The 60,948-nt window shown below is 34.8% G+C and overlaps 2 protein-coding genes across 2 annotated transcripts; one reads left to right on the top strand and one right to left on the bottom strand.

Moving 5' to 3' along the window:
• Window positions 1–302: 302 nt before the first annotated feature.
• On the top strand, window positions 303–29,137 carry LOC123525083 (phosphatidylinositol-glycan biosynthesis class W protein-like). The gene is made up of 8 exons (XM_045303822.2): window positions 303–543; window positions 8,384–8,785; window positions 9,105–9,261; window positions 12,704–12,784; window positions 14,369–14,538; window positions 18,552–18,693; window positions 20,389–20,482; window positions 27,772–29,137. Exons 1-8 carry the CDS (start codon window positions 383–385, stop codon window positions 28,032–28,034), a joined length of 1,470 nt encoding a protein of 489 aa, XP_045159757.2. The 5' UTR covers window positions 303–382; the 3' UTR covers window positions 28,035–29,137.
• Window positions 29,138–30,297: 1,160 nt separating this feature from the next.
• LOC123525082 (uncharacterized) lies at window positions 30,298–46,549 on the bottom strand. The gene is made up of 11 exons (XM_045303821.2): window positions 46,420–46,549; window positions 42,616–42,764; window positions 42,031–42,268; window positions 41,532–41,597; window positions 40,472–40,591; window positions 39,421–39,560; window positions 38,487–38,634; window positions 38,044–38,180; window positions 33,536–34,232; window positions 32,901–32,960; window positions 30,298–32,268 (listed from the first exon to the last, which is right to left on the bottom strand). Exons 1-11 carry the CDS (start codon window positions 46,499–46,501, stop codon window positions 31,970–31,972), a joined length of 2,136 nt encoding a protein of 711 aa, XP_045159756.2. The 5' UTR covers window positions 46,502–46,549; the 3' UTR covers window positions 30,298–31,969.
• Between the last annotated feature and the right edge of the window lie 14,399 nt (window positions 46,550–60,948).

Raw genomic sequence — 60,948 nt, 5'->3', positions numbered from 1 at the left:
AATTTTAATAGATCTAAAGAACGTAAACTTCCTAAACGAATCCATAATTCCAGATAATTCCAGCACCACTCCTTTAATTTTTAACGGGCACTGGTGATTTTTCATGGGAGCTCTGCCTTATAGGTAGCACCTACTTTCATATTAAAGTGTTATGACCATATCGAGGGTTCAACGCAATAAGGGCGTATCTACATATGATTATTATATGTAGATACGCCCTTATTGCGTTGAACCCTCGATATGTTAGTTCTTTCCACGGAAAGTAAAGTTATCTTTCCGTGGAAAATGTTTCTTCCGATATTTGTACAATCTGCATTCAAGATGTCTGCGCCCATGAGATAATATGTTTTGTCAACGGATAAATCAAATCTAGAGGTTGAAAATGACTTACAAAGAAGAACACGAAGCCTTTGTCAGTGGTACGAAAGGCACTAATGTGCTGCACATAGCTGTTACAGGAATTGCCTGTCTGTTACCTGTCTACATCAGAGATGTTTGTGTCGCGGCAGTCCCAGGTCTGGCCAAGTTCAAGGAAAACTTGTGGTAAAAAATAAGTTTTTTTAAACTGATGGAAAACTGTAGAATCAATGTCCTAATATGAAATTAGGTGCTACCTAAAAGGCAGAGCTCCCTTGAAAAATCACAGTGCCCCTTAAAAATTAAAGGAGTGGTGTTGGAATTGTCTGGAATTATGGATTCTTGACATGTGAAATACTCGAAAGATATTCTGTATATAATTAAAAGAAAGTTCGATATAGATTAAAATCTGCACCAAGATAAAGAAAAAAAACGTATTTGAATAATTTCTGTTATTCTTATTAAAACGTACTATATCAACAATTTTACATAAATTTATTATCATACTGGAAACCAGTCACAAATGATAACTCCTTCAAATTGAAAAGCTTCAAACCTAACAGAATCTCATTAGGCCAATAGCCGAAGGAATTCTGTCTCTTTGCGTGTGAATGTTTGGCAATAAGGACTTAATGTAAAAAGTTAATGTTTCAGTTCCAAAGTTAATAGAAATTAGAATTTACGTAATCCTGGAAATGACTATTGTAATTCTTTTAAATGTCATTTATATTGTCAAATATTGTTCTTTCTGAAAGGAAGAATGATTGTGTCCAACTTTCATAAAAAAATACTGCTATAATAGACGCCTGGTATGGGAAAATTACTATCATTTACATGACTGTACAAGGCTTGTTTTAAACCCAAAAGACTAGCAATTTTTAAAAGTTAATGATCAGAATTTTACCTAGAGAAAAACGGTGTTTGCCGAAATTCTCGAAAAACCCTGTTTATTTACTGAACTTCTAAGTTAACATTTCTATGGCCTTTTTATGGTTAATCTTTTAGCACTATGGAATAGAGATGATAGTAAGAACCTTTTTGATGTTTATTGATAATTCATCGCCAATAGTTTTAGTTTTTTTGATAAACTCTGGTCAGTGATTTTAAAGCTAACGGATGAAATATATGCGAAGGGGAGAGGAGCATTATTTGCTTTTCACAGTTCAATGCCTGTATATTTTGATCTTAAAGCTTTTTTTTAAAGTTATGTCTACTGGCTACTGCACAGGCACTACATTGGAACCTGACATCAAAACTAAACACTTGTTAAATTTCACATGAATGACTTTAGTTATACAATATTTTTAAAAGTCATAATAATACAACAAAAAAACTGAAATAAAAAAAGGGATTGAGAAAAAAATCTGGTCCAGGCGAGGTTCGAACTCACGACCTCAGGTTTTCAACGCGAACTCGCTAACCACTACACCACTGTGGAGTTATGACGTCATCGTGACAAACATAAGTTTATATAATAAAGTTCGGTAATGGCAGCATGACGAAAGTCGTTTCAAAATGAAAATATTGTGTTTTATTTCTTTTCTCTTCGTAGAAAATGTATTTAGCACTTATTGTTTATTATCAAACGCGCATTAACATTTTTATTCAATATTCAAAGCAGTAAGCGAGACGCTTTTGTCAACCGTAAACAGTAAGCGTCTACTGACGTCTTTACTGATTAATTACTATGTGCATAGTGCACATGAAAAAATCCGAACAACACCGATTCCAAAAAGTACCACGAATTTTCAACTCGATAGTATACACAGTTAGATCTCTCTATTCGTTTTCTTGTTCATACGTCTAACTGTAATGCGACGCTGTCGGCGCCGCTTTGCGGCGCCGGTAGCTCTGCTATTACACATAATAATTGCATCAATGAGGTCCCATTGAGAGAAACCCAAACAGTTACCGCAGTAACACGATGTTAGTCAAAGAGTCCAGCCATCTGGATTGGACAGGCTGGTAACATTGCCCGATCGGGCTTTGGACATAAAAATAATATTTCTTGAAAAACAATGAAGATATTTTCTTCAAACTTAGTCCATTTGTTAAGCATAACATATGATACAAACTAAAATAAAAATAACTTGGTTGCCTTCAGTTTTGGTAGAATTATTTCCCCTTTTCATATTTTTATGATGCATAATATTTGAAGTCCAAAAAAATGTTCTAATGCTAAGTTTAAAACAAAAAAGGATTCAATGGCTTTCTAATGCTTTAAATTATTGCGCTAGTACATAAATGTATACATTTTAATGTGCTCTCACTTACAATTTTATAGAGAAAAGTAAGTTGAAAAAAAAATGTTCAAACATCTGTACTAGAAACAAAGTATTAACCCTAAATATACTGGTTGGGACCCATTTTCCGGACAGGACCATTTTCCAGACACATGTAATATCCGTTTTATTTCGTTGTTATTCATGTAATTGTTTCATCTAGATCATTTAGATGTTTGTTCTTCATGTCTACAACAAACCACTATTTTATAAGGCTGTATAATGTTTGGGTTTTTGATGATAACTCACCTGCATTTACAAAACAACTTTCTATCTTAACGGGACATGAAGATAGCATTGCGCATGCGCAGTAGTTCACACATGCCGAGGTATCAAGTGGGGAAGAAATAATCAAACTACATGATGATTGTCTGCTAATAACATGTTCTACTTTTAATTTCACGCTAAAAGTTACGTAAGATGCAGGGCTGTCGATTTTTGCACTAATTTTATTCTATATCTATTGGAATTATCAAGAATTCGTATAAGACGAAATTCGAGTTTTTATAGTCAAACCAGGTCTGCTTCCGTAGCTGCTGTTGAACGTCGGGTTATGTTTCATGTGCAATTTTGAAGAGATAAATGATAAAGAAATGTGTAGAAATAGTTTAATTACTTATTTTGATATCAAATTAACAACAAAACGCCGTCAAAATATTTGTCCGGATACTGGTTTACCTGAAAGGAAAAAAACTTACTTTAGTGACCCCATTTAAGGCCCCATGGAACCCATATTTTACGTCACAACGCGATGCTGATTACAACATCGGATGTGGAAGGAGCTGAAGTTTGTGCAGTGTGGGCTTCATTTATGTCAAATATCTTTTTTAGGGAATAACGGAGCCGAAATATGAAAATGTGTCCGGAAAATGGTTCCCAACCAGTATAGAAGAAAGGTATTGGCGCAAAAGTTTGGAGCAATAGAAAGCCATTGAACCCTTTTCTGTTTTAAGCATTTTGCATTAAAACATTTTTTTTTGGACTTCAAAAATTATGCATCATAAAAATCTGAAAAAGGGAAATAATTCTAACAAAACTGAAGGCAACAAAGTTATTTCTAACTTAATATGCATCATATGTTATGCTTAATAAATGGACCAAGTTTGAAAAAAATATCTTCATTATTTTTCAAGAAATATTAGTTTTTATGTCCAAAGCCCGATTGGGCAATGTTACCAGCCTGTTGGATGCCTACTAAGCCTGCATTGGAGCCGTCCAGTAACCGGATGCCTAGCCTTTTAGTCGGTTCAAAAGGACTTGGAGTGTTTATGTTGTATTATTACTTATCTTGATTCTCAACACTTTTCCAAAGTTATTTCCTTGTAGTTTGAAGTATTTGCTTTCATAAAAAAATAGAGGACAATTTAACACAACAGGATATATTATAATTATGTGTTTGAATTTTCAACTCCTATGTCACACTTTTTCCTCATTATTTTGAAAACAACCCCTATTACGAATCATGTTCTTAACTGTGAAAAAGAAGTATCTTTTCCACTAAAGTAATGTTTACAATTAAATTTCATTTTAAGTAACTTACAGTATTTAAAGACTAACCAAGCAACGTTATCAGTGTCCAAAAGGACACAGGGTAAGAACAGTGAAAAGCATGATTTGGGACTCAAACCAGAGACCACATAAATTTTAAAAGCTATTTTGCTAATATACTTTTTAGTCAAAGTGAATCAAGTGTAAAACTGTGACACAGGATACAGGAGAAGTCAAAGAAGGTAGTAGAATAGTTAGAATCACAAAGCTGATGTTACCTGTTGCTGAAGTTTTCATTTGAAGTTTTACCAGCTGTTATAGCTATGTATCATTTCTTGGGGTCACTCCTAACATTTTAGCTTAAAATCTTTATCCAATTTTAGTTCCTAAAATCTTAAGAGGTTTGTATCTTTTTTTGTGCCCCCAAAATTTTTAGGGGGACACTTGGAGTTGTTAGTCGGTCTGTCCATCTCCTCTCCCCCCTCCCCTCCTCCCTCTCCCTCTCCTCTTTTGATAGTGTTAAAAACAAGAGGGCCAATATGGCCCTAGGTTGCTCACCTGAGATAGTGTTAAAAACAAGAGGGCCAAGATGGCCCTAGGTCGCTCACTTAAGAAACACATTTAACAGTGTAAACATGTTTGACATAGTGATTTCATGGAAACAAATATTCTGACCAATTTTCATTAAGATTGCATAAAAAATGTGGTCTCAAGTGTAAACAAGCATTTTCTTCAATTTGATCTAGTGACCTAGTTTTTGAGCTAAGATGACCTACATTCAAATATGACCTAGATTTGATCAAGGCAATCATTCTGGCTAAATTTCATTAACCTCGATTGAGAAATACAGCCTCTATCGCATACAAAACGTTTTTTAACCAGGTTTTCAAGGAAAACCTGAGTTATTAGATTGGGGTAGATGTCTGTCGGGCGGGCGGGCGGCGGTGGCGGCGGCGGGGTCAAACTGGTGTTTCCGGTCAATAACTTTTGTTTCGGTAAAGATATTTGAATAAAACTTGGTATGTATGTAGCTTATATCAAGACAAAGGCTGGGATTGATTTTTGGGTTTCTGGGGTCAAGTTCAAGGTCACTGTTATTTTAAATAGAAAAAGGGTTTCCGGTCAATAACTTTTGTTTCGGTAAAGATATTTGAATAAAACTTGGTATGTATGTAGCTTATATCAAGACAAAGGCTGGGATTGATTTTGGGGTTTCTGGGGTCAAGGTCAAGGTCAAGGTCACTGTTACTTAAAATAGAAAAAGGGTTTCCGGTCAATAACTTAACTTAGGAATGAGCTATCATGATGAAACTTGGTGTATAGAAAACTTATATAAAGTTGTAGCTTGGGATTGATTTTTGGGTTTCTGGGATCAAGGTCAAGGTCATTGTTACTAAAAATAGGGTTAGGGTTAGCATATCTTCTACATGCATGGAGGGATTTTGATGAAAGTTGGCACAATTGTTCACCATCATGAGACGGAGTGTCATGCGCAAGAACCAGGTCCCTAGGTCTAAGGTCAAGGTCACACTTAGAGGTCAAAGGATACAAGAATGAAAACTTTGTCCGGAGCATATCTTCTTCATGCATAGAGGGATGTTGATGTAACTTGGCACAATTATACACCATCATGAGACGAAGTGTCTTGCGCAGTTCCCTTCTTTAGAATTACTTCCCTTTGTTGTTACTATAAATAGCTTATATTGTAACTTTTTCATTACTAGACGTAGGGAAAAATCGAGACCACTTTTTTGTAGTACAACATGCATGTTACATCCAATTTTGAGGTGTATTTTGACCAATCTCTACCTGGTAAGGATTTCTGTGTGGACTTAAATTTTTTTTTTTTTTTTTAAGATTAACTTCCCTTAGTTGTTACTATAAATAACTTATATTGTAACTTTTTTTATAATTGACTGTAGGGAAAAACCAAAACCACTTTTCTGTGGTACAACATAGTTGTTACTTTGTAATTTTAGGTGTATTTTAAGGTATCTCTACCTGGTAAGGAGTTTTTTTGTGGACTTAGAAAAACAAAAGAATTACAATGATTACTAAACAACCACAAAATTAAAATTACATCTGCAAATACAGGTGCTAGAGTAAAAATATTTGCTGTGACGGGCGTATATTGTGACATTCTGGCACTCTTGTTTATTATGAAAAGTGTTGAAAACCTGGTTTTGTGGCATTGCCGCGTTTCTTGTCTTTGATATATCCTAGCAACCTAGTTTTTGACCCCAGATGACCAATATTCAAACTTGACCTTAATTTCATCAAGGCTAGCATTCTGACCATATTTCATGAAGATCAATTGAAAAATACAGTCTCTATTGCATACACAAGATTTTTCTTTGATTTGACCTAGTGACCTAATTTTTGACCACAGATGACCCATATTCTAATTTGACCTAGATTTCGTCAAGTCAATCATTCTGGCTAAATTTTTATGAATATCCAGTGTAAAATGCAGCCCCTGTTGCATACACAAGGTTTTTCTTTAATTTGACCGGGTGACCAAGTTTTTGACCCTAGATGACCCATATTCAAACTCCACCTAGATTTCATATAGACAAACATTCTGATGAAATTTCATAAAGATCCGGTGTAAAATGCAGTCCCTATGGCATACTCAAGGTTTTTATTTGATTTGACCTGGTGACCTAGTTTTTGATCCCAGATGACCCATATTCAAACTTCACCTAGATTTTATCACGGCAGTCATTCTGACCAAAATTCATGAAGATCAATTGAAAAATACAGCCTCTATCGCATACACAAGGTTTTTCCTTGATTTGACCTAGTTTTTGACACCAGATGACCCATTTTTGAACTTGGCCTAGATTTCATCAAGATGATCATTCTGACAAAATTTCATGAAGATCAGTTGAAAAATACAGCCTCTATCGCATACACAAGGTTTTTCTTTGATTTGACCTAGTGACCTACTTTTTAACCCCAGATAACCCATTTTCGAACTCAGCCTAGATTTCATCAAGGTAATCATTCTGACCAAAATTCATGAAGATAAAATGAAAAATACAGCCTCTATCGCATACACCAAAGAAGTATAGAATACACAGAATGGCAACTGGCTGTAATCTCGCGTGATCTCGTGTCAGGCGTGAATTGGCGTTATCTCAGTAAAAACAAACATCGGCGAGCATGGAGTTACAATTTGTACCTTTAAAACTACATTTAAAATACATGTTGGCTTCTAAAACAACATTAGTTTAATGTGAAATAGTCTTAAGACACAAAGTACACGTTTCTTGCCATCAAAAGAAGCGTGGTCATACATAGATAATTAATTTACCGTTGAATAATTGCTTTCGCATACAAAATGGCGCGTGGAGAAAGTGTCACTTCCGGTAAACGAGATCTCATTCAGTTGTCACGGGATGTAAGCGAGATTTGCTCTATATGCCTTTCAAGTTGCCGATCTATTTATTTTTATAGCTCTTTGCATACACAAGGTTTTTCCTTGATTTGACCTAGTGACCTAGTTTTTGACCCCAGTTGACCCATTTTCAAACTCGGCCTAGATTTCATCAGGGTTTATCATTCTGACCAAAATTCATGAAGATCAGTTGAAAAATACAGCCTCTAACGCATACACAAGCTAAATGTTGACGGATGACAGACAGACGCCGGACATTGAGCAATCAGAAAAACTCATCAGGTGAGCTAACAAGAAGGATTTACAGATAAAAGCAGTTTAAAATGCAGTTTTACCTGCCTCAGGCAGTAGGGCAGTTAAAGCAGTTTAAAATGCTTGAACGTTTTGTGTTATATATTTCACCTAGAGTCATGAAACCTATGTACAGTGACAGGAAGTGGAAAGCACCAGTGTCCTGTGGACACACATGTAGTTTAATTATGTTTCACAGTATCATGAACTTACACACTTTGAATCAATCTCTAAACAGACAAACCAAAAGTAATCATAGAGCTAATGACTTCAAAATGATAAAGGACACACTAACAGAAATGAAATGTCTTAACCATCAGTTGGCAAAAAAGGTGACCGCCTGCACCCAAAATGCCAAAAATTGTTAAGAAAAGATAGTTCTAATTTCTAGCTCAAATCATCTACTTCAAATTTTATATGTCCTCTGCTTAGACCATTTATGATTTACAGCTTTCATAGCTCTCATGATACAACTGTAGGTCATCTAAATAATTTTAATAAGAGATTGCTGGAATGAGGATTTGTCGCCATTACATTTACCATCATATTTTTAATTTTATTTCAGGCTTGGACTGTTGCTAGATTTCATAGCAGTCATAGTTCCACTGCAGTTCACCATGTCAGTATTCAGTGAAAATTCCTTCCAATGTCTCTTCATCTTCTTCATGAGTTTTGCTTTAATATTCAACATCAAAATGAGGCAGAAAGCAATCAGATCTGTTAGAGAAAAGGTAACTCTTACAGATGTTAAGATGGGCAACAGGAGACCATTTATCACATATTACAGAGCATATGCAAATGTGATAACTGCATTTTCAATCCTTGCTGTGGACTTCAAGATATTTCCAAGATATTTTGCAAAGGCAGAGACATATGGAACAGGGTTGATGGATGTTGGAGTAGGCGGCTTTCTTATCACAAATGCTGTGGTATCACCTGAGGCTAGAGGAATAATAGCAACTGACAGGTGAGTTTATGTAGTTAGTATACAGCTAGTTATTTTTATTTGTTTAGTATGGGATTTACACAGTTTTTCAGTAGTTTAATAAACAAACAGTTTACCAGTATTCCTAGAAATGAAGACAGAATTTTATTAATTCTTATGTTAAGTTATTAGTAACTTATATATTTAATATACTGTTGTGCTATTTTGCAGTAGTTGCATACTTTTACTAAAATTAAATTCTTTAGATCTACACAGAAACATAGAAACATGCTGATAACAGTGAAACTTTGTTGTTTATAAATATATTTGTAGAAAAATGTTATATTTTTTTAATCCACAGAGTTGTGCCATCAGTATTAAAGTCCCTGAAGTCTTCCATTCCACTGATAGTGATAGGTATGGTACGAGTACTGGCAGTGAAATCCACAGACTATCAGGAACACGTCACAGAGTATGGTGTACATTGGAACTTCTTTTTCACACTAGCTGCTGTCAAGGTATTATTGCCTTTTTATACTGTAACATTACCACTTGTATATCTTAAATAAATAGGAATTGACAGAAATCATGTTGCTACCCCTTCTATAAAATGTTGGACTGATTTTAATAAATAAGTGTTGGAAATATCTATGCCTGAGAATTTTATAAGGTTTGTAAATATACCTTCTCACAGAAGATTCAGGCACGTGTCCAGGTGGGGGGGCAGGGGGCCCGGGCCCCCCCAGCTGGCTGGCTAGTTACGATTTTTATTACTATGGGCCCCTCAATTAACAAATTTATACACCAGCGCAACTGGCTTGATTTGACAGCAATACACAGGCTAAAGAGCCATAAAACCGTGTCCAGTAGTGGAAATTAGCCCCAGGCATGTCACAGGTAAAAGTTTATCTGTGCATGCTTCATTGATCGCTTGATCAGTACTTGTTTGGGTAGTGGAGAAACTATTATGTATTTTACTCTTTGGAAGTGTTATAAAATGATCATTACATTGTTGGTTTTGTTAAGTAAATCATAAAATGAATTTGAAAATTGAAACATTATGATGGTTGTATTTTGTTTTTAAAATTAAGGCACATTCCCCAAATTTATTAAATTGATACATATTTATCCTATCTTTTTATTTTACAACAATTATGAATTTGAAACTACTGTATCAATTTTACTCTTTTGGGTCCAATAACCTTACTTAAAAACTCTCATCGTTTTAAAAATAGTTTCTCAGTAAATCTTACAAAACGTATCTAAAACTCGTTACTTATGAGGGGTTTTATACATAAAAATATTTAATATGTGCTGTGATGTTATAGTTTGTACAGTCAAAGAAGTATAAAATACACATCTATTTATTTTTATAGATCTTTGGTACAGTTCATTGTTATTTGAAATCTGTGATGTAAATAGTAATTGTCATAATACTTCGTTTGTTTTGTTGGAAATCTAAAAACATTTGGCCATGTTGCAAATAGGATACCCTTAATAATTAGACTAGCCTCGAGACTGATAATTACGATATTTCTATGATTTTTTTTTTATGTTCATAGAGACAAAGGCCAGTCTATTCTAGAGATTTTCTAAGAGGACTGATGTTAAAATTGTAATATTGGACATAGTATATAGACTGGCTCAGTTCACTACATGAAATCATAAAAATGTGAAAAAAAATCATCATAGTCTAGGAGCTAGTCTACTTAATAATCATCTTAAAACTTCAACATTTTTTTTCAACTGGGTATCATACAGAAAAATAAGTCCATACACTGTGACTGTACAATCATACATACATTGAAAAGGCTTGATGAAATGATTAAAAAGTAGACTTTTCCTTAAATATATAATACATTCATGCATCCTTAAAGGTGTTTCAGGTAGCAGGAAAATGCATCTATTCATGTGCCATATTAAAAAAATTTCACAATCGGGAGGGGTACCCCTCCCGAACCCACCCCAGGTTGGGCACCCCCCAGCAATCAAATCCTGCACACGGCCTGAGGTTACTTTCAATTTTATGACTAATTTCAAGAGAATCAAAATAGATCTTCAAGATGAGTTTATTATCATTATTGTTACAAGTATCAAAAAAAAATGTGAATGTATTAAATAATAGGCTATTTTAACAGTAGCTTGATTTGGAATGTATTTAACTCTTACATATTTTACAAACTAGATCGTACCAGGCTCACAAGCCAGACTTGATAAAATCCACTCGAGTTGAATACAGCAGGTCAAATCAAGTTACAGTTATAATCTTATTTTGCACACAGAATAATTTTGGAGTATTTATGATGACTTAAAAGTTACTTATCCCAATAATGTAGAATAAAACTTTGATCCAGCATAAAAATTGAAAACACAGAAGTTCACTTTGGAAGTAACTGATAAATCAATAAATGCTACTGTTGTTTCAAAGCCTGAATATAATAACAAAAGTGTTTACTCTACAGAGGACATATTTTCTACCTCAGCTTCATCAAAACTTGGTCAGAATATTTGTCTATGAAATCTAGGATATATTTGAATCTAAGTCATCTTCAGTAAGCTTTTGTGAGCACCACTATCCTGTCACTCCATCGTTAAAAAGTTACTGCTAACTCATTGGAGACCTCATTTCTAGAGCAGTCTTCATAAACTTTACTTTTAAGTGCAGTTTACATAACATAATAAAGCATTGTGTAACATTAGCAACTGGTATATAACATAAAACCAACACATGTGTAACATAACCAACTGGTATGTAACGTAACTAACTAGTATGTAACATTACCAACCAATGTGTACACATAACCAACTAATATGTAACATAACCATCCAGTGTGTTCACATAATCAACTAGTATCCAATGTGTAACATAACCAACTAGTTGTAACTTAACCAGCCAATATGTACACATAACCAACCAGAATGTAACATAGCCAACCAATGTGTACACATATTCAATCAGTATGTAACATAGCCAGCCAATGTGTACACATAACCAACCAGTATGTAACATAGCCAACCAATGTGTACACATATTCAACCAGTATGTAACATAGCCAACCAGTGTGTACACATAGCCAACCAGTATGTAAATTAACCAACCAATGTGTACACATATTCAACCAGTATGTAACATAGCCAACCAATGTGTACACATATTCAACCAGTATGTAACATAGCCAACCAGTGTGTACACTTAGCCAACCAGTATGTAACATAGCCAACCAAGGTGTACACATAACCAACCAGTATGTAACATAGCCAACCAATGTGTACACATATTCAACCAGTATGTAACATAGCCAACCAATGTGTACACATAGCCAACCAGTATGTAACTTAGCCAACCAATGTGTACACATATTCAACCAGTATGTAACATAGCCAACCAATGTGTACACATATTCAACCAGTGTGTAACATAACCAACCAATGTTTACACCAGTTTGTACATCATATTACTTTTTTGTGGGTGCTGTAAGAATCTTGCTGATTGATACATGTTCTGAATACAAAGAAAGTTATTTCCCTTGTTCTTTCCAAAGTTAAAACTTCTTCAATATAACGGTAGTTATCCTGTGATGACATTTCAAATTAATTATTTATAATGAAGTGTTATTCTACAAGAAGCGTTTAATCATAGGATTTCAAGATAATATGTAGTTATTATTGTTTACTTCTGTAAATTGTTTAAGAAGAAACATTGCCAATTTATTCTACTGTTTAATATGATAGAATTATAGTGACGTTGTGCACAAAATGGCCATTGGTTGTCCAAGTTTCTTTTTAAAAAATTTCCATTATAGTTTAGGGCAATAAAAGTTTTTTTGTTTACTTTCTGTGTAGCTGAAAATTGTTTTGATCAACTTATCAAGTCGTTTTTTTGCCATGTCTATTACATAACCCAGATTATAAGTTTGATTTTGTTGTTATAGAATTGGTTTGTTTGCATGTATATTACAGGTAGGATGTACATTGTTGTTTTGCACTGTGTCACCAAGGTTATGGAACATTGCAGCAGTGTTGATAATAGCCATATACCAGGTGAATAACATTTTACTGCCCATTTTTACCAGTAAACATTTCTACAATAAGGGGAGAATAAATGTAACTAAATTTGGTTCAGCTATTTTAAGAATAGTTAGAGCTATTGCACTCACCCATGGGTCACCATCTGCATCCAAGTCAGAATCAAAGTTTGGTTATATTTTGTATGTATGCTGGTATCTCAGTAACCATGGGTAGGAATAAATTGAAACTAAACACTCGTTTACTGTGATGATATTACATGCACTGCACAAGTCCCACAACTCTGTGTTGCTTTGTCACAGAGATATGCCACTTTTGCAGCTTAGTAATTTTTTGGTGAAACCTGTTACTAGTATTAAGTATCATAAGATGGGAAAGTTTTATACTTGTTTATGTTTGTGTTCTCATTTTAATCTTATTGTAGTGAAAAGGCTTTTGAATAGTTGAACATTGCTGTCCTCTGACAGCTTTTGTTTTATTTAAGGATTTAAGCTTGAAACATGATTTATTATTGGAACACTTGCAGCATGTGTTGTCCACTTAAGTAGTTTGCTCTCTAGCTTGAGCAATTCTTAGCCAATGTTCACCGAAACTTGGTCACAATCTTTATGGGCATATAATTATAGCCATTTTTGATAACGGGCTGGATTCTCCAAGTCTTCCTATAATTATGGCCCTTGAATAATATAAATTTGCAAAAATTGACAGTGTCCACTTGATAACTTAGCAGTTCTTACCCACTGTTCAACAAACTTAATCAGAATGTTTATGTCAAATTATCTTCGATAACCATCCAGATAGTCTTTGCTACTCCTGAGTTATAGTCCTTGAATTTGTTGTAAATTGGCAATATAGTCTGCTCAATAAGTAGAGTATTTTAAAAGTAAAAAATAATTTGCTCTGACAGGTGTATATTTAAGACAGTTTGCCACTCTTGTTAATGCCATATATTCAGATATAAGGTCATTTATCTATTTTTCATGACTGTGTCATAACTGTAGTATTTTTTGATTGATGTACAGTTGAAACTCACTTGTCTCATAATACAGGCTATCTCAAAAATATTTTCAAGTCCCATCCTAAAAACATGTACACAAAATACATTTGAGCCATGCCATGAGAAAATCAACATAGTGGGTATGCGACCAGCATGGATCCAGACCAGCCTGCGCATCCGCGCAGTCTGGTCAGGCTCCATGCTGTTCGCTTTTAAAGCCTACTGGAATTGGAGAAACCGTTAGCGAACAGCATGGATCCTGACCAGACTGCGCGGATGCGCAGGCTGGTCTGGATCCTTGCTGGTCGCAAACCCACTATGTTGGTTTTCTCATGGCACGGCTCATTTTAAGTCCAATCTCAATTATCTCCAGGTAAAATGCTCAGTCCCATTGAATAAGAGATACTGAGTTTCAGCTGTGTTTCATACTGGATACAATTTTTACTTTTCGTAAGACGGTGTCTCATGGCATATTTTTAAAAAGCCAAAGTCAAGATCAGGGGGGCACCCTAGAGTTGTCATGGTCTTTTTGTTATGCATTCCTTTCCAAAACAGGTACACATATATTACATAAGCCTATTTCTGTGTATTAATTTTTACAGCACAATTTGACATATGGTGATTTGAAGAATTATATTATAAATGGTGCTGATGGGAAAGGAGGCCGTACAGATCTTATAGATGCCAACAGAGAGGGACTGTACTCCTGTATCGGATTATTCAGCATTTATATCATGGGTGTCCAACTTGGAAAACTTGTTATGAGGAAACGGTGGGTAAAAATTAATTTTATTTCAGTTCTTTTTAAAAGTAAGCTCTTTGGTTACATTTTTCCTGTGATTTTTGAGAAGAAGGTTACAACATCCTTTGCTAGCATATAATGTCACCATGTAAAAAGGAGCTCATTGTCTTAATGTATTCATGTAATTGTATGATTAATACTTTTTTAGCTCACCTGTCACAAAGTGACAAGATGAGCTTTTGTGATCGTGCGGTGTCTGTCATCCGTCCGTCTGTGCGTGCGTCCGTAAACTTTTGCTTGTGACCACTCTAGACTTTATGAAAGTTGGTCAGAATGTTCACCATGATGATATCTAGGTCAAGTTCGAAACTAGGTCACGTGCCATCAAAAACTAGGTCAGTAGGTATAAAAATAGAAAAACCTTGTGACCTCTCTAGAGGCCATATATTTCACAAGATCTTCAAGGAAATTCATCAGAATGTTCACCTTGATGATATCTAGGTCAAGTTCGAAACTGGGTCACGTGCCTTCAAAAACTAGGTCAGTAGGTCTAAAAATAGAAAAACCTTGTGACCTCTCTAGAGGCCATATATTTCACAAGATCTTCATGAAAATTGGTCAGAACGTTCACCTTGATGATATCTAGGTCAAGTTCGAAACTGGGTCACATGCCATCAAAAACTAGGTCAGTATGTCAAATAATAGAAAAACCTTGTGACCTCTCTAAAGGCCAAATTTTTCATAGGATCTGTATGAAAGTTGGTCTGAATGTTCACCTTGATGATATCTAGGTCAAGTCGAAACTGGGTCACGTGCCGTCAAAAACTAGGTCAGTATGTCTAAAAATAGAAAAACCTTGTGACCTCTCTAGAGGCCATATATTTCACAAGATCTTCAAGGAAATTCATCAGAATGTTCACCTTGATGATATCTAGGTCAAGTTCGAAACTGGGTCACGTGCCTTCAAAAACTAGGTCAGTAGGTCTAAAAATAGAAAAACCTTGTGACCTCTCTAAAGGCCATATATTACACAAGATCTTCATGAAAATTGGTCAGACCGTTCACCTTGATGATATCTAGGTCAAGTTCAAAACTGGGTCACATGCCATCAAAAACTAGGTCAGTATGTCAAATAATAGGAAAACCTTGTGACCTCTCTAAAGGCCAAATTTTTCATGGGATCTGTATGAAAGTTGGTCGGAATGTTCATCTTGATGATATCTAGGTTAGGTTCGAAACTGGGTCACGTGCGGTCAAAAACTAGGTCAGTAGGTCTAAAAATAGAAAAAAATTGTGACCTCTCTAGAGGCCATATATTTCACAAGATCTTCATGAAAATTGGTCAGAACGTTCACCTTGATGATATCTAGGTCAAATTCGAAACTGGGTCACATGCCTTCAAAAACTAGGTCAGTAGGTCAAATAATAGAAAAACGTTGTGACCTCTCTAGAGGCCATATTTTTCATGGGATCTGTATGAAAGTTGGTCTGAATGTTCATCTTGATGATATCTAGGTCAAGTTCGAAACTGGGTCACATGCCATCAAAAACTAGGTCAGTATGTCAAATAATAGGAAAACCTTGTGACCTTTCTAAAGGCCAAATTTTTCATGGGATCTGTATGAAAGTTGGTCGGAATGTTCATCTTGATGATATCTAGGTTAGGTTCGAAACTGGGTCACGTGCGGTCAAAAACTAGGTCAGTAGGTCTAAAAATAGAAAAAAATTGTGACCTCTCTAGAGGCCATATATTTCACAAGATCTTCATGAAAATTGGTCAGAACGTTCACCTTGATGATATCTAGGTCAAATTCGAAACTGGGTCACATGCCTTCAAAAACTAGGTCAGTAGGTCAAATAATAGAAAAACGTTGTGACCTCTCTAGAGGCCATATTTTTCATGGGATCTGTATGAAAGTTGGTCTGAATGTTCATCTTGATGATATCTAGGTCAAGTTCGAAACTGGGTTACGTGCCCTCAAAAACTAGGTCAGTAGGTCAAATAATAGAAAAACATTGTGACCTCTCTAAAGGCCATATTTTTCATAGGATCTGTATGAAAATTGGTCTGAATGTTCATCTTGTTGATATCTAGGTCAAGTTTGAAACAGGGTCATGTGCGGTCAAAAACTAGGTCAGTAGGTCTAAAAATAGAAAAACCTTGTGACCTCTCTAGAGGCCATACTTGTGACTGGATCTCCATAAAAATTGGTCAGAATGTTCACCTTGATGATATCTAGATCAAGTTTGAAACTGGGTCACGTGCCTTAAAAAACTAGGTCAGTAGGTCAAATAATAAAAAAACCTTGTGACCTCTCTAGAGGCCATACTTTTCATGGGATCTGTATGAAAGTTGGTCTGAATGTTCATCATGATGATATCTAGATCAAGTTTGAAACTGGGTCAACTGCAATAAAAAACTAGGTCAGTAGGTCTAAAATTATTAAAATCTTTTGACCTCTCTTGAGGCCATATTTTTCAATGGATCTTCATGAAAATTGATCTGAATGTTCACCTTGATGATATCTAGGTTAGTTTCGAAGCTGGGTCACTTGCAATCAAAAACTAAGCCAGTAGGTATAAAAATAGAAAAACCTTGTGACCTCTCTAGAGGCCATATTTTTCATGAGATCTTCATGAAAATTAGTGAGAATGTTCACCTTGATGATATCTAGGTCAAGTTCAAAACAGGGTCACGTACCTTCGAAAACTAGGTCAATAGGTCAAATAATAGAAAAACCTTGTGACCTCTCTAGAGACCATATTTTTCAATGGATCTTCATGAAAATTGGTCAGAATTTTTATCTTGATAATATCTAGGTCAAGTTCAAAACTGGGTCACATGAGCTCAAAAACTAGGTCACTATGTCAAATAATAGAAAAAACGACGTCATACTCAAAACTGGGTCATGTGGGAAGAGGTGAGCGATTCAGGACCATCATGGTCCTCTTGTTTAGTATTTTCAGTGTTCAGTGTTTCGATTTGTGTATTAAGGTAGTTCTGCACATTCGGATCAAAATTTTATCTACAACGTAGAATTTGATTAAACCCTGATTTTTGAGATATATGCCCATGATAAAAGTGATACGTAAATTTCAAGCTGGTTTTAAGACATTATTTTGAATTATTTAACATGTCAGATGTTTTAATGTCATATTTTAATTTTAGAAAGATAGTAATGTTGCCATTGTAATCAAATTGCTCACGGGTTGCCATTAATACATAAAATGATTTTATTTCCATATGCTGAATCCAGGCTTTATTCTAAGTTATCCATATATATGACGTTAGGCCATCACTTTCAGTTTATCCAACGTGAACTACCTTAAACCGGAATAATCATTAAATTACATAATGACAATATGATTTTCTTAGAAAAGTGGCATATAAAATAGAAGTCTTCTAAAATATGCTAAGTCAATTTGATTTATTTCATGAAGGGGCAAGAAATAAAATATCCCAAACAGGGGTTTTGTCATCGAATAAATTCCTTGTTTGGAGTTAAGATGTGAAGGAATTACATCATGAGAGTGCAGCCTAAGTGATATAATAATACACATCAGAATGACAGGAAATAATTTCATTTGGTGGCAAAATCATTGTTGATATATGATTTTTATTCAAACACAATATCAAGGATTATTATCAGTATCTATGGTGACATATATCATTTTGCATGGTTTTCTTTTTCCAGTGCACCGCAATAATGTTTGACACTTTGACATAATAATTTTGACATACAAACAGTGATTTTGTTGTATGATATCACCACAGTGTCAGCCTTCTTTGGTTGTTGGGGAAAAAATTGGGTTGTTACAAAATTTTACTTATACTTTACTTACACTTAACAGAATATTTGTTAGATTGCAAGGCAAAAAGTGCTTTTTTCTTCTCAAGAATCTAATTGATCTATTGTTGTATTGTTGATATTTGTTAGTTAATATATTTAAAGGTGAGAAGCTTTGTATATTTGTATATCCATATAATTTTGAGTTGTCTCCCTTGCTACAACAAAAACAGAATATTAGCTTACTGTTTTCAGAGAAAATGTGAAGGACTGGATGAAATTGTGTTTTGCGCTAGCTCTAGTTAGCATTGTGTGCTGGGTACTCATGTACTTCACTGGCAAACATGTGGAGCCTGTCTCCAGACGTTTTGCAAATCTGGCTTACCTGCTCTGGATGGTATGTCATTGAATTTATATGAACAACTTTGAAGGTTAAGTTTATCTTCTTAGGTATATCGATAAGTTCAGAGAGTTTTAGCTTGAGTGACTATTCGAAATTTTGTAGTTTTTACAAGTAGTCTTCCATCGCTGTTGGCATTCTGTATTGGTGTCCATGTCACAAAGTTTTACATGTAAGTGGGTTTCTTAAAAGCCAAAAGTTTTAAAACTTCCCACATATCTTAGGCATCATGAGATGAAGTTACATAATTTTTAAGTTTTGGTGAATGTTTTGCATGTTTAGTAAGTCTTGATTTTTAGGAACTGTTGTCCAAAAAATTTTCAAACGGTAAAATGAAACGACCAGTCTGAGCAAGGTTCCATCTCTGGTTTATAGTTTACAAGCTTATGCCACGTTTTCAACTTAGAGAAATTTGGTAAAGCTTCTGTATGTAAGGTTGTATTGTAGGGATAATACACGTTTTTTTGTGTATTAACGTTTGCAGAAGCCCGCGGGATTGTTTGTGACCGAGACCGAAGGTCGAGGTCACAAACATATCCCAAGATCTTCTGCAGGCGTTAATACACAAAAGAAACGTGTATTGTCGCTATTCTTGCATAAAAAAACATTACACGATGACTAAATGCGTTGTTTTCATATGTGATGACTTGACGATTCCGGTACATTTTTTATTTACCATTCTTGTTGTTCTTGGAAACGGTAAACATGTTTTAAATATCCATAACCGGGGCACACATAACAACAACGCTACTAAAAGCGTGATTTGAAGGTTTTTGATCATCTTATTTTTATTTTTAGTTATTACAAACGTTACATTACACATAATTTTGCATATAACTAAAGAATTTGATAAACAGGAACACAATTATTTTAAGAATAACAACTTTACATTCGAATTATTTTGAGTACGAACAAACAGAGTACGGATGAGTACGAAGCTAGTGACTAGATTTCGAGGTTTATTATATGAATTCTGCGAACAATCAGGTTAAAACAAACCGACTGATAGTAACAAAAATCATTGATATAATACCTAAAAACGGGCAATAGCACAAGTTACACGCGATACTTATTTATTCACAGTTATTTACAATAACTGAACAGACGCTTTGTAAAGGGAGTAAACTCTAAGAGAAGCTAGTGCGTACATTGATGGGGCAGTACGTTTGGGGCTGAAAACTGATAGAGCTAAACATACTATGGATTACATAGTATCTATAATGCTACAAGAAGAGGTTATTATAGAAGAAACAAGATGCAGATGCCAAACATCAGTCTGCGCAGAAATACATACATACGTCCCTGGCAAAGCATTTCAGAAATAAAAATCATGTATTAACAGCACGTGAATTGCCTTGTTTGCACACGATTTTTCTCCCGTTTATACATGGGCGGATCCAGTGAAAAAAGTAGTTTTTATGCAAGAATAATTGGAAGGGTTTCATGTAGTCAAGCATACTATCATTAGACAGCTCTTTAACAAAAAAGTGTTGTTAAGACAGTTTTCTCAGAACTGGACTGTTTAAAATAAAGATGTTTGATAAAGAAATTTCTGTATTCATTTGCTTTGAAATAAACAATATAAAATTTCCTCGTTAATTTCACTTTTTTGGCTGAGTAGTAAGGTGGCAGACTTTGATTTCGTTTCCCCTCACACCTACTCAAAAGTTTTATTGTTGTTTTTTTTTTCAGGTTGCATTTAACAGTATGTTAATGTTTGCCTTTCTGGTGTTTGATATTGCTGTGACCTGTCTTAGTCACCTCTGCCGGATAGCTAAAAAGAAAGGTATTCAGTTTATATATATTAATACGTTTCATGTATTAGTTTATTGATTTAAAAGAGTAGATTTCTTTTTAGCTCACCTGAGCACGAAGTGCTCAAGGTGAGCTTTTGTGATCGCCCTGTGTCCGTCGTTGTCCGTCAGTCATCCGTCGGTCGTCAACAGTTTGACTTTTAACACTCTGGAGGTCACAATTTTGGCATAATCTTAATGAAACTTGGTCAGAATGTTACCCTCTATAAAATCTTGGGACGAGTTTGATATTGGGTCATCTGGGGTCAAAAACAAGGTCACCAGGTCAAATCAAAGGAAAAGCTTGTTAACACTCTAGAGGTCACAATTTTGGCCCAATCTTAATGAAACTATGTCAGAATGTTACCCTCAATAAAATCTTGGACGAGTTCGATATAAGGTCATCTTGGGTCAAAAACTAGGTCACCAGGTCAGATCAAAGGAAAAATTTGTTAACACTCCAGAGGTCAAAATTTTGGCCCAATCTTAATGAAACTATGTAAGAATGTTACCCTCAGTAAAATCTTGAATGAGTTCGATATTGGGTCATCTGGGGTCAAAAACTAGGTCACCAGGTTAAATCAAAGGAAAAGCTTGTTAACACTCTAGAGGTCATAATTTTGGCCCAATCTTAATGAAACTTGGTCAGAATGTTACTCTCAATAAAATATTGGACGATTTCGGGTCATCTGGGGTCAAAAACTAGGTCACCAGGTCAAATCAAAGGAAAAGCTTGTTAACACTCTAGAGGTCACATTTACGACTTTATCTTCAAGAAACTTAGTCAGAATGTTAATCTTAATGATCTCAAGGTCCAGTTTGAATTTGGGTCATGTAGGGTTAAAAACTAGGTCACCAGGTCAAATCAAAGGAAAAGCTAGTTAACACTGTAGAGGCCACATTTATGACCATATCTTAATGAAACTTTGTCAGAATGTGAATCTTGATGATCTATAGGACAAATTCAAATCTGGGTCAGGTGGGGTCAAAAACTAGGTCAGTAGGTCAAATCAAAGGAAAAGCTTGTTAACACTCTAGAGGCCACATTTACGAATGTATCTTCATGAAACTTAGTCAGAATGTTAATCTTGATGATCTTTAGGTCAAGTTTGAATCTTGGTCATGTTGGGTCAAACACTAGGTCACTGGGTCAAATCAAAGGAAAAGCTAGTTAATACTGTAGAGGTCACATTTATGACCATATCTTAATGAAACTTTGTCAGAATGTTAATCTTGATGATCTATAGGTCAAGTTCAAATCTGGATCAGGTGGGGTAAAAACTAGGTCACTAGGTCAAATCAAAGGAAAAGCTAGTTAACACTTTAGAGGCCACATTTATGACCATATCTTAATGAAACTTTGTCAGAATGTTAATCTTGATGATCTTTAGGTCAGTAGGTCAGGTGAGCGATACAGGGCCTTCATGGCCCTCTTGTTTTTAGCTCACCTGTTACAAAGTGACAAAGTGAGCTTTTCTGATCGTGCGGTGTCCGTCGTCCATCGTGCGTTTCCGTGCGTCCGTAAACTTTTGCTTGTGACCACTCTAGAGGTCACATTTTTCATGGGATCTTTATGAAAGTTGGTCAGAATGTTCACCTTGATGATATCTAGGTCAAGTTCGAAACTGGGTCACATGCCTTCAAAAACTAGGTCAGTAGGTCTAAAAATAGAAAAACCTTGTGACCTCTCTAGAGGCCATAATTTTCAATGGATCTTCATGAAAATTGGTCAGAATGTTCATCTTGATGATATCTAGGTCAAGTTCGAAACTGGGTCACGTGCGGTCAAAAACTAGGTCAGTAGGTCTAAAAAAAGAAAAACCTTGTGGCCTCTCTAGAGGCCATATATTTCACAAGATCTTCATGAAAGTTGGTCAGACCGTTCACCTTGATGATATCTAGGTCAAGTTCGAAACTGGGTCACGTGCCATTAAAAACTAGGTCAGTATGTCAAATAATAGGAAAACCTTGTGACCTCTCTTAAGGCCATATTTTTCATGGGCTCTGTATGAAAGTTGGTCTGAATGTTCGCCTTGATGATATCTAGGTCAAGTTCGAAACTGGGTCACGTGCGGTCAAAAACTAGGTCAGTAGGTCTAAAAATAGAGAAACTTTGTGACCTCTCTAGAGGCCATATATTTCACAAGATCTTCATGAAAATTAGTCAGAACGTTCACCTTGATGATATCTAAGTCAAGTTCGAAACTGGGTCACGTGCCGTCAAAAACTAGGTCAGTAGTTCAAATAATAGAAAAACCTTGTGACCTCTCTAGAGTCCATATATTTCACAAGATCTTCATGAAAGTTGGTCAGAATGTTCACCTTGATGATATCTAGGTCAAGTTCGAAACTGGGTCACGTGCGGTCAAAAACTAGGTCAGTAGGTCAACTAATAGAAAATCTTTGTGACCTTTCTAAAGGCAATATTTTTCATGGGATCTGCATGAAAGTTGGTCTGAATGTTCATCTTGATGATATCTAGGTCAGTTTAGAAACTGGGTCACGTGCGGTCAAAAACTAGGTCAGTAGGTCTAAAAATAGAAAAACCTTGTGACCTTTCTAGGTGCCATATATTTCACAAGATCTTCATGAAAATTTGTCAGAATGTTCACCTTGATGATATCTAGGTCAAGTTCGAAACTTGGTCACGTGCCATCAAAAACTAGGTCAGTAGGTCAAATAATAGAAAAACCTTGTGACCTCTCTAAAGTCCATATTTTTCATGGGATCTGTATGAAAGTTGGTTTGAATGTTCATCTTGATGATATCTAGGTCAAGTTCGAAACTGGGTCACGTGCGGTCAAAAACTAGGTCAGTAGGTCTAAAAATAGAAAAACCTTGTGACCTCTTTTGAGGCCATATATTTCATAAAATCTTCATGAAAATTTGTCAGAATGTTCACCTTGATGATATCTAGGTCAAGTTCGAAACTGGGTCACGTGCCGTCAAAAACTAGGTCAGTAGGTCAAATAATAGAAAAACCTTGTGACCTTTCTAGAGGCCATATTTTCCATGGGATCTGTATGAAAGTTGGTCTGAATGTTCATCTTGATGATATCTAGGTCAAGTTCGAAAGTAGGTCACGTGCCAGTGTACGAAATTCAGATTTGAATCCAAAAGCCCGTTCGGGCTACCAGATTAAAAATTTTCCAAGCCCGACACCAATTTCACTAGCCCGAACTTTAACACTTTAAAATACATAATTTTTGCACCATATAACATTTTGTTTTACAGACATCTCTATGCATGTTTGAAGTAATAAAAAAGACATACAGTACATGTTTGCTATGTTTTTGAAAAAAGTTTAACTCGAAATACTCCAGTCCAGATCAGCATCGTCAGAGTCCAAAAGCATCGGACATGACACTCCTTGCCAAAACGAAATCTAAACTGTTATGCCAGATTTTTTAGGATCCGCACTTGCCAATTACTGCAGCTCTGACTGTTGACAATTTGTAATATGTAATACCGAGTGCTGAATACACATTACACACACGCTGATAGCATAATTTAAGCTCCACCTACTGCAGGTACTTGTGAGATTTTCGCGAGAAGTGTGAAAGCTAATCAAATTATCCGTTACGCTAGAGGTGATTGTATTCAGCCAATTAGCGCTGCGGTTACGTCTTTGACACTGTGTTTGATTGTCAACACGTAAGAGTGCAAAAACCAATAATTCCATAATCGTTTCTCAGTCTGGAAAATCACGATGCATTACTCGTTTAATTAGCATGTTTGTTTTTAAACAAAAACAAATGAGGAAAATTCGGTAGCCCAGTCGGGCTTGTACCTGTGGAAAATCGGTAGCCCGAGCTGAAATTTGGTAGCCACGGGCTGTCGGACTACCGTGAATTTCGAACACTGACGTGCCATCAAAAACTAGGTCAGTAGGTCAAATAATAGAAAAACCTTGTGACCTCTCTAGAGGCCATACTTGTGAATGGATCTCCATAAAAATTGGTCAGAATGTTCACCTTGATGATATCTAGTTCAAGTTCGAAAGTGGGTCACGTGCCTTCAAAAAGTAGGTCAGTAGGTCAAATAATGAAAAAATGTGACCTCTCTAGAGGCCATATTTTTCATGGGATCTGTATGAAAGTTGGTCTGAATGTTTATCTTGATGATATCTCGGTCAAGTTTGAAACTGGGTCAACTGTGATCAAAAACTAGGTCAGTAGGTCTTGAAATAGAAAAACCTTGTGACCTCTCTAGAGGCCATACCCTTGAATGGATCTTCATGAAAATTTGTCAGAATGTTCACCTTGATGATATCTAAGTCAAGTTTGAAACTGGGTCACGTGCCTTAAAAAACTAGGTCAATAGGTCAAATAATAGAAAAACCTTGTGACCTCTCTAGAGACCATATTTTTCAATGGATCTTCATGAAAATTGGTCAGAATTTTTATCTTGATAATATCTAGGTCAAGTTCAAAACTGGGTCACTGATTCAAAAACTAGGTCACTATGTCAAATAATAGAAAAAACGACGTCATACTCAAAACTGGATCATGTGGGAAGAGGTGAGTGATTCAGGACCATCATGGTCCTCTTGTTATAGTGTAATTACAAAGATAGTTTTGGTCTAATACTGTGCACTGGATTGCAACTGTTGTCTGAATTTGTAGCATTACAAACTTTGAGGGGTATATAGGAGTGAGATTGTCGTTGGTCTGTCGGTCTGTTGGTTTTCATGGTTTCCGGACAATAACTCATGAATGGCCTCACATATTTAAATAAATTTTGGTACACGGGTGTAACATCATAAAATACAGGTCATGTTTGACTTTGAGTTCAGTAGGTCAAAGGTCAAGGTCACAATGACCCAGAACAGTTAAACAGTTTCTGGATGATAACTTTAGAACGCTTGGGCCAAGAATCATAAATTTTGATACACAGGTGTAACATCTTAAAATACGGGTCAAGTTCGACTTTGAGGTCAGTAGGTCAAAGGTCAAAGTCACAATGATCCGGAACAGTTAAACAGTTTCTGGATGATAACTTGAGAACGCTTGGGCCAAGGATCATGAATTTTGGTACACAGGTGTAACATCATAAAATATGGGTCAAGTCTGACTTTGAGGCCAGTAGGTCAAAGATCAAGGTCACATTGACCCCGAACAGTTAAATGGTTTCCGGATGATAACTTGAGAATGCTTGGGCCCAGGATCATAATTTTGGTACACAGGTGTAACATCATAAAATACGGGTCAAGTCCGACTTTGAGGTCAGTAGGTCAAGGGTCAAGGTCCAGGTCACAATGACCCGGAACAGTTAAACTGTTTCTGGACGATAACTTGAGAACGCTTAGGCCTAGGATCATGAAAATTGATAGGGAGGTTAGTCATGACCAGCAGATGACCCCTATTGATTTTGAGGTCAGTAGGTCAAAGGTCAAGGTCACAGTGACCTGGAACAGTTAAACCATTTCTAGACGATAACTTGAGAACGCTTGGGCCTAGAGTCATGAAAGTCAGTAGGAAGGTTGACCATGACAGCAGATGACAACTAGTGATTTTGAGGTAGTAGGTGAAATGGTCACAGTGGTTTCTGGACGATAACTTGACAACACTTGGGCCTAGGATCACAAAACTTAATATGGAGGTTGATCATGACCAGCAGATGACCCCTATTGATTTTGAGGTTCAGCTTTGACATTGGCTTACTTCTGTGTCACATAGTGACAAGGTGAGCTTTTGTGATCACCCTTCGTCCGTCGTCAGTCCGTGCGTGCGTGCGTGCGTGCGTGCATGCGTGCTTCAACAATTTCTTGTCTGCTCGATAGTGGTTTCATTTATGATTTTATTTTAAACAAACTTGCACACAACTTGTATCACCATAAGATCTGGTTCCCTTCTTGAACTGGCCAGATCCCATTATGGGTTCCAGAGTTATGGCCCCTGAAAAGGCCAGAATTAGCTATTTTGACCTTGTCTGCACAATAGCAGCTTTATTTATGATTTGATTTTTACCAAACTGGCACACAACTTGTATCATCATAAGATCTTGGTTCCTTTCTTGAACTGGCCAGATTCCATTATAGGCTCCAGAGTTATGGCCCCTGAAAGGGCCAGAATTAGCTATTTTGACCTTGTCTGCACAATAGCAGCTTCATTTATGATTTTATTTTAACCAAACTTGCACACAACTTGTATCACTATAAGATCTTTGTTCCTTTTTTGAACTGGCGAGATTCCATTATGGGTTCCAGAGTTATGGCCCCTGAAAGGGCCAGAATTAGCTATTTTGACCTTGTCTGCACAATAGCAGCTTCATTTATGATTTGAATTTAATCAAACTTGCACAAAACTTGTGTTGCCATAAGATCTCAATTCTTTTGTTGAACCGGCCGGATCCCATAATGGGTTTCTGAGTTATGGCCCCTGAAAGGGCTGAACTTAGCTATTTTGACCTTGTCTGCACATTAGCAGCCTCATTTATGATTTTATTTTAACCAAACTTGTACACAACTTGTATTACCACAAGATCTTGGTTTCTTTCTTGAACTGGCCAGATTCCATCATGGGTTCCAGAGTTATGGCCCCATAAAGGTCCAAAATTGGCTATTTTGGCTTTTGCAGCCATATAGAGACTTCATTTATGGTTTTATTTGATACAAACTTCCAAAATATCTTCAACAACAATAAATCTTGGATTCCATGACAAATCAGATCCAATCGTAGGTACCAGAGTTATTTTATATCTGATTACCTCCCCTGATCGTAATCAAAATGGATTTATATCAGTAAGTATAGGACTTATTTGAAATTTCATTATTGTCATTAGTTGGACTGAGCCAATCAGGGTAGGTAACTATGGACTGATTTTATGTCAAATTACCTCCCGTTATTTCAAATTAAAATGGGTATATCTCCGTCGCTAATGAAGATACTGATCTGAAATTTCATTTATGTCAACAGATTTATTTGGCAGATTCTTCTTTTGTTCACTTACAATAATTTTCTTTTTAATTACTTCCCTTTTACGTTACTATAAATAGCTTATTTTGAGTAACTTTTTTATTATTGGCCATAGGGAAAAACCGAGACCACTTTTCTGTGTTACAATATGGATTGTACCTCCAATTTTTAGGTGTATTTTGACATATCTGTACCTTTTAAAAAATTTTTTTTTCTTTTTGGTTAAATTTCTTCCCTTTGTTGTTCCTGTCCTTTGGACTTAGATATTTTTTCTGAGGACCTTCTTGTCCTCAAGTGCAATGATAACAGGTGAGCGATATAGGGCCATCATGATGGCCCTCTTGTTTTTTTTATGTTTTCTTCAGAATCTCCTGATCATAAACCAGAGACAGATACAGCTACCCCAGGCGATGATTACAACACATGTGACCTTATATCTGCAATAAATTACAATGGACTTTTCTACTTCCTGTTGGCGAATCTTCTGACTGGTTTAGTGAACATGTCTGTGAAAACTATATACCAGTCTAACTTGGTTGCTATGACAATTTTAACTGGATATATGTTCCTTTTGTCTTCTGTATTATATTTCCTTTATAGAAAGAAAATTTCTTTGAAGATTTGGTGAATTTGTAATAAATGTATTCTACATTTTTAAAGTCCTTGTCAGTGCTACTTTCTTAAGCAGTAGTTTGAATTGATGGAAAGTTGATTCATTGCCATTTGTTTGTATTCATCAAATCTCATTTATTTGGCTTTACTTCATCTGGACAAATAAATAATGAACAGCAGAATCGTCATTTTATCCTGCCACTGACAGATATCGGCATGCCGTATAACCTTCAGCTTTACATGGTCACTATAGGTTCATCTAGTTAATAATTTACCGACAGACTACTTTTTCAAGTACATATACAGTAGGCATTGTAACATGGTTCAGGAGTTCAGAAGTGACAAGCATTCTAACATTTTAGCATGCAGTCACTATGACAGCAGCCATGGTAAAAATCAGTCAATTGTGAATGGATTATTTTTGTTATCAAAAGGCATATTTTTATGAAATAGGGTACAAAATATGTTTCCCTTGACAGGCCTTTAGGTTGCGGGACAAACAGAACATTAGGTTTGTGTTTTTATGTACGTGAATTTGTTTATTTGACTCGGCTATGCCTCTCCGAACTTTCTTTGGCTGACCTGATAAGTTTAAGTACATAAAGACAGTAACCTAATATTCTCCATACCCCTTTTCTATTCATGCTTCAGTTAGAGTCACATTTTTAAGCTCCTTGTTTAAGTTTGAAAATTTCTATATGTCACATTTGTTATATGAACAGTCCTACTATGCTAAACAAAATCATACAATACTAGTTACTCAAGCAGTACAAAAGCTTGAATGTCTGTTTGTCACCATTTCCTTTAATACCATAAATCAGTTATATTTAATTTTAATTTCTTAAGGAAAGGGAATTGTTTTAACCCATAAAAGATTATTGACAAATGAATTGATAATTCAGCTAGTCTTAAATCCCAGTTGCCTCTAATTCCTGGTAAATTGCCATTCAGAATGTTTGCCAATTTTTTCAAAGTAGTTGTACAACAGTATGGTGGGAAATGTTTATTATGTTACCTTTAAAGGAGTATTTGCTTACCTATATGCAATTTTGAAATATAGTATATTTCACTTGCTTTACACTGGAAATTAAAGAACCGTTTGTTCAGTTCAAAAGCTCATTTATTTGTTAGCCAGTATTTGGGCATTCAGTTTGTAGTGTTGAGATCTGTTCTGTTTTATTCTTATGCCCCCTTACCTACTCCCTTAGAAGTAGAGAGTATATTGTCTTGCTCATATCCTCTGGTCGTTTCATAAACTATATGGTGTCCAATGAATAAGTGGATAACATTTGTGTCTATAGCTTTCAAACTTTATTTGATGTCTGCCTGTGACCAGCAGATGATTTTTAAGGTTCTAAAGGGTCCAGTGGTCAAGGTTTTGATGAATGTTTTTGATCTATAAATGGAAGCAGTTTCATCATAATAACTGGAGAACTTTAGCATCCTTTGTGGTGAAACTCAATAATTCTAGGATGATGTTTTCAGTAAGTAGATGATTTCGAAAATTTTTGTTAATGTTTTGATCAAATGTTCTCTTTGTTTCAACAGAAATTTGTTGAGAGTTTTAGTATCAGTAGAATTTAGTTACATCTTGTTATAATTAAGTGATCTGATTTTTGACTGTTTCACTTGTGTTTCTTAAGCACAAACAAAATGGTTGAAAAGAAGTTGTTCTCTTAATCACGAGATGTACATATGTAAAACACAATGTTACCACATGAGGTGCTGTTATGTGTTATGGTTGTAGACATCCTGTCAGTTACTGAGACTGGTCAGTCGGCAGAAACCATTCAGAATTTTATTACTCACAGAGGAGAATATATCAGACTTTCAAATTCTAGAGGCATTGTAGTTTCTTGTACTACTTTAGATTAGCTCGCCTGCTTAGCTCAGTAAGGAGAGTGCAGATCTACAGATTGGGGTCGTGAGTTTGATCCCGGGGCCAGGCATATGTTCTCCATGACAACGTGATGACAGATAGTGTGTTAAGAATAATTTTGGTCTCCACCTAAGAATCTTGTTGAGAAGTTGGCAGCACTTGTGGAGACCCGGTTAGTACTGGTGCAGAATCAAAGAAGACCAGTTAGGTTAACTGCCATTACATGACTGAAATACTAATGAAAAATGGCGCTTAACTCAAAACAAACAAACTACTTTAGTTTAGTGGAGAGGAATAACGGTTAGCTGGTTTGATCAGAGGAAATTGTGTTTTAATGTATTTTGGCAGATGACTTGAAAATAACAGCCCCTTTACCTCGCTAAAGAACAACTGTACACAATTTGCTTTTTCCAAGATATTTATTATAGAGAAAGTGCAAAGTTTAGAAATCTCGAAACAAAGATGGACAGGATAGCTACGACATACTAACTAAAATAAATGAAATCTCATACCCATCCATCCACTCGCACATACTTAATACATAATGTACTAAACAAACTGCTTGACAAAATTGTAATTCTTGTAATTACCATTATAGTTATTGAATTCTGCATGACATTGGTGACTGTTATTAATATTGTCACATTATATGGACTTCTGATCAGCCTTATGTTTGTTCTTTACAATCAGTTTCACGCATACCAGTGGCATGACAACGAAAATAAAAAATATGATAAAAATAACATATATACAACCCCCCCCCCCCACCCCGCACACACAAATGAAAACGAAAAACAATATTTTTTTTACTGTTGCTTAAAGAAAACTACTTGAAACGAATAAATTTAATTGCATTTTTATCCAAAAATTTTATCATCTTGCAAAACATAACGTTTTAAACTAGGCTTCATGAAAAGAAATTATTTTGGTTGGACATATTCTCTGAACATAATTTATGTCATTGCTTTGAAATGTGCCAAAAAGTTGTTGTTAAAGTAGGAGTATTTGTACAGTTTTGTTCAGCGTATATGATATTCTTATGAATTTTATCTAGCTATTCAAGTAGACTTCTGTGTCTGACTCTGTATGGAGGTAGGTTTACCCTAATGGTTTTATCAGATCAATTACTGTGAAATCATTGATATTCTTAGGGGACAATGTTCATGGATTTCGAGCCTGTTTCAATCACAAACAAACGAGTAACTTTCTAGATTTGTTTATCTTTCAAATTTGATATCCACAAGTATGTATCCCTACAAGTATGTATCCCCACGAAAAAAGCCATTTCAGCTGAAACCTCAAAATTAAATGACTCAACAATAGGCATACTATTTTTGCTGGTATTTTGACAGAAAATTAGCACAAAAATTAAAAGCCATATTTTAAACAAGAGCTTTTTCTACCAGTCATCTGGTAGTCAAAAGAAATTCTGTTAATTTGACATCCATTTACTAATACAATCCAACTTGTTACTAAATTGTGCTTCATTGTGAAGTTTTTCTTATATTTAATTAAAACCTTTTAGGTTTTTTCTAAAAAAGTCCATTTTTCAATATCACAAAATATAGAATGTATAAAACAAATTCAGTTATATATAAATACAAAATTCTGGTAATTGGACCTGGTATACGTCTTTTCCATCTACAACCGCAGCACGAGATTAAGCAATGAGGTTTTGCTATGGGTTCTTCTCGAACCTTCCATGCTTTAATCCCAGCAGTTGTAGGTCTCGTGTACAAGTCAGAAAACAGTATTTTCACATATAAACTATGTATTATGAAATATTGCTTTGCATAAAATGATTATAAATAAAATTCACATCACAAATTAAAAGGAGAAACAAGTAAAAGACTGTCGGAAATCAAATGTGTTGCCAAAGTCCGTGAACATCCAAAACAGCTGAAATATTATTTCTCTATTAGTCTCTGTAGCGTTGGCATAGACAGATACGTTTGTATTGCTTTTGCAAAATCCATGAAATGTTACAATTATCATTACTTTTTGCTTATAGTTGGAAACAAGATAAACATATAATGATAAACTTGTGTCATTTCTGATGGGATAGAATTCATTTATTTTTTCTTGTAGTAGGGCTGCTTGGATGGTGGTTCTTTTTCTGGATTCTTCGTTGGCATATCACCATATCTAGGAGTAGTATGTGGCCTAGTCCTGTCCTTGTAATTGTCACCACTATGCTCGGGCATACTACCACTATCGCCATACTCGTATTTCTCGTAGCTGTCACTAGAATCGTAGTCGTCCGTATCGTAAGTGCGACTGTCACACTTCTGGCATCTACACCGTGCTACGGGGTTTATGATAACCTTTGTATTGTCCAGATTCAATGAAACATTCATGATCACACCGTTTTCTAAAACAAGCAATATACAACTGACAGTCATTGCTTACATGAAATTTGATCATATATAATGCATTTCATTTATTATTCAACTGAAAATAAGATCTTTTCATAACTACACCCTTCAGACTTTAACATGTACAAACAGCTGACGGCCATTTTTTGTTACCCGCAGCTTACAGGGGATGATGATTTGATCAAATATTCGTATTCCATTTATAACTCGACAGAAATTCATCTTTAAAGTAATGAAAAATAAGTAATATTTAATCATATACAGAAATGTATGGTTTTCATATACAGAAATGTACAATTTTCATAATTATACAGAAATGCAGTTTATTTGTAATTCAACGAAAAATCTGTAATATATATATTTATGAAAGAATATAAGTTGAGGACCAGTTATGCCGTGTTAGTACTAGTAGTTAACTTCCCTAAAATTCGGATTACGCAGGCTATCTAAACTAAATGAAATAATGGAATCATTTAAAAAAGGGAACGGTTTATGACCTTTTGTAAGTGATCCTGCAACATTCTTTTCAGTTTATAAACTTTTCTGACATAAGCCCATGAAAAGCAATATAACCTTTTTCGCGACTGCGCATTTTTTTCATATGTTAAGAAAATAATGAAGATTTTACCTATTTTCATCATTGACGACCTTCCCATCGACATTTTGTCTCCGCCGTGGCAAACAGCATCTTTAAATGAAACAGCACAATACATTATACATCTCAATATATAATAAACAGTCCATTTTAGGTATGTACAATGTAGGGGAACACAGTTTGTATTAAGTACGCAGAAGAACGTTATTGTTTTTTCCTTTAAAGATGAGAAGGCGAAAAAAATAAGAGAGCACTATAGTGCATTAAAATCTTAAGTTGAATTGATGTTTCGAAAAAAATCAATTTTCAGAATTGTTTTTAGCATTTTTATCAACAAATAAAAATTATAACCGTATTAAATTTCAGAGCATTTGACATTTGTTATATTTGATATGTGTCCGATATAAAGACTAGCTGAAAAATTAAGTGTACTTTCTCAAACTCAAGTTTAAGAATGAATATTTCTTACTGAAGTTTAAAGATGCTTATGTTAAAATTATATTTTCCTCATTTGTTTTCAACCTAAATCCGACCAAATCTATATCTGCCGATAAACAGCTTTCTGATGTGTTCGCAAAAAATACGAAACTGGCAGTACGGGCATTATTATTCTTGAAAATTTAGTAAATAAAGTTAAAGCGAAAATATACAATAAGAGCAATATTTACCGAATGGGTTGTTGGGCATCATGTCTTCCTTCGAGACACGCTGTGCATGGCGGGACATTATTTCTTTCATCTTCTTCTTTTTGCAGATATCCTCACGGAGTGTTTCAACAGGCTTTTCATACGCCATCTGCGAATCGGTCTGGTCACACATGCTCCGTAGTTTCTTTAGGCACGGGTTGGGCTTTCCACAGTTGCGCATGATTTCGTAGTACTGATATTCGGTTAAGTTATTTTTCCTGTTATTCAGTGCCTCAAGGAAACTCTCATCCATCATCCAGCGTAGATCTGACCGTCCATTATAGACTTCTTTTGTCAAGTTATTCAAACGTATGAGAATGTTTCTGTAACACCTGTCGTAGAAATCTGGATAGAAATACATGAGACCCACAGCTAGTGTGGCTGTCGTGTAAGCCATTTCGCCAGACACATACTGGTATCTTCTTTCACCGCCATAATAAGAGTACTCGTTGTCCACGGAATACTCGTGCATCAAAGATTCTAGATTATGCGAGACTTCACATGCATACATGGCCACATGCTTCTTGGCATATTCTTTATTATTTGCCCGCAGTTGATTTACCAGTTCATTTATTACACGTGCAGCTAGACCAGTCGAAATCGTTCCATTATGCTCGTTCGAATGGACTTTCTCAAGAGCCTTTCTTACAATGCTTTCATCAAGCGAATTTTCAAATTCCTATAAAGAAAAATCATTATTAATGTTTACCTTTTCGTAATACAATCGTAATGACTTCATTAATAAATTTGTAATGTTTTTTAATTTAACCTATGTAAAGTATGTTTGACGAGCAGTTTTATGCATGTGTAACAGTATGTGGAGCGTTAGATTTTAAAGATATGGTTTTGCCTCTCCGCATGGAAGTCATCGGTTCAAACCCCAGTGACGCCATCACATCACCCCCTCACACCACACCTGTACTAGTACTACCCGAGATATATACAAATATACACTGTTACTAGTGATTTCAAAGAGAATCGCCAATACACAAAAAGGAAAAAAAAACCTACTATGTTTCACTAAGTAAGAGTAAGAGTAAGAATGATTTTATTATAGTGACATGTGCGTAAACGTATACAATTACAAATTACTTAAAGGAGCATAATAGCACCCGGCCCAGTGGACCTATAGGTCACCTTATAGTAAGAAGTTGTAACATTAAACAGTTTTAGACATAATAGTACATATAAATATAATTAACAATCAATTACGTATGTGCATAAATATAAAAACATTTTGAACACGATATTCTATATGGCAAAGGAAATACATGGTTATATATAAGGACTTATGTTTGACATTAAAATAAGGAGATAATTTAATACATTTACGAATTGTACATATAAGTTCGTCTATGCAAATATGATCTCATTACAAATTTTGCTGATTTCCTAGGGTATAAACAAAGTAATGTCTTTAACTTTTCATTGGTATTCAACGCTGGAAATTCATCATTGACAATATCACCAAAGGTACTTGTTCTAATATTATCGTAAAATGGGCATTGTAACATAAAATGAGTCTCATTTTCGACCTCATTCATTGTACAAAATCTACAAAGTCTTTGCTCTGGAGCTTCACCAACATAACGTCCTGTTTCGATGCGTAATGGTAAAATACCTATACGGAGTTGACAAAGCATGGAACGCTCGTACTTTTTGAGATTCATTACCACATAGTCTTCTAGTTTGAATTCATGTTTAAATAGTCCTCTCCAGATGAAACATTGAAATAAATCGTTAGTACAAGATGGAACAATTCTTGCTGAACAGACATAGGGTAAAACGGGGTAACTGGGACACTTAAAGAAACCCTGTTGAGTAATATTTTAGAAAGACAAAATATAAACTTGATTTATTGATATTTCAGTATGCGCAAACTATATAATATATGACGAATATAAACTTTAACCAGTGATTAAATATAAATTAATTAAACATTGGTCAAATGTCCCAAGTTACCCCACCCAGTTGGGGTAACTTGGGACATTTTAGTTTTATTAGAATTTATGTATATTACAGTCGCATTTATGACAAATGAAACCATTCATGTCCACAGATCAAAAAAGAATTCTAAACTGAAAATATAGCTCAGTATTAATTACAATATATGTCTGTTTTGTAAAACAAGGATGCATAAAGAAATCAATATGTCCAATTTTTGCCTAAATTATGTCATTATTTGTTTCAATATATGCTTATTATATAAATCATTTAAAATAAAAAAATGTTATAAGTGTAAATAACTATGTATGAATTAAACATAAACTTGACATAATCCATTATGTACTTATATGTGTGATTTTTAAACTTGAAACTGATCAAAATTTTAAACAGTCTTAAAATATAGATTTTATCAAATATTAACGTGACAATTAAAATGTGTGTCTTTTTTTCACAAAGAAATAAGGACATTAACTAGCTGTTTGCATACAGGAAAACTCGGAGGGGATGAAATGTGTGGGGAATGAAGGCAGGGTTAAGGAGATCTAGAGGGACACATGGGCATACGCTCTCGGAAACTATTGGCAACTGTACCTAAAATGTGTTGTCTGGCCAATATTTGGTGTTTGCTTTAGCCTGAATATTTGACACAACGTCATATTTTAAAGGAGTAATTAACTAAAAGAACTACCATGTTGGCTTGACTGTCAGTTGGTTCCTGCGCTTCACCTAGTATAAATACTACTTATTAATATAAGATTTGCCGACAGCTTCTTTAAACATGAAAGAAATATCAGTATTAGCCTATTAGACTATCAAAAAATCTAAACTCACCAGATTTTACGCGGAATGAGTGGGAGGGGTTCACGGAACGATCTCCATTTAAATAAACGTATGTGACTAAACAGTGACTTAGATCATGTAAACTTGGTATCGGGTAGAAAATTCAGTAGTTGCACCAGAGTTAAGCTAATATATATTATGACCATGCCTGTGAACTAGTGGTATACTTACAAAATATCAGAGTTTCGTCATTACTAGACTTTCTTTCCTATTTTCATTTCATTTGTGGAAAAAGATTAAAAGTTGACAATTTATAGTGGTTATGTCCAGTTATGTACAACATTTTATGTACTGTCAATTGGAGTATATCCCCTTTTTCTTTCAGCATCCAGTTTGTTCAAAAATAAAATCACGGAGAACTTTGTTCTTACCGACAGTGTCCCACTTGCCCCAATACAGTAGGGTAAGTGGGACACTTTTGAAAAGGAACGTTCAAAAATAAAGTATGTTGTAATTTCTCAAAAACAAATATCATTGTATGAAATAGTAATGTGATACCTACAGTTTTGCAACTCTTCCAATAACTGAAGGTATCAACACATACCAATATAAATATTTTGGACATGCCATATTTCACAAACAAGCACCTGTTTTATAACGTCGTTGTCTGACGTCAACGCAACGGTTCATGACAGGCCACTTTATTATTCAAAATGAAAGTAAAAAAAAACAAAACAAAATCATTATACTTTTTTATAGAATTTAAAAAAAAATAATGCCATGTCCTTGATTTGCAATGATACATAATACACTTCAATATTTCAAACAAGTTAAATGCGATATTACATGTATACGAGAACCAGCTTCTTGCGTCAAAATTGACGTCACATTTATGATCAAGACGTTACGGTACCGAAATTAAATATCTTTAAGATCTTATTGATATACCGACCACATATAAGCAAATTTATCTAGAAAGTCAAACGACTATTTCCATTGTGCGTTTCACTAGACAGGAACATAACGAGAATATTTTAAAGCACCATCTGAAAAAAATAGGCATAATTATTTACAGCGTGTAATTTTATGTTTTCTTATTTTTATTTAATTAGTAATACTCTCAACATATGTCTAAGAAAATCGATTCTTAAAATATTTTCCAATCCATCGGCAGAAAATGTTTTGTCATAATAGGCTTTAACACTGAATGTTCTTTTTCAACATATGATCTTATTTAGGGAACGTAATCAATATTTACCCCAATTTACTGAAAAGTGTAAAGTGTCCCAGTTTCCCCACTGTCCCAGATACCCCATTTTACCCTATATGAGGTTTGTCGCAGTATGGTGAAACAGTGCGAATGCCGGCTTTTGTTTTGTTTTTGTCTTTCAGCAAGGTGTTAAAGTATACTATTATTATGCACCTGTCAATATTTTGCCCGCCCAGGGGGGCGGCGGGCTGACCCAGGGGAATTTGACATTTCAAAAAAATTGTTGTCTAAATCCCCACCCTAGAGACAACCTTTTTTGTCTAAATCCCACCCTAGAGCCTTGTTGGTACATCAAATGTTTGTCTAATTCCCGCCTGTCGGGAATGGCCTTCTGTCTAAAGTCCCGTGTATGCCCGCCGCTCCCCCGGGCGGGCAAAATATTGACAGGTGCATTACTTGCAATGTGAAATTATAAGTGCGTGAGTATTTTACAGGCTGTATATTAAGTAATACATGAATACTAAGTTTTGATATATAGTTTTGATAATCTTACGTGCATAGATTTCACACTGTCCGATAGTATTGAAAGAAATGTGCGATACATTCCTTTGCCTGGCTCATGCATTCTTTCTTCCCATTGGTTTACTTTTGTTGGTAAACCTTGTAACTCGTCCAGTTGACTTTTTACATCTGAGAAAACATGATATTATTTATAAGATTGTTCTCATCTGTTGCAGTTAACTGAAAAGTGGTATCAGTAAGATATTTAACTCGAATAAAAATACTGAGAAAATGCTGAAGCACATGTACATATATAATTAATGATATTGTTTGTTTACATGCCATACAGACTATACACACCTCCTGGACACATTTTAGTTTACATGCCATACATACTATAAACACCTCCTGGACACATTTTAGTTTGCATGCCATACAGACTATACACACCTCATGGACACATTTTAGTTTACATGCCATACAGACTATACACACCTCCTGGACAAATTTTAGCAACACCACGTTCCTCTATTTGACCTTCTACATATCTACTCAACATTTTCTTCATTGCCCGAAATTTGTGATTTTCTTCTACCATCGTCTCACTGTCAGGTTTTTCTTCACGCCAGTTAGTATGCATATTCTGTGAAGTATAAACAAGTCAACGGTGATAATGACTGTTTTAAAGTATAGCTGCCATTTTATTGTAATAGACATCAAATATATGCCATTTTATTGTAATAGACATCAAATATAATTATACTTTTCTTAGTATTTCTTATTCTCGGTATTATTATTGTCACAGGTATATGAATATTTGACTTACATAGTAGAATGTGTTATCGAGTTCACTGTTTTTGATTAACTCCCTTTATGACCCTAACTACTAGTATATAACTGGAGGTATTGCTCTATAGCTTGTTTGCCTTTTAACATACAATTTAAACCGTTATGGAGCAAGAAATACCGATTTTCCCCATACAACAAGCTAATGTTCCATTTCGTTTTTTTATGTTACGTTAAAACAGCTGAAGCAGTTGTCCAGAGACAATGCATAATTACAGAGATAAAAAGCACAAGTTTCAATGATTTAGTCAAAACGTAAAAGGAGGTTATCGAAAACAATGGCTTTTGTAATACTTTCTACTACAAAAGGTACGTAGTAGTACAAAGTTGAAAATGTAACACTGGCAAGCTGTATTAAGCAGTCACTTCACTTCAGCAGCCAATCAACTAACTTTCCACATTGACTTTCTACCATAACAGAGTTTGATACCAACTCAGTGACACTGCCGCAGCGTGCGGCGCCCTAGAAACGGCGCAAATTTCTATACTCGCGAGAACTATTGATCTGAAAGGCACATAATATCTAAAATAGTATTTTAAAAATGACACAAATGTAAAAAAAACATGGGTCATGTAAACCTACTCCATCTTTCGTGAACATTCGTACGCGGTGCCGAAAGCGCTTCCGGTAATTGTACATTTGATCATGCATCTCGTCTTTAATGAACATTAAAGCTTCCTCTTTGTCATCGGAGTCAGGGGATACCAGTTCACATGTCGGCTCTGAAAATTTGAATCATTATATACCTCTTTTTATTGCATTTGAAAAAGTATCTTATATATCTAACTTCAAAGGGTTTTTGCTTGAACCGTACCAGAAACTACTTGTATATTTTATTTTCGAATGTGTTTCTGGTACAAACTGAATAAAAGCAGATCTTATTCTTTAGAGTAACTTTATGCCAGAAAAGTAGGTGTAATGAAATAATTATCACATGCTTTCTAATAAACACGAATATCATATAACGTATCAACCTCGACTCAAACACAAAGCTAGCTCTGTTATATCGATCAATATAATTAAGGAAATGTGAATCGGCTGGTCTACCCTGTTACCCGCCCTCGCTGGGACTAGCCACTGTCGTGCCGACCTATCGGATGGAGATGAGTAAAATAAACCATCATTAACCTATGAAAAGTTCCGTGGCTAAGCGTAAACGTATAACGGCCCTATAACAAGTCAAGGATTCTGCAGATGTTATAACACGAAAAATCCTGCGTTGTCCCTACAGTATCACGTTTTCCTAAATGATTAGTACCGACTGTTTACTAATCAATCGGTACTAATTATTTGGGAAAAACGTAGCACTGAGCTATAAACACGTTTATTATTTATAATTAATATGAATGAACACATCTATCATTTCGACAATGATCTGGCAATAAAATGTTAACATTTTCTTGAGAAGTTATTAGTTCACTCATATTGAATAACTGACATGGTCTCCTAAATGGTTAGTACTCAGTACATTTATCATTTCTTTTCAAATATATGTACTAAGTCTTGTTTGAATGTAGCGTTGCTTCCCCTTAACGGTACATTAAATACCGCGCGAAGATTGGTTCTTTCCAGCATTGCTGTCTTAATGATATTTACCTTATAAAATTTTCAAACAAAATGATTTGAGTCATACCAGGGAAGTCACGGTCTGAGCAGTCGAAATTGACGTCAATGGTTACAAAGTTGTTACAGAAGTCTGGATCATTTTCAGCCCGGTGCATCGGATCCAGCATAATCACCAACCTGTACATACCTGCAGAATTTTTGAATAAAAAATTTATACCATATGAAATGTGACAATTAGTTTTCTTTTACAATATATAGAAAAACCTTTTTAGAAAGACAACCGTTTGAAGAGCCAGAAAGTCGTTTTTTTATAATTTTGCGAGTTGTCTTTGTTCAAAGATCAAGGACACTGAAAGTGTTTTGATTGAAGGTGAATCTAAAGATATGATGACTAAAGTGAATATCGAAGTTTCTGGACCTGACCTAAATGATATTAACCGAGGCCGAGAAGAATATCAATAAGGCCAGGTGTATATACTTTGATATTCACCGATATTATCATACAGTTTAAAATTTTGGACTGCATTGGAAAAAGAGGAGTTTGGTTATTATGTAACAGTAAAATTAATGTCAGATTGTTCATTTGAAAAAAAATGTATACAGTCAATCCTGTTCTACAAAACTCCCGTAATGTACTAGAAATGCAAAAATGTTGTCAAAACTATAGCACTCTTTTAATTATATGCCATACTATGCAATCGCTGATGCGATGTGAACTTAATCGTTATTCAGTATATAGCGTGAATTTATTCATAAGAATATCTCTTTTTTTTCTGTGAAAATAACTTTCTATGTCCCCATGCGACCAGTTACCGACCAATGAAATGAGGAGTCATAAAATATTAAATGGTCCTTTTGTCTAGGTTGTCATTACTTACAGGCAATCTTTACCTTAGGTTTGACTGTAATTGAGGAATCATTAAAACTCTACAATTAGTTATTTGCTAATATATCTATCAACTGCCTTCATAATGCTAGACGAACCTATATATATATTATGTATTCACCAAAGGATAGGTAAGTAATATATTTTCGAAATCTTCCAATATTTCTTCTTGATATTTTTTTCGTTTCTCCTTGACTAACAGTTACCTGTCCGTTTTAATAAGAAAATGACTAGATCTTACCGCAGTGTGGGCGATTGTTCTCTCTGATAATGTTTAACCAGTTCACTTCTTCAAGGTCTTCTGACGCTGAAAAATATGATTAGTTTTTCATTGTATTAGTATAAACAGATTCAATGAAAACGACGAAATTGTCCTGTCATGTCAATCAGCTGGTTTATATTGTTCGTGTAAAAAATTTTGTTTAATGACAGCTTCTGGACAAAATAATGAATCTATACCTTTGCCTTTTTAGCAAATGGCTATTCATATTTTGCTTGAGGCATTTTGCATGAAGAATTAGTTTGTCTTTCTGTAAGTTTTACATCAAACTGGGAGCTTAGAAATATTCCATAAACATAAATTTAATAAAGTTAACTGTCTACTATTTGAAATCATTGAACCGAATAAATTTAATGAATAGGAAACGTTTTCACAGTTTCACACTTGTATGCCCAATTCAGCTTTAGAGCATGCAGATATTTTATACTCCGTTTCAAAAATGTATTAATACGATACATACAATTGATGCATTTCGGATATCTCAGAATCTCGTCTGCAACACCAATTGTTGGCATACGTTTCCGCTCCATACTAGTATTCTTTTCATAGTAATAGTAATTCTCCTCCATTTGACTGTTCATGCATTCTGTTCTGTTAGGAAATGCTCTGTAACCAGTCGTAGAGTCAAGTGGTGAGAGAAACCCGACTGCAAAGTAACATGCTTCGTCATCATCGATTTCTGGCAGTAATGCATGGATCTGTGTATAAAGCAATCCTTTACAGTTACAATTTTGTTATATACAGAACAAAAACTATTAGAGCTGAATTGTGGACAGAATCACGGGTGTGTAAAATGCAAGGTTTTGCCTTGCATCTAAATTATTACAATAATTATATTGCAAAGGGTATATATTTTGACTAATTAAGCGTATATGTACACATACACTCGTAAATTAAACTTTCACTTAGCCACGGTTTTTATAGTAAAAACAACAGCAACAATAAAAAATGCCAGCAGCATTTTCTGCTTTATATTTAATGTTCAGCGGAAACTTTTATTGATATTTTGTTTTTAAATTGCAAAGCCAAACAGTACTACTCGTACCTTTATATTGTTCTGTTCAGTGATAGAGCCGATTGTGTGTGCGAGATTTGAGCGACCCTCCCGTTCGTATACATTAATTGTAGAAAACATGTCATCTGGGACGCTGTAACCATACTGACTGAATACCAGATCAAGCTTCACATCCTCCGCTGAAAAAGAAAGTGTCACCATATATACTGAACACTTAAATATAGTTAAACATAAAATTTATATCTGTTTCAAAAGAGACAAACGCATTGTTAAGGCCTCTTTTTATAGAGCTTACCCTAAGCCCTCTTTACGCAAGGGAAATGCTCTGTTTATATGTTTATAGTTTAGTTTGAAAAGTCAAGGCTCATTTAAAGCATCTGTATAGAGTGAACTTGTTGACTGAACACCGTTTGTCAATCATAATCCTGTCCATGTTATATCAGTGCAATGGAAAAGTATGCTATCTATGTTACCTACTATACAGGATAACACAGTCATGCATCTAACAGTCCTGAAACTGTTTTCTTTGATTTTCTCATATTTCTAGATATTTTTCCTATACTTTGATGCATATATATGGGTAACAGAGATCATTCTCTTTCCAGCAATAGCTTTCTTAACATATTTTACCTTGTGAAATTCTGTGGGTTTTAACATTCTTAAAAATCGTCTGTTTGCTGACACATTTCACCATAAAAATGTCACACTTTCCCCCAGAGCATTAAATGATTTGATCTTTACATATATTTTTCTTTTCAAAGTGCTGACCTTTACAGCAATTGTGCATGATTTTTTTCGCGCCTAGAGCTAAAACGTGCATGATTTGCATGAGATACTATGTACATAGCCACCTAAGCCGACAATAATGTTTTAGCGGAGTTGTCTCCATTATTTTTCAGATATTTTACCCAGGATCATTTTTTTCCAGCTCAAATAACTCCTTTTCAGAAAATGATATTTTAAATATTTTCCAGACTGCGTACTTTGATGCAGTTAGCTACACATCTATCTAAAAAAGATAGTGCCTACTTGAAGTTTGTATTTTTAGTTCCAATGCCTACAAAGTTTTTATACTTTTACAGTGGTTGTGTAGAACGGCACTCGATTTAGAAAGACGTACAATTTATTTTATATAAATGCTTGTGACTCGCTGAAAAAATATTTCGATAGATAGATAAGTATTACAAGTTAAAGCATAGCAAAAATTCTTCTAGGGCACATCTATGTAAATATATAACGATCATCTTGTAAAATTTTGGTTGCAATGTGTTTTATATATTGGTCATCGGTGTATGGAACCCCAGGATCGGACACAAGGACAAGACCATTCTACCTTAATGACATTCCGTATCCTTTCGTCTAAGCATCACCGGGGCGTTACATTTTGATTTTGATTGATTTAATCATATTTTATTACTCTTTGATATGATGTTATTACAATAACAATTCCAACATACATAATCAAAGGGCAAAAGGATCGGACAACAAGTTCTGACAACATTAGAGACTGTCCTACCCTTGATTATTCACATATTTATATAATCATTTTGCACCAAGGATGCGTTTATTTCTGTACAAAAATATTAAAAGCTAAATTTTTGAAAATGAACTGTTGTTTTCTACTGCCTAAAAATGTCAAGTTCGCTGTTTCCAAAGTATTTACGCTAACATAAGTTGTTAAATCCAACAACAAAGTAAATCCGTTACCACTTTCAGTTGAGTAAATACGGCAATTAAGAAAACACTGGCCGTACACATTGGCCTGGTCAGTCCATGTAGTGTACCGTTCGATGCGTGAATTTGTTGCGCACAATGGGGTTTGTTTTCTTATATTGACCATGCATTCGAAGGTAACGACGTATGTTAACCATTGTGACAAATAAGATTATTTGCATGTTTCAACAAAGCACTTTTCCATCCCCGGGTTTAATATTATGTAATCCGCAGAGCGCGTTCAGTCAGAAAGTCGCCTCAATCAGGAAAGAATGATTTTAACGTCAGAGGTTATTTCTATGGTCACGGAGTTTGACTGGCCAGCCTGTAATGACAACAGCTTTCGAGGTCAGTTGCTCAGTCAAGTGTGACTTACCGATTCCAAGTGTTCCTTCTCAAGACTTCTCAAGAGATTAGGTACCTCGGTAATATAAACAAAAGCAGTTATTTTTGTTCTTATTTGGTTACTCCTTGCTAGCCAACCGTTGCTAATGAATCGCAATCTCAGCGATAAAAAAATCAGATTTTTAATAACGTATGACAGTGATTTACTTTGCTTTTAGGTAGGGACCACCAATTATTTTCCCATAGACTTCCATTATAACAATATGGCGTCTATGGTCTTACGGAAATGGAAACATTATATCTAATTCAAGTTCGACCAAAGAAACGGGTGAAACACATGTGAATAGTGATACTTGATCCGAGTTTTTTTTTCACGTGAATGATATGACCCCCAGTTTACATCGATGGAATGGCACGTAAGGTACTGGACAAAGTGTTCCAAACAAAAATTGTTTGAAAGACAAATGTCCGTGATTCAAATGATGAAATTTTGGGAAACCAAATAAATTGTTTTGACTGAAAATCTTGTCTTTGAATATATAATAGACAGTAGTAAAATACCTTAACAATAATACTATCAAAAGTGCCTCACAAGTTAAAGATTCAGATTCAGATAGTTCCGATTCTTTGGCAGGTATAACACGATCGTTGCAAGTTACATGAAAATAATTTATGTCGCGAAGTTTTTTTAAGATAAAAAATAACATACATTCTGATATTTTACCGAAACACTGCTTGCTCAGATGGTATGAAAGAACAGTTTCTTTTTTCTCTTTTTCTTAAGGACACGTCACGGCTGAGATAGTTTAGCATTATTAGTTTACAATACACAGTCGGTATTGAAATTGTGTTTCCAATACATGTGCTCATTAGATAAATCCTCAATATCTATGTGAAAATAAGGAATGTGTTTTATATGATTGCAACACTGCGAGTTGCTCTAATTACTGACAAATGACTGAAACAATAGGAATTCATACGAGACATGGATAGACAAAACGACAGTGAGGTAACAATATATTCTTTTATTGTTTTAATGTATGAGTTGTAAGCTACAATATAGAATACCCATTTTATGAAAATCAAACTGGAAGTTAAAAATAACCGAAAAAATTTAATTAGGTCATGAGTCATCATATACCTGTCAAAATTTATCATTAGTTTTCACGAGCTGTCAAAATTATTTTTATCTCTCTATTCTGCAAATGCATTGTTTTTGAAAGTATCTTGTCGGATATTGTAGTGTGTAACTTACTTTACATTCCACATTAATATTTGTGCTTGAAATTGTTTTGTTGAGCTCACCGAAGTCACATATGAATTTCTATTGTTTTAGTTTATTGTCTGTTATAAAGGTACCAGATCTCAATATTAAGATATAAGACTTGTTCCTTTCTGGTAGACAAAGGGAACTATTTGATTGAATCATAATATAACGGTTTTTGGAAAGAACTGAATATTCTTTGGTTTTTTGTTATTCACCGGAAATTCAAGTGACATCACCTTAAAGAAATTGTAACTAAACGTGCCTTAGAAGGTGTCTCTTCCCGTTCGATTTTTGTTCTTTCAAGTTGTTCTTACGAAACTATTGATATTTGAAAAAGATTAAGAGGAACTATATGTACATAGTTTTTAATGAAAAAAAGGTAATGAATATCATCGATCCTTTTATGAAAAAAATTCACATACATTACAATCTATATTTAATTCATCAACTGCTTTTACTACATTATCAAATATATGTGTAAAATATAAGTAAATAATATTTAAACTTACGACCATAATCATACGACAGCACAGGAATTATGCCACATAAAACCAGGACATTAATGCCCAGAAGGCATTTTCTCCAGTCCATATTTCCCAGATCCAAGTAGATTGAAGTTCTCTTCCTTGAAACACCTAAATCTTCTGAAGCTATCTGTGATATTTCTGTTTTATTTATTCATGACAGATGACGCAGATCTATACGAGGACGAGGCTGGCTTTTAAAAATAGGCCGTTTGAAAATATGTGTTTCCTGCACCTGAACGTTAAAACTTACCCATGTTCATTATTCGTTGTTTCTCCGCTGTCAACCTGAATTTGTTTAAACATCAGGGCCGAGTTGTTTGAAAGTTTGACAGGTTGTTAAAGTAACCGTCAATTAAATTTTGATTCAAAATATCAGTCTTGGTGGGAAACACTAATACGATGTTTTGATTTTACTGTAAGGACTTTTTAGTGTTCATAATCCTTCACTCCTGCATTTAAATATATCGCCTTTAGGCACACCAGCCCTGTTTTATAACCTTTTAATTGCATATGTTTTACTCCACTGTTAAAGTGAAAACGAGATCATAATAATTTAAGAATGTTTCACATTGCAGAGTTGGTGCAGCCGTTTTGCGCATGCGCGGAATTATTATCAACTGGAACGCACGGCAAAAATACTCATTTTTTTTGCATGTCCGCACGCATTGAGTGTATAATGTGCATAATATACTGACTAAAGGTTAGGGTTAGAATCACCATGGTTACAAAATATATACATTTAAGGTATTTTTGTTCTAATTTAGTTTATCCGGTATATACCGGAGTCTGTAATATATCACGGGCGCACCAACTCTGTATTTAGTCACAGCCATAATTTAATGTTGCAAGGCATGACTGAATGTTTATGTAATGCGCGGGAACGTCAACGTTGTCTGATGACGCTGACGTCATTTCCTTTCACACATTTTGTTCTAGGGCTGTAGTCTGATTCAACCACACAAGAAGAGGAAGCTAGAGAAATTGTGTTAATTTAATATGCATTCTTTTGTAAAATAAATGTTAGTCATTGTGTCATTGGAAGTATAAAATCTGGATGTTTTGCGCAGCCGGAAGTGTGCTTGATATGACCGGAAGTGTGCCTGATATCGATATCAGGCACTCCAGCTCCCACGAAAACTAATATCGTCCTCACGCTGCTCATATACGTTTAAATTCAATGCAAATTTGTTACTATATATAGTAACATATACAATAATAAATGTTAATCGACGTCCGTTAAAGTTTCGAACAACTGGGTCCAGACTGTCATTACTTCTCCCATTGTTCAAGAGGGAAATCTTCTCCATTTAGTGTTTTCTCCAACTATTTAGAATTTGAAATCCCTGTTCAACGGCACTGTGCAGTTGCCATTTTTTATTCACTATTAAAATTTACAAAGATATCATAAGAAAGCATAGAATGCACCCACGCAATAGAATAGCAGATCCCGTTCATGAGAGGTAATAAAAAATGTAATACCTCTCACGCCCCTCTAGTACCGGCTTAAGCGGAATTTTATTACTTTAAAATTCAATGGACTTCACGATCCTACAGGACCAGAAAATGTTACAATTCTGAGTCCAAGTACTTGGAGACTTCTTACAGCCACCAAAACGGCACTTACTGCTGTTGTGATAGTTAAAAATTGTTAGAAGTTCCTTCAGAAAAATAAAATACAACCAAACAAAATAATAGCAGACTCGGTTTAAGTGAGTCTATTCACTAACCTATATATCATTAGCGTAAGAATGTAATTTAAAGTATGAAAGTGGTCGGGATAGGAAACAAATGCTTTCATTAGGCCAAATGAGTATCGAGTTTGTAAAAGCAAAATCAACTGTCTTATACAGAGAAGATAATGACTTACACTGTTATTGCAATCAGCCAATTCAGTGTTCGGTTGTTCTAAAATGGTAGAAATCATCTGTTGTCAACATAGTTACAGTAGCGAAAGCAAACAAAATTTATAATTCTCTTTTAGTGGAACTAAAGTCACTTAACAAATCACGACTTTGTCATTTTATATACTTACAAACACAATTAGAATCACGAAAAATGAAATCCAGACGGACAGATCGTGACAGACATCAAAGAAGAAAGTTCTGGATATCAATATTTGATATATTCTTTTTGTTTCTTTTGCGTCAGAAATCAAGTTTAAAATTCTTCCAGGCGCTCGAAGAATATCACATAAAGGCTATTTTCCGTTCAATCTATATCGCCTTTTAAATCTTAAACATCTGACCGGCGTCGACGTCCACTCCGTCTCAGTATTATCAGCTGTTTCCCCGAGCACATTTTCCAATGCAATATAATCACTTTTAAACACTATACATAACTGAAACTTTACTGACAATGTTGGTTGGGTTCACACGTATTGCCGGTAATTATGAACACTCGATCAGCTTATTGAACAACAACAGAACATAAAGGAAAAATGCCATCTTATACGTTGCTGAATACGAACCGGGGATCATGACACTACAGAACCGTGTTCAGTATTACGCCACTTTTTGAACATTTTTGCTACTTAGTTTGATGTTATTGTACAAAAGCTTACTAATGTCCCTGCCATGGACACTTTGCTTTGAAATAACAAACACAAAAAATTGGCATGAATAATAATGATTCCATAATTTCTGGTTCTACGAAAGGCAGAGATAGACAGCCATGACTTCTGTCTGCCTAAAGTTGTTCCTCTATTCAGCTCTGATCTGATCACGTCATTCCATTGAAATTTTTTTCTATTTGTTGGTATATCTGCTACCGCTTTGAACAATGATTTGAAACTTGAACCTAGTCTTTGACAATATTTTGCGAGATCAAACAGACTGTTGTTTGCATGTGTATCAGATTCAGTCAATCAGTAATATATATTTAAGTTGCATCTTCTTTTTTAATTTAGAATATTTTGGACAGGTTAGTTTCAGGTGAAGTTTAAGTCAATGCTTCTTATATATTTTTTGCTATCTTTTAAAACATTTTAAAGGCGTCGAAATACAATATAATGATTGAAGTATGAAAAGACGACTTAAATGGTACAAATCGATTTTTACTTGGTATGAGATTTCAAGGGTGTTATTTCGCTGACGGAAACTATCATATTTCTTTGAAACAAAACAGTTTTGCATAGAAGTGCCAACATAATTTACTTTGCAAAGGTTACATTTTATTTAGTAAACTTTAAAAAAATACTTTACGGTACATGTATAAAATCCATCAATGTCTATTTCACTTCAATCGAAAATGTCATGTATAGGTACTGTACCGTAGTGATGGGCAGGTTAGGTACTGTAAACTACGTGGTTCCAGATCTTCTTTTGTCCATTTGATATGTTAACGTTATGAAGAAGCAAATTGTTTAAAGTGAGCATATAATAAAATATTGAACTAAAAAGAAAAAAAAAAGGAAATTGAAAAAGGTGAAAAAGTAAACTTTTACTTTCCATAACGATTTTCTTTTGCATGAACATTGTTGTTATATGTATCGGGTTATATACGATATTAATATTTTGAAATTGTATCATCTACAATTTAAAAGTTTAATTGTTTAATTGAGCCCTACCGAGCTGTGAGAAGAAACATATCTTCTTATTTTGTACCATAAAATTGTCATATTTACCGAGATGGCATCAAAGTGAACTGTTTCATGTAAGGTATTCTCAGATATAATAAAGACAAAGAAGTGTAAGTATTTAATAATTCATCTTGTTTCAACGTAAAACAAACGGCTGATATCATTTCAAGCGATTTTCTACAAAATGTGTATTGCTGTCGATGAAAGAAAAAAAATGATGCTTTGAATAAAACAATTTTTCAAAGGAGAACCCGGGTATTCATTGAAAGGAGGTGTAGATGTGGTGTCAACTTTTTATATATTTTTTTAATTCATTAGTCATATGTTAAGTTCTGTCTCTTAAAGACTTTGCAGTTTTCTTAACTGAAATACTATTTCTATTATTTTTATTTCGAAGTTAAGAAATTTATTTAAATTTGGATACACTGTATGTGTACACAATTATCAGCATATAGACTCGGTATTTCTGTTGAAATCGCGCTTACGTGCACATAAAGTATATATGAGTGAACCTAACCCTTATCAACCTTTTTGTTATTTTGCATATACTTTTTTGTTGGCTTTTTGAAGCAAGCCGTCTACTATATGTTCCGTTACTTTCTTTTTGTTGCGGCCTGCTTTGCGACGCATGGATGTGTTTGTACTATGTGCTTCCGGGAAATCTACCCTTACCTTTTATCTTTGTTTTGTCTATGCTTCCGCGGTAAGTCTAAAAAAACATTCAGCTTCCATGACTTCGAATCGTTTGCTAGCATTGCTCGTCGCTAAGAAACATAAAACTAAAACCTCAACACAGACTTAACTCTGGCGCTATAAACTTTCACTGTCATGTAATTTTTGAACATGTTGAAGCAGTAAGAGTAAGTGTTTGTGGGAAATTAACCAGTGTCAGCACCCGAGTGGTGTCTTTGACACTGGGCGTTCCAGGTCAAATTAGGCCCCCTTCATTCTTTTATGTCTCTGCTCATATTCTTGTCCATCTTCCTTTCACTTCGTTAATGAATTTCTATGTCCGTCTTCTACAGTACTGTAGGTTTTGTCTTTTCATATGCTATTATACATACATTTATTCTTTAGATAATTACCAATTACTTCTTGTGAAATGTATTATACGCAAGACTACCATATTACGTTTTGTGTTCACCTTATCAATTAAGTAATGCAGTTCGTTTCACAAAGATAATTAAATCATATGATGTGCAAGACTCATATTTCCTGCCTTTTGTACGCGTGACACATGCAGTCAACTGATGAGAACTGTAAAAAACTGAAATTTTTTAACAACTTTTTTATTCACAAAAAAAAAAACAACATGAAACATGAAAACGAATTCTCATGTAACTAAACATTAAATTGCAGCTATAATTTCTGGACTCAATTACAAAGTGTAAGAGCTGTCAAAACAGTGGTTTTGTTTCTCATTACTATTTAAAACATTTTTTTTTAATAATTCAAACATAAACGTGTCCAGCATGAAAATACTGTGCAAATTATCTCCTTCTTCTCTTCCTTACATTGCCATAGCACTCTTCACACGTACACACTGAGACTTTCTGCCATATAATGTTCTTGTTATCAAGTGTTGGTATTCCCTTGTAAACGACCTGACCATGTCCATTACCAATACGTTCGTACTCTGTCAGAAATATAAAACAGAATACCTTGCAACAGCGCCTTGAAATGTTTAAGGTTGTGAACCCGAAGTCACAATCGGCATTTTCCGTTCGCTTCCGGGTTTTCCGTATACGATTCCGTAGTTTTAGGTTCTTATGAATAAAACAATTATCTGAGATGGTCGAAGGATGCTAAATTATCAAACACGTCATCACAGGGAAATTTCGGTCCGCTACCTTAATGAACAAAACAAGCAATCGGAATGATGGATTCTGTGTATCATTTATTGCTAAGGTGCGCATTTAAAAATAAATCAAGGTAGTTTGAATACTGAAAAAAAAGACTCGTTCAAAAGACACATTCACACTCACCCATTTTCCATAATGTCAAAGGTCCCTTATGTGGGGCAGCTGGGTCATTTCGGCACTTATCTGAAAAAAAAATGTACACTTGACTGAATTATTTTCCTGTCCAATACACGATTAAATTTTGTACTCGTCTTCATTAGAAAGTGTTCATAATAACACTTTAAAAATCATGTATTACGAGTTTATTCATTTTTCGTAAGGAAGGTTTAGACCACCTGTGATATAACTAAGTAAATATGGCGTAGATCAGCTGCAGATATCTGTTTGCCTGCATGTAATAACTGTATTTTTTTCAAATTTCTTGAGGGTTAGGCTATTTGTAGTCTTTGACACTAACAACACAATTTCGTTGCATTATATTTATCAGTATTTTGTATTTGATAGTGCTATAAGCACAAAAACTGAAACCAACGAAACTGTTGTAGTCACAGACAATTTTCATAAGACATATAACGTATTACCATCCATATCAGCAGAAACCATTCTCTGCTTGTGTTTCAGCAGTCCAAGCATTCTAAACTGTTTCTCAGCTTGTCTTTTAAGGTATCTAACTTTGCAGACATCTTCCTGACTTGCCATAGCTGGTACCATTAAACTCATTTGGTCGGTAAAGCAGACAGTTTGCAGCTTCTTCATACATTGATTTACCCTTGGATGACAGTCACTGAATGCAAGTTTCTCATTCCCTAACTCGTTTGCATCTCTCACCTAGGATTCACACACATTCTCAATGTTAGTGCTGTAGACATACATGTATTCGTCCATACTAGAAGCATGATAACCATAAAAGCTTTATTCAATTTTGCTCTGGCAAAAACAAACATTTATATTATTCATGCAATAATAATGTGCAAATGCATACGTAATAACAAAATTTTAGCTCTCCATAGTGAAATATCCGAAATAATATAAGAATACGATGGCTTACCTGATCAACGTCGAACATCCAGTCAAGGTCCACATTACGCCTCTCATCGGGAGACACTTGGCTCCATTCCTCTAAATAATGCAACACATTTACAAGCACATCTTCTATGCAAGAAAATTCAGGATAAAGATAATGCATATGGAGGACTGTATTTGTCAGATTTCCTACCACATACATCATAGTTTCCATTCCATACTTCTGATTGTCAGGATTATAGTTGTCATTTAACCACATCAGTGCCATTGGCATATGTTCCAACCATTCTGCAGTTCCACATGCATGTGTCTGAACATGCATTTTGATCTCGCTTTCTGTCACTCCACTCCTCCAAGCATCTGCTAACTTCATTGTTACATTCATTGCACTTATTGCTGTCATGAACTTTACATGTTCATTGAAGGGACGACTTTTATCTGGAGCGACCATAGTCTTAATCATTGCACCCACTTCTAACACGATACCAGTATAATCCTGCAAACATAATACAAACGTAGTGCCGTTCCTTTGATAGTATTACGAATGCTTATACAAACAACATTGCTCAAATGTCGTACATATGGAAATTTATTCTTATATATGACTCGGAACATACTGCTTTTAAGTAATCTCTGGATAAAAGATAATTATTTGGATAGCGAAATATTAATATTTTGACAAAAAGTTATAATTTCAAAGAGTATGCACTGTTTCATCAACAGAAGGTGATAATTCTATACTGAGACCCGTTTTAAAACATGTATGCGATATGAAATGCTGTTATGATTAACAGTTTTCATATTTTTCTAACTTGAATATATGGACAAAAAGTTAAGAGCTGCTTAATCTTGAAAATGATATTTTGATAGACATAAAACTGCCAAGTTATTAGCAAATGGTTTATTAGCGAAGAAAATGTAATAAGTAAACCTTGGAAATGCTCATCTGATTCAATTTTCCTTTTGCTGTTTTATAGGCTGGAACTATAGTATTCATGTCAAAGTCCTTGTTGGCCGCCAGTAAAACATCATTAAGTCCTTCCATATCAGATATTGCATGTTGTATGTCACTCTCTGTCGCTATGATAAAATAACAGTACGGTGTCATTTGTAATGTTGAAACTTTTATATAACGCAGCCCTAATGAAAAAAACTACCCCGTTAATTAAAGTAATGCGCAATACCGCCCCCACCCACGCTCCACCCACACCTAGCACCAGCTTCGATGGTACTCTGTATTACACATTAATATTGAAAAACTCCATGTTCAGCATACCTATTATTTGGTTCTAAATGAATTTTCAAACGACCTATGAATTTTGAAATCCGGCATATTACAGGTTAGTTAAAACATTTTTAGTTTAATTAATAGAACAAAACCTTAGTCTTTGTTTTTCAGAATGTTCTTCCTCCTTACATTGAAAAGTATATCAGCTAACAAATCATGACTTACCTAGGTCAGTGCAGGTGCTTTCAATGTCATTGCTTGCCATGTACCTGTTGTACACCTTCAGAAGTCCGAATTTCTTCATCTGCATACTAGTATGATCATCATAGATCTCTGTCCAAGATCTTTTGTCCTGCGATTGAAAGTGTTTTTGTTTTCTTATAATTGCAACTCAGTATCTTCTGACTGATTTGAACTCTTTATTAAATTTGGTGTATTTATTTTATCTATATTTGCAGACTAGTTTCTTAGCAAACTTCTCTTCCACTTTTTTATCAACCAGGAAGATTATAAAAATATCTGACAATATTTGGCTTGATTTTGACAATCTTATGCATTTCTTTCAAATGTTTATAGAGGGTCGGGGGAGTCATTATGATGTGGTATCTTTTCTGAGAAATCTATTTTACATACACATACTGACTTGTTCAAGTTCAGACATTTTCTAAAATAATGTCTATAAATCAAAAAATGTCTATATGATTTACTGCAGAAACTCCAGGAGAATATTTGGAAATATTTGTGGAAAGACTTTGAAATTCCCTTTAAACTTGCTTGACATTTTTGGATTGAGTTTTAACTTGGTCCAGTTTCAACTGAATCAAGGGATTAATAAATAGCATAATACGGAGGTTAAGCACTCTGGAATAATCTCCCTTATATAGAAGCCATGATTTCTAAAAATTGTGTTCAAACAAGTAAGTGACTTCTGAGCAGCACATTGAAATCTGTGGTTACACTTTTTAATATCCAATGAGTATCAAATTTCAAAAGACTATATAATGTATTCCGTGACAAGGACATTGTGTACTTTATTTTTAATTGTATGTAGGATTTCAATTAATCCTATTTAATATTTGCATATATAATGTTACAGATGCGAATTTGTAAGACAAGCGATGCCTCCCGTGATCATGACGGTAAATAAACGGGATATATTCTAACCAAAAAATTAAAAAATAACCTTATCTTTCAAAACGGTAATTTTTACAAAAAAAATAATTATAGATTTGTCTTTATTAGACCTCCTAAAACGTGTCAAACAAATAATAATTTAGACTCATTTGCAATAAATTGGTGTTTAAAAATATGGAAAAAAATATCAAATGTTGATTTTTGTTACTTACTTGTGAAGCCATGTGGACAGAATATTTGGCTCTGTGTGAGAGATATTTAACAAAACCAATACAGTTGATATATTATTTTTAGGCTGGTAAATACAGTGATTATTTTATTTGGGTCGGGGATGGGGGGAGGAGTGTCATAAAATGAATGAGAAATACTGTAAAGTACCAGCTCGTCTGAATATGCCTACTGAAACTCTAAATGAAAACGGTGTAATTGTCAAACACTGGCTCTAAACACACCCATATTGATGTCCACTTTAACTTAACATTTGCAATTTGCATTTCAACATGTAAATAAACAATACTATTTTTAAAAATGTCTATCCTGGCTGTCTAAAGAGGCCCCCTTCGAACTATAAATGCTTCATCAGTTTTACGTTAATTTTAACTTCCTATGACGCCTCAAAATACTGATGAGTCACATGTGTAATTTATAGTTGAAAACTTTGTCTAACAACTACCTGGATTTTTCAGTACCATTGAAGGATTACTGAAGGGTGGCGAATAAGTCTTTTTAACCAGAGATGGATTTAGGTTTTTTCTTGGAGGGGAAGTGGGGCAGGGGTGGGGGGATTTTCTAGAACGGCAGTGACATGATCCCTCGAAAATTCTTTGGTAATCACACCTCAAATAATGCAATGTAACGTATATTTGGCACATACTGAGCATGAAAATTTGACAAGATATCATCTTTTAAACTTGTACATTCTCATGAAAGAAGCAAATTGACCAAGCTCTTCCAATCACCTCACCAATCACAATTGCCACTGATATAAAACCTTTTTAGCAAAGCCAGTCAGATATTTTGTCTAAAACGACTAATGTTTGAATTTTATGCTATAAAAATGTATATACTTGTCAGATCTTAGAGTTGGACGCTGGATGTAACCCATTAGATCAACCGTTGTAATAGCAATTCCAAAATAATGTCTTTTTAGCCTACGCATGTTTGTCTTGAATAAACATATCTATTACCTGTCTAAACATACGAATGTCGTGATAGGTTTCATAGTTCATATAGTTGTAGTCTCTATGGTATATAAACCTGGTATCAAACAACTCTTGCATGGAGCTTCCAAACGGGTCCATCATAATCTCACATTTTGCACGAGCCATATCTCCAAAATTCAAAATTTGAAAACATCAGAACTTTATAAGACTATGTCTTATATAAATATTTATTTATGATTTGTTAACTAAGACATGCAATAAAAAGACCTTTATTGTATACACAATGTATATGACAGATACAAATGTCTAAAGCATGGTCACAATATATGTACCGACAATTAAACAACTATGACAAGTGGAAACTAAATCCTAGTGTATTACATAATAGTATAGTCATTATTCAATATGACCGACGTTTTAGTGGAAGCATATTACATAAATATTTCCGAAAATAAAGGAATATTTATCAAAGTAGAAAGGAGAACACATAGAAACTATTTATTGTAATAGCTAAAACAGCATAGCTATACAGAGAGGGAGAACATGTTAGTGTATAAATCGACTAGAAATTTAAAAGAAATAAACGAACTTTGCTTTCGTACAATTCGCAAGATATAAGCCACTCTCGTGACTTTTATCATTTTTGTAGTATCTAATTTCAAAGACGTAACTGTTATACTTCTCAAAATGAAATTTCGCACGCACGCACGCAACAGGTTTACATGTATACAGTACCCTTTTCAAGAAGCAGCCGCTCAGGCCGCCAAATTCATCCTCTACTAGCACCTGACCAGAGGGACAGAGCGAGAGAAACCTATCATATAAGGCATAACCTGCTAGCTTAGCCAAGCCCTTTGTGAATAGATAGTCTGATTCCGTAACGTGCCCGAGGGACGGATCCTGGAATATGGTTTTGGGGCGGGGGCGTGAACTGTTGATACACTTAAATTTTATATTTGTGTAGAGAACATGTTAAATGTGACTCTTTAACTCTGTCCACTCCCTTGAAAATCAGACTTTAAGCTTTTATATGTACCGCTATATCAGTCATATGTTACGTGAGCAGAAAGGGGCATTATCATTTACTTCAGGTGGTTGTAATGTAATTATGATCAGCTGTGAAGGATGACGTGTGAGGGAAGCGTTTGCGCGTTTGCGGGCAGGATTGTCAGTCAAGCGTGTTATTAAATCGTACATGAGAAACACTCTCGCATAATAACATGACTTTATATTTGATTTATTGAGACATGTATGCGTTATTGAGCCAATTTGTTATTACTATGCATGCTTTAATTTTTACTATTGTATTAGTAATGTCAATATGCTGTATATGCATACGACTTGAATAAATATCTGTTCTGTTCTGTTATCGCTTTGATCACCGGGTCGCCTATTACACAGTTATGGCAATCCTTACACTTATAAAATTGCAGGTGCATCTTTATCAAAATATTACCTCCATGTGGCATGTAGCAGCTGAAGTTGATATCAAAGGTAACATAATTGTTGCACTTGTCCATCTCATTCTGAAGTGTGTGCATTGGGTCCACTTGAAGGACCAAAGTATATTCACCTGAAACAAAATATAAATTATTGACGTCAAACGCAATATTAAATCTGAAATATTTTACAAGTACATTATCGAAATGAAGAAAAGGAAATTTTGAATTTTCATTTACAGATAGGATACAAATGACTTTATAGGTGTGCAATGAAACACATGACTGGACTTACCACATAGGCTGATGTTTTCATTACTCTCTCTGACCATCTCTAACAAGTCTATGCCTGTATTTCCATTGGCTGTAAAAGATATATAAGTTCGTTAAGTTAGAAATAACGTAGTGATAAGACTACTGCTCTTGACTTAATAAAAATAAAGTAACTGTTAATTATATCTTACAAATCCATGATCAAAACTAGTTTGTGAAAATTAATGACCGTGTCATTATATCAATGATACTTTCATGTATTAAGTTCTCGTAACTTTCCTGCCGCCTGGACTTGTATTATTATTTATTTCAGAAAAAATATAACTCTGCCTTACATCTTGATCCGACTATGTCTGGTGAAACTTCATTTAAAAAATAGAAATTGCACAAACGGATTTTGTGAATTGAAATATATTAATTGTCCATATCATGAAGAGTGATGCTGGTGGACTCAACAATATTTTAACTGGACAAAACGCTAAAGAGCGGGCACAAACTAATCCCGCTTTGATTTAAGATCTCATGGTGCTATCTAGATCTTTGACACACATGCCCAAACGTTTCGTTCTACGTGTCGTCTCATCATTGTGGAAACTGTTTGAAAATTCTTCCAGTGGATACAAAGATACAGAGCAAACAAGAAATAACTCATATTTGCACCCCCATCCCTGGCCGTCATGCCGCCTTGATCTTAAATCGACGCCTTCTCAATATTAACATTAGTGAAATTTATCTAAAAACTATTCTAAGGATTACAAAGTTACAGAACAGACAAGGAATCAAATCCCTGACCAATTTTGCAATATGGACCTTCAGCCGGCATTACTGAAAATTGTGTTTTACACATCGTTTCATGAATAAAAAGAAAACAGAACAGACTGACAGACAGAAGACTGGATCAAAATAAATGTCTATCCCAAAATATTTTAGAGTTATGATTAGTATCACCTTTTAATGCTATATGCATTACTTATGTAAGGCCAAAAAACTCTACTTACATAAGCATATGGGTATGCCAAGTAGGGTATCATAGTAAGTTATCTCCGGGACAGGGGCTTCAGGTCCCATGTGCGTGCACTGCTGACTACTCGGTAAATGATAGGTGTTATTTGCTTTCGTCAAGAAAGCGATGGCAAATATGCAAGTATCTTCTGGATCAAGAAGTGGTATATCGCCCTCTACTACAATCTGTAAACAACAAAACTAGAGTTATCTCCAATTTTCGACATTAATATATGCATAAAATTATAATAGTGACAAAACTATTGATGCATTGAAAATCTAACCGACTTTGTTTTATTTGAAATGTATTTACGCACAAATAAAAATGTGTCTTTAGACTCAAATTATTATTTAACGGGTCTATTTTGTTAAGGCAATACCTATAAATATATAGATCTAAATGCTAGACCTCAAAAAGACGATATTAAAAAATGAAAGTGAAAGCCATATTTAAAAGGAACAGGATATCATTTTATTTATTTAACATCAGATACAGAGATAGTTTTGACCCGTAACAGTGTTTTAATTACTTTAAGCAAACAGTGTTCTTGATTTAAGAAATAATAAGTTCCTAAAGGTGTTTTATCGTAGAATAACCAGAGTTTTGAATTCTTATGCGTAAAAACTCAACACTCGGGTTATTCTACGATAAATCATACTTGGGAACTTATTATTTCGATTCTAACACGACATACTAGTATCAACAGTGTTAGAAAAATGGTAACTACTTTTTACGACCGTGCTACGCACCTGGATCGGATGACGTCATTGCACTCTAGTAGTTTATTGCAGAATAACCCGAGATAGATTTTGCTCTACATGTATATAGGTTATTTGCTGGTCGTGTTAGAATGTCCTATCTTAATTAAAAGACTCATTAATAACTGCAAACTAGTCGGCTGAACTAATCTCAAAAGCTAGAGCACTCTTTCAATGTCAATATAATTTTGAAACAATTTGGAGCTAAAGAGCACCAGATCTTGTTAATTTGCTGATGAATACCTGCATGTTGTAAAGTACCGTTGAATAAAACAGGTCACTTGATATATTCAAACTCTCTAGTTGGAGGCTTATAGGCGAGAGCATAGAGATGTCTCCAGGGTAAGGTTGACCGGTCATTGTCTGTACTTCAATCATCAAGTCTACTTCTAAATATTAACGAGCATTTGGGTATTATGTTTTTCATAGTAAAAACTCATTAACGTATTATTCTTATTGACAAAATGCATTTCAACTTCTGATATACTGTTGCTTGATATTATTGTATGTATTCAACTTTTCCATAAAAAAAGAAAGTTATACAGAGGATATTACACGAGTGTATTTTTATACTGAATCTATATTATACAACTTGAATGAAATAGTAAAATGCCTGACTCTGCCAAGGACGTTATCAATTTTATTCAACGAGTTTAATAAATTCAATGCGAAAAGACATAAATGTAATATTCTCTTCATCACATGTAAGCTTTTCTGCTGAAACATAAAAAATTCGTGTTTGTTCTCCGCAAGTAACTGCCAACTTCCCCACATGAATCAGAGGTGGAGGACTAATGATTTCAGACACAATGTCATTTACCCAATAGTCACGGAGAACATACGCTCCGCCCGAGGATCGAACTCACGACCCCGCGGTCCACAGACCAACGCCCTACCTACAGAGCTAAGCGGGCGGGCTAAACCGACGACAAAGTCAAAATTTTATTACACTAGTGTAATACTAAGTTTATGTAATGGCTTCTTTTCATTCCCATGACTTCAAACATGCGCTAATATAAAATAATCCTTAACAATGCTTTTTGAATAGATT

Source organism: Mercenaria mercenaria, chromosome 3 (assembly GCF_021730395.1).
Source record: "Mercenaria mercenaria strain notata chromosome 3, MADL_Memer_1, whole genome shotgun sequence".
NCBI classification, from domain to species: Eukaryota; Metazoa; Mollusca; class Bivalvia; order Venerida; family Veneridae; genus Mercenaria; species Mercenaria mercenaria.
The sequence above is the reverse complement of the archived record's forward strand: the minus strand, read 5'-3'. Positions and strand labels throughout refer to the sequence as shown.

Bases quoted from the DNA above. Each gene is read 5' to 3' on its own strand.
- LOC123525083 (XM_045303822.2), top strand. From the start codon at position 383: ATGACTTACAAAGAAGAACACGAAGCCTTTGTCAGTGGTACGAAAGGC. The intron at 12,785-14,368 runs GTGAATAACATT...TAATTTTTACAG, and splicing joins TGATAATAGCCATATACCAG to CACAATTTGACATATGGTGA. The intron at 14,539-18,551 runs GTGGGTAAAAAT...TACTGTTTTCAG, and splicing joins AAACTTGTTATGAGGAAACG to AGAAAATGTGAAGGACTGGA.
- LOC123525082 (XM_045303821.2), bottom strand. From the start codon at position 46,501: ATGGACTGGAGAAAATGCCTTCTGGGCATTAATGTCCTGGTTTTATGT. The intron at 42,269-42,615 runs GTACGAGTAGTA...CTTTATACACAG, and splicing joins CTGAACAGAACAATATAAAG to ATCCATGCATTACTGCCAGA. The intron at 40,592-41,531 runs GTAAGATCTAGT...AAAATTCTGCAG, and splicing joins GAACAATCGCCCACACTGCG to GTATGTACAGGTTGGTGATT.